At 40.5% G+C, this 70,146-nt stretch overlaps 1 non-coding gene and 1 pseudogene across 1 annotated transcript; both read left to right on the forward strand.

The window, feature by feature from the left end:
• The first annotated feature begins 35,489 nt into the window (after positions 1 to 35,489).
• On the forward strand, positions 35,490 to 35,596 carry LOC112927126 (U6 spliceosomal RNA). Its single transcript, XR_003236468.2, has one exon. It is a non-coding gene; the product is annotated as a U6 spliceosomal RNA (small nuclear RNA).
• Positions 35,597 to 47,869: 12,273 nt separating this feature from the next.
• On the forward strand, positions 47,870 to 49,197 carry LOC112926972 (nucleolar and spindle-associated protein 1 pseudogene; annotated as a pseudogene).
• The last annotated feature ends 20,949 nt before the right edge of the window (positions 49,198 to 70,146 follow it).

The raw sequence follows: 70,146 nt of genomic DNA on the forward strand, positions 1-70,146 counted from the left end.
AACCAACTGAGCCACCCAGGTGCCCCTCCTCTCAACCTTCTTGAATAAAATAATTTAAAGAGAAAAAAGAATCCAAACCATTTCCCCCTGAGCTCCTACCTGATTATCAAGTGCAATGAAGGAACAAGTTTAGATCTTTGTGTGTGCAGATCGCTCTGAGACAGGCAAACCTTGAACATTATCTGAGCTTTTCATGGGGTTGCATCCACAAACAGCATGATGAGATGATCTGCTCTCATCATACTTACCCTCACTCTCAATTTTAAGTATGTGCCCTAAAACAGTTATACAGCAACGCAAAGGAGGGATTTAGGACCAGACTCCCGATCCCTTCACTCCCGACGTCACACCTACAGGGTCTGTGGTCCTGACTTGCTGCCCTCAACGTGTAGAGTACCTAGAAAGAAGCTTCTCCCTGTTGCCAGGATCTCGGGAGTCAGAACACGCAGTGTACAACCCTCAGCCTATACACAGTATCCCAGCGCCTCTACAAGCATGGCCATTGCTCATGCATTGAGAGCCCCCGGCTGCAAATCCCCCCGCCCACAGGGCGGGCTGAGAACCCGGTTGGTTGGGCTGCATCACGGGGCTGTAGGTGGCAGGCAGAGACCCCAGCCAGCCAGAAACTAGCCCCGATTGTGCTCTGAGTGACAAGAGCAGCGGTCCCCAAAAGCTTCAGCACTTTAGGACACACCTGCCTTGTGCCACATCTCTTCCCCTTCCAGGTCGGTGGCCTCTGCTTGGGGACACCCTGCCTCTGAGATGTCCTTATTCAGCATTCCTCCTTTTTAACTCTTGGTGCGGCACTGCCGTGAGGGAATGAAAGCCCCGGGCTGGAGAACTCCTGGCAGGATATACTGGCAAGGCTGTGGGGGAACCAGGAATGGGAAACCTGGTTGATGGGATGAAAATGCACTAAGGCACAGAGCGAAGAAAGCGGAGCTGAGCAAGGGACAGGGCTCCGGATGGTAGATCCCAGGCTCAGTGCCTCCTAGAGGCTACATACAGATAGCCCCTGCTGAGACCCAGTCGGGAACTTTGGGGCTCAGTGGTGTAGGCCCTGAGTTTTGGCCACAGGCTTTTCACCTGGAGGTGCAGAGCCAAAATGGTGAGGGCAGCATCATAGAGACTGTGTGGCAGGAGGTTGGACTCTGCCACTTGAGGCTGTTGTAGGTGACTGCTCTGCTCTAAGGGACCACGGACTTTGACAGAAATGTGATTGCCCCCATGACTCGAGGTTTCTAACAAATAACCCTGTGGAATCATTTATAAATATACGTGTCCTTGGACTGCATTTTTCTGATGAGAGAACCAGCCATACCATTCACCAGTACAGTGGTGACTGCAGAATGGCTGAGAAATGACCTACTCTAGTAGCCAGTTTCATAGCCACCTCACTTTGCCGGCTCAGCACTTGTCCCCTGGCTGCCATGTTGCCTTAAGCCTGCAAAGCCTACATTCATTCCTTACTCTGAGTTCTTTGGTGGCTGCAAAACACAGGCTGCTGGTGTGTGAAGGAATCAGGTGCTAGCACCCGAGGGTGCTAGGGTGGCTCCCAGCAATTTCAAGCTTTACTTTAAAGGTCAATCACTCTACACTTAGATCAATGGAACAGAGTAGAGAGCCCAGAAAGAAACCCATGATTTTATGGTTGATTTTTGTCTACAACAAAAGGAGGCACAAATATGTAATGACAAAAGGACAATCTCTTCAACAAATGGTGTTGGGGAAGCTGGACAGCTGTATGCAAAAGAGTGAAACTGGACCAATTTTTTTAGAACATACACAAAAATAAACTCAAAATGCATTAAAGACCTAAATGTGAGATATGAAGCCATGAAAATCCTAGAAGAGAGCACAGGCAGTAATTTCTCTGACTTTGGTCAAAGAAACATTTTTCTAGATAAGAGTTTCAGTCAAGGGAAATAAAAGCAAAAATAGACTATTAGGACTTTATCAAAAGAAAAACCTCTGCACAATGAAGGAAACAATCCACAAAACTAAAAGAAAACCTACTGAATGGGAAGAGATACTTGCAAATGATATATCTAATAGTGAATATCCAAAATATATAAAGAACTTGTACAATTCAGCACCAAAAAGCACAGGATCCCATTCAGAAATGGGCAGGACACATGAAAAGACATTTCTCCAAAGAAGACATATACGTGGCCAACAGAAACGCCAATATATGCCCAACATGGTTACTCCACAGAGAAATACAATCAAAACTGCATTGAGATATCACTTCACACCTGTCAGAATGGCTAAAGTCAAAAACATAAAACACAACAAATGTTAGCAAGATTGTGGTGAAGAAGGAAACCTCATGCACCGTTGGTGGGAATGCAAATTGCTATAGCCCCTGTGGAAGATGGTATGGAGGTTTCTCAAAGCATTGAAAATATAATTGCCAAAAGTAAAAAAAGAAAAAAGAAAATATAATTGCCATATGATCCAGTAATTCCAGTATTTGGTATTTACCCAAAGGATACGAAGATACTCATTTGAAAAGATAAATGCACTTCTATATTTCAGCATTACTTAAAATACCCAAATATGGAGGCAACCCAAGTGTCCATTGGAAGATTAATGGATATAGAAGATGTGGTATATATACAATGGACTATGAGCCAGCTATAAAAAAGAATGAGGGCAGCCTGGGTGGCTCAGTGGTTTGGAGCCTGCCTTCAGCCCAGGGTGTGATCCTGGAAACCCAGGATCGAGTCCCACATCGGGCTCCCTGCGTGGAGCCTGCTTCTCCCTCTGCCCTGTGTCTGTGCCTCTCTCTGTGTGTGTGTCCCTCTCATGAATAAATAAAGAAAATCTTTAAATAAATAATAAATAAATAAATAAATCTTGCCATTTACAACAACATAGATGGATCTAGAGGGCATAATGCTAAATGAAAGCAGTCAGTCAGAGAAGGATAAATACTATACAATTTCACGGATTTGTGTAATTTAATAATAAAAACAAAGAAAAAAATGAGACAAAAAAAATGTACTCTAAAATATAAAGGACAAAGTGGTGGTTGCCAGAGGGGAGGTGGGCGGGGGGATGGGTAAATAGGTTCTTATCGTGATCAGTAATGAATAGTTGAATCACCATATATATCCCAGAAACTAACATATGATATGTAAACTGTATGTTAATTATTCTGGTATTTAAAAAGCAATAATATTTTTAAATAAAATAAGAATGCCCTGGTGACTCAGTCGGTTAAGAATGGCACTCTTAGACACCAACTCTGGGAAACGAACAAGGGGTAGTGGAAGGGGAGGTGGGTGAGGGGATGGGGTGACTGGGTGACGGGCACTGAGGGGGGTACTTGATGGGATAAGCACTGGGTGTTATGCTATATGTTGGCAAATTGAACTCCAATAAAAAATAAATACAGGGATGCCTGGGTGGCTCAGCAGTTGAGCATCTGCCTTCAGCTCAGGGCATGATCACAGAGTCTCAGGATCGAGTCCCACATCCAGCTCCCTGCATGGCGCCTGCTTCTCCCTCTGTCTGTGTCTCTGCCTCTCTGTGTGTGTGTCTCTAATTAATAAATAAATAAAATCTTAAAAAAAATACAAAAGTTATTTATATACAAATTATTTTATAAATTGTACTGATCTAAAAATACATAGAATACAACTTTTAAATAATACTGCATTTTAAGACTGAACTATGCAAAACAATAAATTGAACATAGCCAATTAAAAAAAAAAAAAGGATGGCACTTTTGAATTTGGCCCTGATTAAGTCTCAGGTTCCTGACCAATCCCTACTGGGTTCTGCATCAAGCATGGAGCCTGCTTAAGACTCTCCTTCTCCCTCTATTCTCTTTTTTTTTTTTCCTTCTATTCTCCCCTGCTCACACACACTATCTCTCTCAAAAAGATAAATAAATTAAAATAAAATAAAATAAAATAGTCATTTGACTATTTGGCTCTTTATTTTATGATCTTACTTTATGACATTATACCAGGAAATCAGGGTAAAAATCTTGTTTGAAAACACAATTGTATGGCAAGCTGATAAACTCTCCCTGCAGCATGTATTTCTGTTCTTTTACATTACATCCCTGCACTTTTTCTTTTAAATAGTTGGAGAATATTTATTTTATTTTATTTTATTTTATTAATTTTTATTTTTACTTAAATTCAATTAACGTATAATGTATTATTGGATTGTACTGTTTTATTTTTTCCTCTCTTCCCCTATGATCCTCTGTTTCGTTGCTTAAATTCCACATAGGAGTAGAACCCATATGATAATTGTCTTTCTCTGATTGAGTTACTTCGCTTAGCATAATGTCCTCTACATAATTTCCTCCACATCATTGCAAATGGATAGATTTCCTTTTTGATGTCTGAATAGTTTTCCATTATATATAGACCCTACATCTTCTTTATCCATTCATCCGTCCAAGGATATTTGGGCTCTTTCCATAGTTTGGCTATTGTGGACATTGCTGCTATGAACATTGGGGTGCAGGTGTCTCATCATTTCACTGTATCTGTATCTTTGGGATAAATACCCAGTAGTGCAATCCTAGGTTGTAGAGGAGCTCTATTTTTAACTTTTCAAGGAATGTCCACACTGTTTTCCAGAGTGGCTGCACCAGCTTTATTCCCAAAAAACAGTGTGAAAGGGTCCCCATCTCTCCATAGCCTCACCAACATTTGTTGTTTCCTGGCTTGTTAATTTTAGCCTCTCTGAATGGTGTGACATGGTAACTCATTGTGGATTTGATTCGTATTTCCCTCATGCTAAGTGATGTGGATATTTTTTTCATGTGTCTGGTTGATCACTTGTATATCTTCTTTGGAGAAACGTCTGCTCATATCTTCTGTCCATTTCTTGATTGGATTATTTGCTCTTTGGCTGTTGAGTCTGATGAGTTCTTTAAAGATTTTGGATACTAGCCTTTTGTCTGATAAGACATTTGCAAATATCTTCTCCCATTCTGTCGGTTGTCTTTTGCTTCTGTCAGCTGTTTCCTTTGCTGTGCAAAAGCCTTTATCTTGATGAACTCATGAACTCCCAATAGTTCATTTTTGCCTGTTTCCCTTGCCTTTAGAGACATGTCTAGTAAGAAGTTGAAGTGGCTGAGGTCACAGAGGTTGCTGCCTATGTTCTCTTCTAGGATTTTGATGGATTCCCACCTCACATTTGGTCCTTCATCCATTTTGAGTCTATTTGTAAGTATGGTGTGAGGATATGCTCCAGTATCATTCTTCTTCATGTGGCTGTCCAATTTTCCCAAAACCATTTGTTGAAGAGGTTGTCTTTTTTCCATTGGATATATCTTCCTGCTTTGTTGAAGATCAGTTGACCATAGAGTTGAGAGTCCATTTCTGCGTTCACTATTCCATTCCATTGATTTATGTGACTGTTTCTGTGCCAGTACCATACTGTCCTGATGACTACAGGCCAGAAAGGACTGGCATTATATATTCAGCGTGCTAAATGAGAAAACATGCAGCCAAGAATATTTTATCCAGCTAGGATGTCATTCATGATAGAAGGAGAGATAAAAAGCTTCCAGGACAGACAGGAACTCAAAGAATTTGTGACCTCTAAAACAGCCCTGCAAGAAATATTGAAGGGGATCCTTTAAGCGAAGAGACAGCCCAAAAGTAACATAGACCAGAAAGGAACAGACATGGTTCCTCTTTTGAAACCAAGACTTTATAGGTAATACAATGGCACTAAATTCATATCTCTCTATAGTTACTCTGAAGGTAAATGGGCTAAATGCCCCAATCAAAAGAAGAGGGTATCAGTTTGGACAAAAAAGAAAGACTCATTGAGAGACTGTCTGCAGGAGACTTGTTTTAGACACAAAACCACCTCCACATTGAAGGTGAGGAGGTGGGAAACCATAGAGCATGTTATGGACATCAAAAGAAAGCTTGAGTAGCAATCCTCATATTCAACAAATTAGATTTTTAAACCAAAGACTGCTATAAGCACTGAGAAAAGACTCTATATCATAATTAAAGGGTCTATCCCACAAGAAGATCTAACAGTTGTACGTATTTAGGCTCGTAACATGGGAGCAGCCAATTATATAAAGCAATGAATAACAAAATTAAAGAAACACATTGAGAATAATACAACAATTCAAGAGGACTTTAACACCCCACTGACTGCAATGGATGGAATATCTAAGCAGAAAATCAATTAGGAAACAAGGGCTTTAAATAACACACTGAACCTGTTGACGTGAGATATATATTTTTAAAACATTTTATTTATTTATTCATGAAAGACACACACAGAGAGACAGAGACACAGGCAGAACGAGAAGCAGGCTCCTCACAGGGAGCCCAATGCGAAACTCCATCCTGAATCCCAGGATTACACCCCGAGCCAAAGGCAGATGCTCAACTGCTGAGCCACCCAGGCGTCCCTTGACAGATATATTCAGAGCATTCCATCCTAAAGCAACGGAATTCACATTCTTCTCAACTGCACACAGAACACTCTCCAGAATAGATCACATACTGGGTCACGAATAGGACCCAAAAGATTGGTTTCATTCCCTGCATGTTTGCAGACCACAATGCTTTGAAATTGGAACTCAATTAAAAGAGGAAATATGGAAAGAAATTCAAATACATGGAGGCTAAGGAGCATACTAGTAAAGAATGAATGGGTCCACCAGGAAGTTAAAGAAGAATTTTTAAAATTCATGGAAATAAATGAAAATGGAAACACAACTGTTCAAAACCTTTGGAATGCAGCAAAGGCAGTCCTAGAAGGCAAGTATATGGCAATACAAGCCTTTCTCAAGCAGCAAGGATGGTCTCAAACACAAAACCTAACCTCACACCTAAGGGAGCTGGAGAAAGAGCACCAAAAAAAAGCCTGAACCCAAAGAGAAGAGAATTAATAGGATTTGGCAGAAATATATGAACTAGAAACCAAAAGAATGATAGAGCAGATCAACAAAACTAGGAGTTGGTTCTTTGAAATAATTAATAAGATCAATAACCCCCGGCCAGACTTATCAAAAAGAAAGAGAAAGGTCCCAAAATCAATAAAATCATGAATGAAAGAGGAGAGAGCACAACTAGCACGAAAGAAATACAAACAATTATAAAAACATGTTATGAGCAACTGAATGCCAACAAATTAGGAAATCTGGAAGTGATGCAATGTGCCAACACCCAAAAAAAAAAAAAAAACAGAAACAGGAAGAAAGGGGGACACCTGAGTGGCTCAGAGGTTGAGCATCTGTCTGCCTTCAGCTCAGGGCATGATCCTGGAGTCGGAGGATTGAGTCCCACATCAGGCCTCTGCATGGAGCCTGCTTTTCTCCTTCTGCCTATGTCTCTACCTCTATCTGTGTCTCTCATGAATAAATAAGTAAAATCTTAAATAAAAAAAAAGAAACAGGAAGAAAGAGAAAATCTGAACAAACCCATAACCAGCAAGGACACTGAAGCAGTCATCAAAAACCTCCCAACAAACAAGAATCCAGGGCTGGGTGGCTTCCTAGGGGAATTCTACCAAACATTTAAAGAAATAACCTATTTTATTGAAGCTATTTCAAAATAGAAATGGATGGAAAGCTCCCAAACTCTATCTATGTAGCCAGCATTACCTTGATCCCAAAACTAGACAAAGACTGCACCAAAAAAGGGAAGTACAGAACAATATCCCTGATGAACGTGGGTGTCAAAATTCTCACCAAGATACCAGCCAATACCACAGAAACAGACACATAGATCAATGGAACAGAATAGAGAACCCAGAAATGGGCACTCGATTCTATGGTCAACTAATATTCAACAAAGCAGGAAAGACTATCAACTGGAAAAAGGACAGTCTTTTCAATAAATGGTGCTGGGAAAATTGGACAGCCACGTGCAGAAGAATGAAACTGAAAAAAAAAAAAAAAAGAATGAAACTGGACCACTCTCTTGCACCAGACACCAAGATAAACTCAAAATGGATGAAAGATCTAAATGTGAGACAAGAATCCATCAAAATCCTAGAGGAGAACACAGGCAATATCCTTTTTGAACTTGGCCACAGCAACTTCTTGCAAGATACATCCATGAAGGCAAGGGAAACAAAAATGAACTAGTGGGACTTCATCAAGATAAAAAGCTCCTGCACAGCAAAAGAAACAGTCACCAAAACTAAAATACAACCTACAGAATGGGAGAAGATATTTGCAAATGACATCAGAGAAAGGGCTAGTATCCAAGATCTATAAAGAACTTATTAAACTCAACAGCGAAGAAACAATCCAATCATGAAATGGGCAAAAGACATGAACAGAAATCTCGCAGAGGAAGACATACACATGGCCAACAAGCACATGAGAAAATGCTCCGCATCACTTGCCATCAGGAAAATACAAATCAAAACCACAATGAAATACCACTTCACACCAGTGAGAATGGCGAAAATTGACAAGACATGAAACAACAAATGTTGGAGAGGATGTGGAGAAAGGGGAACCCTCTTGCACTGTTGGTGGGAATGTGAATTGGTGCAGCCACTCTGGAAAACTGTGTGGAGGTTCCTCAAAGAGTTAAAAATAGAGTTACCCTATGACCCAGCAATTGCACTAATGGGGATTTACCCCAAAGATACAGATGCAGTGAAGAGCCAAGACACCTGCACCCCAATGCTCATAGCAGCAATATCCACAATAGCCAAATTGTGGAGGGAGCCTCGGTGTCCATCGAAAGATGAATGGATAAAGAAGATGTGGTATATACATACAATGGAATGAATATTCCTCAGCCATTAGAAACGACAGATACCCACCATTTGCTTCAACATGGATGGAACTGGAGGGTATTATCCTGAGTGAAGTAAGTCAGTTGGAGAAGGACAATCATTATATGGTTTCTCTCATATGAGAATATAAAAAACAGTGAAAGGGATTATAGGGAAGAGAGAAAATGAGTGGGAAATATCAGAGAGGGTGACAAAACATGAAAGACACCTAACTCTGGGAAATGAACAAGGGGTAGTGGAAAGGGAGGTGGGCAGGGGGATGGGGTGACTGGGTGTCGGGCACCAAGGGAGGCACTTGACGGGATGAGCACTGGGTGTTATGCTATATGTTGGCAAATTGAACTCCAATAAAAAAATACACAGACACACAAAAAAGATACTAGCCAATAGTATCTAAGATTACATTAAAAGGATTATTCACCTTGACCAAGTGGAGTTGATTCCTGGGATACAAGTTGATTTGTAGTTCAACATCTGCAAATCAATCAGTGTGATACACTACATTAATAAAAGAAAGACAAGAACCATATGATCTCTCAAAAGATGCAGAAAAAGCATCTAGTGTACATTAAGTGTACACCTCAGATTGATCCTCAGCATAGTGACAGCCTACAGGAACACCAGTAACAACAACAACAACAAATTGGTTAAAGAACCCCAGCAAACCCTGAGGAAGGAAGAGAATCTCGTTTTCAGAGATATCATAATATTGGATTCAAATTCCAGTATTCAAAAAAAAAAATCCAACACAGTAGGCATACAAAGAAACAGAAAAGTGTGGCCCATTCAAAGAAAAAAAATTAAATAAACAGAAATTTTCCTTGAAAAAGACTTGATGCCAGCTATTGTAGACAAATATTTAAAACAACTGTCTTAAATATGTTAAAAAAAAAAAACTCTAAAGGAGTATGTAGGAAAAGATTTAAAAAATGATCTGTGAACAAAATGGAAATACCAATAAAGAGATAGAAAACCTAAAAAGAAACAACAAAAAAGTGATTCTGGAACTGAAAAGTACAATCATTGAAATGAAAAAAATTTACTAGCAATAGATAAAGGGCGATTTGAGCCAGCAGAAGAAAAGAACAAAGTTGAAAATAAGACAATGGAAATTAATAGTCTAAGAAAGAGAAAGAAAAAGATTGAAGGAAAGTAAAGAGAGCCTAAAGGACTTGTCGGTAACCATCAAATGGACTAACATATACATATGCATTGATGAATGAATATATATTCATATATATTTATATACATAGAAAAAGAAATGAAATCTTGCCATTTGTGACAACATGGATGATTCTTGGGATATTTATGCTAGGTGAAATAAGACAGTTCGTACATACAGGGAACCTATTGGTGGTTGCCAGAGGTGGGGATGGAGGGCAGAATGGGTGAAGAAGGTCAAAAGGTACAAGCTTCCAGTTACTAAATAAGTCACATGGATATAATGTACAGTATGGTGACTATAGTTAATAACACTGTATTGCCTATTTGAAAGTTGCTGAGAGAATAGATCTTCTGAGTTCTCATTATAAGAAAAAAATTTGTAACGGTGTATTGTGATAACTGTTAGCTAGGCTTATTGTGGTGATTATTTTGCAACATATACAAATTTTGAGATCCTTATATTGTACACCTAAAATGATGTATCAGTTATACCCCAATAAAAAATCACTGAAAAAAAAAACTTTCTAGGGACACCTGGATTGCTCAGTTGTTGAGCATCTGCCTTTGGCTCAGGGCCCCCGTCATCCTGGGATCGAGTTCCACATTGCAAGGAGCCTGCCTCTCCCTCTGCCTATGTCTCTGTGTCTCTCATGAATATTAAATAAACAAAATCTTAAAAAAAAAAAAAAAAAGCCACCTTTCTACAAAGCTATAGACCATGTAGACATATAGATCAGTGATTTAGGATAGAGACCCTTGAAATACACATTTGTGTATGTATGATTAAATGATTTTTTAAAAAGAGTTTATTTGTTCACAAGAGACAGAGACACAGGCAGAGGGAGAAGCAGGCTCCCCTGTAGGAAGCCCGATGCAGGACTTGAGCCCCAGACCCCTGGATCATGCCCTGAGCCAAAGGCAGGGCTGAACCACCCAGGCGTCCCTGATTAAATGATTTTTGACAAGGGTGTGAGGACTATTCGATGGGGGAAAGGATGGTCTTTGCAACAAATAGTGCTAGGAAAACTGGATCCCTGCATGAAAAAGAATTAAGTTGGACCTTTACCTAACACCATATACAAAAATTAACTTTTAAGTTAATTAAAGACATAGATCAAAGACATAAATGTAAGACCTAAGCAATATAACTTTTAGAAGTAAACATAGGACAGAAACTTCAAGACATTGGATTTGGCAATGATTTTTTTTTTTTTGATACGACACAAAAAGCACAGGTAATAAAATTCAAAATGATCAAACCTGACTTGAAAAATTTTTAAATTTGCGCATCAAGAGAAACTACCAACAGAACAAAATGGCAATTTATAGAATGGGAGAAAATACTTGTAAATCATATATCTGATAAAGAATTAAAATTCAGAACTTAGAGAAAAACTCTAAAACTGAAAAACAAAACAACAAAATATCCAGATTCAAATATGGTCAAAGAACTTGAATAGACATTCCTCCAAAGAAGATATACAAATATCCAGTAAGGATATGAAAAAATACTCAACATATAACCATTAAGGAAATACAAATCAAACGCACAATGAGATACCACCTAACACCTATTAGAATGGCTACCAAAAAAAAAAAAAAACCACCAAATCATAAATGTTAGCAATAATGTGGAGAAATTGGAACACTTGTGCATTTTAGTGCATGATATGAACTGTGAGTGAATGTACAGCCACTGTAACTGTACAGCTAGAATGTAAAAAGGTACAGCTATGTGGAAGACAATATGAGGGGCAGCCCGGGTGGCTCAGCGGTTTAGCGCCACCTTCGGCCCAGGGTGTAATCCTGGACACCCAGGATCAAGTCCCGCATCAGGCTCCCTGTGTGGAGCCTGCTTCTCCCTCTGCCTCTCTCTCTGTTTCTCATGAATAAATAAATAAAATCTTAAAAAAAAAAAAAAAAGAAAACAATATGAGAGTTCCTTAAAAAATTTTAAAAATTCTACTTTTCTGTGTATATACCCTGAAGAATTGAAAACAGGGTCCTCTTTGTACACTCATGTACATAGTAGTTATAGTTATAATATCTTAAACATGGATACAACCTGGGATGCTGGGTGACTCAGTGGTTGAGTGTCTGCCTTCCACTCAGGTCATAATCCCACAGTCCCGGGATTGAGCCCCACATCAGGCTCCCTGCATGGAGCCTTCATTTCCCTCTGCCTGTGCCTCTGCCTCTCTCTCTCTGTGTCTCTCATGAATAAATAAATCTTTAAAAAAAAAAAAAAACCATACATACAACCCAAATATCCACTGATTAATGAAAGAATAAGCAAAATGTTGTATATGCATACAGTGAAACATTATTCAGCCTTAAAAAGGAAGGAACTTCTGACACATGCTACAACATGGATGAAACATAAAGACATTATGTTATGTGAAAGGAGTTAAAAACAAATACTGTATGATTTTACTTAGATGAGGGCTAGAAGTTCTAAAAGAAATAGAGACAGAAGGTAGATCGGTGATTGCCATGACTGGGAGGAAGGATTCACGAGGAGTTATTGTTTAATAGGTACAGAGTCTCAGGTGTACAAGATGAAAGGAGTTATGGAGATAGGGTAGGTAGTGGTGACTGTAGCACATTATTATGAATATTTTCACCACTGACCTGTACACTTAAAAATGGGTAAGGTGATACATTTTATAAGTGTTTTGCTACACAAACACACAGTCGTGTTCACATGCCCACACACACACAAAGAATTGCATAAGAAACACCTGCCAGAATGTAAAAAACAATCATGACATTCTGACCATTATTTCTTCAGGTACTCAGGACCTATTTGCTCGGTATTTACGCATAATTCCAACAAGCTTTATTTCTGTTCTCTTGAGTATGGATTAACTGAGTAGCTGATCATTTTTATAGTTCTTGATTGGGAGTTCCAGGTTTTCGCTTAATGCCTATTGGCTATTTGTTTCCATACCATTATACTAAGATTGGTTTTTGTTGTTTCTGTTTTGTTGTTTGTTTCACTGCATAGCAAATGAAAATACAGATGGAGGGAATGCTGCTAAAGACAGTTACAATGACATCAGCAAGAAGTGATAGTTGACAACCTGATGGGAAGAAATAAAATAAATATAAAATTATATAGTTATTAGACATCAAAAAGAACCAACAGCATGATCTCTAGTTTGGGGTTATCAGCCCTACAGTACATACAGCACTGTATTCATGCCAACATATAGTAAGAGACATTGTTATGATAGCATCAATGAATCCTCAAGGAAGGATTTAAATTAATACTGTTTATTCTTTTAAGAAGGTAGAGGGGTATGCAATGCATTTTAGCTAGTTTTCCATGCAAGGTGATATAATGTGGCACTTGAAGGGGTAAGATTCTGGTATTATCATAATAGCCATCACTCTTAAGTGCCTTCTTCATGCCAGGCAATGTGCCAAGTGTTTAAGATAAATTGTCATTAAACCTGCTGGACGGTGAGTCTGCAACACAGCCAGGTTAGCATCTGAGAGGCTTAGGAAAAGCAGACTCCTTCTCCTGTGGCTTTGGCAGTTGGTTTTATTTTGAGAATTAAAGATACATTGCTCTTCTCTTAAAAAAGCAGAGGACTATGTACTGATTTAATTTATCATATTCAGCTGATGTAGTTAGATTAGCAACAATAATACCAATACTACCTCTAAAGTAATAGGCACCACTCTGATGTATCTGCTCCGCACCAAGCAATGTCTGGTCTTTAACATAAAATATCTTTACTCTAGCCAGGTAGTTATTACTATTCACATTTTACGTGGTGAGAAACACTTGGTCCAGGGGACTGTCATCAGCTTTAGGACAATAGGTGAGTGATAGAACCAAGACTCAACTCCACTTGCATAAGAACCTAAAGCCAGACTCTTCCCAATCCCAGACCACTCCAGTTAGAGAGGAAATCCCCTTAACTGCACCTTATGGTTCCTGAACACTGCCCTAAGGGAGTCACCTCTGCAAAGAGCTTTCTGGTATAGTGGGAAGGTTCCTATTTCTATCCCTCTTTACCATGGAACAGTGTTCTCATCCAGGAGGAGGAGAGTCCTTCTACATCCTGTAAATCTGAGGCAAGGGAGAATTTTAATCATCTAAGAGGAGCCCAGCCAGAGTAATTCCTTGATGTCACCAGCCGAGTCCATCCACCTCTCAGAGTGACCTGGCCCTCCTCCACTACACTCAGATCTTGCCCTGGGAGCTGAAGGTACTCTAAATATGGTCTCTGGACCTTGGAAGGGACCTCTCCTGGTGCTTACAGGAAAGGTGCTGTGCAGGTAGGAGAGCAGCCCCCAGGGCAATTCGACTCAACTCTGCAGGGAAATCAGCTGGGTTCTCCTATTTTCCTACTATGAGAGTCCAGGAAGATCCCATGAACACAAAATCCCATTCCTTCCTTCTGTCACAAATGTCTTTCTCATTCCTTGCCTATTCTAAAATCTACTGTTATCATCTCTTTGGTTCTAGGTTCATCTGGCTGTTGGAAGGCTAGACTATAGCGGGGCATTTCCTTTCCTCCTAGTCAGTTAGGCCATAATAATATTTCAGCATACAGGCTCTGTTTTTTTTTTATTTTTTTTAAAGATTTTTTTTTATTTATTCATGAGAGACACACACAGAGACACAGACAGAGGGAGAAGCAGGCTCCTCGCAGGGAGCCTGATGCAGGACTCCACCCCAGGCCCAGGATCATGCCCTGAGCTGACGGCAGATGCTCAACTGCTAAGCCACCCAAGCATCCCATATCAGGCTCTGGTTAACTGGTTTCTCCTGAGGGCAGGCCTTCTGGAGAAGCAGTTCTAGAATATTAAAAAACAGTTCCTTTTCCTTTCCTCTCTGGGAACACTAGGGGATTTTTCTCTGTTATTTACTGTGAGAACCGAGTATAGCTCCAGGAGGCAAATCCAATTTTTCTCTCCTATGTACTGTGAGAACCTGGTCAAGTTCCTAGAGGTAAGATGCACATGTCACGTCTGTGGCAAGTCCCCTATGAATGAGTGTCCCTGGAGCTTTTTTTTTTTTTTAAGTTTTTATTTATTTATTCTGAGATGAGGGGGAGCACGAACAAGGAGAGAGATAGATCTGAAGCTGACTCCATATTGAGGATGAAGTCCAAGGAGGAGGTGAGGCAGGGGTCTCAATCCTATGAGCATGAGATCATGACCAGAGCCAAAACCAAGAGTCAGACACATAACTGACTGAACCACCTAGGCACCCCTCCCCTGGAGGATTTAACTCTCAGAACTGTCCACGCTGCGCCTCCAGCAGCTCACGGGTTACAGCTCAAATTAACCTAACCCAGCACTGGCTCCAGTCACTGAGGTTTGCCCTTGTTGAGAGTTTGTTCTGGTAAGATATTACCCCCTGTATTCATCTGTCCCCAAATTTGGGGGCAAACAAGCACCCCAATGTTTGGAGCAGCAATGTCCATAATAGCCAAACTATGGGAAGAGCCCAGATGTCCTTGAACAGATGAATGGATAAAGAAGATGTAGGGAATATATATATATAATGGAATACTATTCAGCCATCAAAAAACAAAATCTAGCCATTTGCAATTATGTGGAAGGAATTATGTAGAGGTCATTGTGCTAAGCAAAGTAAGTCAATCAGAGAAGGACAGTTATCATATGGACTCACTCCTATGTGGAATTTAAGAAACAAAACAGAGGATCATAGGGGAAGAGAAGAAAAAAATAAAACAATAAAAATCAGAGAGAGAGACAAACCATAAGAAACTTTTAACCATAGGAACCTGAGGATTGCTGGAGGGTAGAGGGTTTGGTTGAAGGAGTAACTGGGTGATGGACTTTAAGGAGGGCAAGGATGTAATGAGCACCGGGTATTATATGAAAGTGATGAATCACTGACGATACCTCTGAAACCAATTAACATTATATGTTAATTAACTGAATTAAGTAAAAATAAATATAAAAAACATTTAAAAGAAAAAGTGTGGGACACCTGGATGGCTCAGGGGTTGGGCGTCTGCCTTTGGCTCAGGTTGTGATCCTGGAGTTCTGGCATGGAGTCCCACATTGGGTTCCCTGCACGGAGCCTGCTTCTCCCTCTGCCTGTGTCTCTGCCTGTCTCTCTCTCTCTCTCTCTCTCTCTCTCTCTCTCTCTCTGTGATTCTCATGAATAAATAAATAAAATCTTAAAAAAAAAAAAAAGAAGAGAAGCCAAAAGACTCCACCCCAAGATTGCTAGAACTCATACAGCAATTCAGCAATGTGGTACGATACAAAATCAATGCCCAGAAATCAGTGGCATTTCTATACACTATCAATGGAAATGAAGAAACAGAAATTGAGGAATCAATACCATTTACAGTTGCACCCAAAAGCATAGGATACCTAGGAATAAACCTAACCAAAGAGATAAAGTATCTATACCCTAAAACCTACAGAACGCTTCTGAAAGAAATTCAGGAAGACACAAAGACATGGAAAAACATTCGTGCTCATGGATTGGAAGAATAAATATTGTGAAAATGTCTATGCTACCCAGGGCAATTTACACATTCAATGCAATCCCTATCAAAATACCATGGACTTTCTTCACAGAGTTGGAACAAGTAATCTTAAGATTTGTATGGAATCAGAAAAGACCTTGAATAGCCAGAAGAATATTGAAAAAGAAAATCAGAGCCGGGGGCATCACAATGCCGGATTTCAAGCTGTAATACAAAGCTGTAATCATCAAGATAGTGTGGTATTGGCACAAAAACAGACACATAGATCAATGGAACAGAATAGAGAACCCAGAAATGGGCACTCAATTCTATGGTCAACTAATATTCGACAAAGCAGGACAGACTATCCACTGGAAAAAAGACAGTCTCTTCAATAAGTGGTGCTGGGAAAATTGGACAGCCACGTGCAGAAGAATGAAACTAGACCATTCTCTTATACCATACACCAAGATAAACTCAAAATGGATGAAAGATCTAAATGTGAGACAAGAATCCATCAAAATCCTAGAGGAGAACACAGGCAACACCCTTTTTGAACTTGGCCACAGCAACTTCTTGCAAGATACATCCATGAAGGCAAGGGAAACAAAAGTAAAAATGAACTATTGGGACTTCATCAAGATTAAAAAGCTCCTGCACAGCAAAAGAAACAGTCACCAAAACTAAAATACAACCTACAGAATGGGAGAAGATATTTGCAAATGACATCAGAGAAAGGGCTAGTATCCAAGATCTATAAAGAACTTGTTAAACTCAACAGCAAAGAAACAAAATAATCCAATCATGAAATGGGCAAAAGACATGAACAGAAATCTCACAGAGGAAGACATACACATGGCCAACGAGCACATGAGAAAATGCTCCACATCACTTGCCATCAGGAAAATACAAATCAAAACTACAGTGAGATACCACCTCACACCAGTTAGAATGGTGAAAATTAACAAGACACGAAACAACAAATGTTGGAGAGGATGTGGAGAAAGGGGAACCCTCTTGCACCGTTTGTGGGAATGTGAACTGCTTCAGCCACTCTGGAAAACTGTGTGGAGGTTCCTCAAAGAGTTAAAAATAGAGCTACCCTATGACCCAGTAATTGCACTAATGGGGATTTCCCCAAAGATACAGATGCAGTGAAGAGCCGAGACACCTGCACCCCAATGCTCATAGCAGCAATGTCCACAATAACCAAACTGTGGAGGGAGCCACAATGCCCTTTGACAGATGAATGGATAAAGAAGATGTGGTCTATGTATACAATGGAATATTCCTCAGCCAAAGGACAAATACCCACCATTTGCTTCGACGTGGATAAAACTGGAGGGTATTATGCTGAGTGAGATAAGTCAATCAGAGAAAGAAAATCATCGTATGGTTTCACTCATACGTGGAATATAAGAAATAGTAAAAGGGGTTATAAGGGAAATGAGGGGAACTGAGTAGGAAAAATTAGAGAGGGAGACAAATCATGAGAGATACTCTTAACTCTGGGAAACAAAGGGTTGTGGAAGGGGAGGTGGGCAGGGGGATTGGGGTAACTGGGTGACGGGCACTGAGGAGGGTACTTGATGGGATGAGCACTGGGTGTTATACTATATGCTGGCAAATTGAACTTAAATAAAAACAAATGTAGAAAAAGAAAGTGTATGAATAATTTTAAAAAAGGAAGTGGCAAGCCTTCAACAGATTTCCAGAGTCCAAAGTAACTACATTAGACAGGTTTACCAGTGCAGTTGGGTAGGTGGGGAGCCAGATACCGACACTTGCTACAGAGCCATATTCCCAAAACCTTCCTTCATAGGTCTTTTAAAACAACAGCTTGTAAAACAAACAGAGAGCAGCCCGGCATGTGAGAGCTGTGTGTGAGTGCAGAGCCTACAGACATCGAGTGAGAACTCCATTGTGGTCACAATGGCAGTAATGAATTGTTGTGACACCTATGTCAGTTATTCAGAGGTGAGTTTCTTGGTCTCTTCTCCTCAGCTTTGTCTGGTTTAAGGGAGGTCTGCAGGCAAGGGGACATCTGATGAGTGGATGTTCTTGCATTTCTTTGATGAGGCACAGCTGTGGTAAAGACTCAAGTCCTCCATGTGGGACAAACCCAGTGATCCAGCCTCCAATCTTCTGAGAGGTGTGTCCCTGGTTAATTGGGCTCCGAGGACACAAGTAGAAATTGTGTTTCTGCTTCCAAGCAAATATCTTTGTAGCTGTTGTGAAATCAGTCAACTTGCAGATGTTAGACTTGTATTGATTTCTATAATACAGAGTCAGTCTTCTGCATCAAAGACCCAGAAGACCATAAAGGCCCTTTGGTAGCCCCTCAGCCATGGGCCAGTTGTCCTCTGCACCTCATGAAGCAGTAGTCAAACACAAGTAAGCAATCACTGCCTAACCTTTCTTCAGTATCAACAAGCGCCATCCACAGAAACTTCCAGTTACAATGAGAATATGAAGAATAAGCTCCCCAAGGAGCCCAAGGGCCCAGCAGAGACCCAGAGACCACAGGCTGGAGTGGTTTCTCCTTTTCACTGCTTTGCCTGTGGCAAACCTACGAATAACTTGTTCCTTTTGCCTCAGAACTTCAGAAGTTTTCACTGGCCAAAATACTGCCACAAAATGCTTTCTGTTTTCTTCGTAGGAATAGGGATACCAGGTTCCTAAAGAAGATGAGGCACAATAGGAGGAGGTTGTTGAGAAAATGTATTCTTCCTTCTGTCATGTATGTTGAACATAAATGTTTAGACTGGCCCTCTTCCATTTTATTTTTATTCTCTGCAGTCATACTAGATGTGGGATAAAGTTAGATCGTATCTAGTAATTAGATCAACTATAGGCCTTTCACGAAGATGGCGCCGAAGGCGAAGAAGGAAGCCCCTGCCCCTCCCAAAGCCGAAGCCAAAGCAAAGGCTTTGAAAGCCAAGAAAGCGGTGCTGAAAGGCGTGCACAGTCACAAAAAAAAGAAGATCCGCACCTCACCTACATTCCGAAGACCCAAGACCCTGCGTCTCCAAAGGCAGCCCAAATATCCTCGAAAGAGCGCCCCCAGGAGAAACAAGCTTGATCACTATGCCATCATCAAGTTCCCCTTAACTACTGAGTCAGCCATGAAGAAAATAGAAGACAACAACACACTTGTGTTCATTGTGGATGTCAAGGCCAATAAGCACCAGATCAAACAGGCTGTGAAGAAGCTCTATGACATTGATGTGGCCAAGGTCAACACCTTGATCAGGCCTGATGGAGAGAAGAAAGCATATGTTCGACTGGCTCCTGACTATGATGCTTTGGATGTTGCCAACAAAATTGGGATCATCTAAACTGAGTCCAGCCGGCTATAAATCTAAATATAAATTTTTTCACCATAAAAAAAAAAAATAGATCAACTATAGGTCATATTAGGAAAGTCGTTCTACTGACTTAGCCTCTTTCTGTGTTTTAGAAAATAGCAACATTTAACCAAAATAGCTGTAAGGCTATTTTTAACTTCTTAAAATGGGTACAGAGGTGGGTATAAAAGAACCAATAGCAGATGAGAGACATCATGTGATGACAATGAGATTTATTTGGAGTTGAGTTGGGAGACACCGAGGATTATTATTTTATTTTACATTTTTGAAGAAGACCAGTCTAATTTCCTGGGAGTTCTTCCAGAAGAACCAGTTTTTAAAGAAGCCATCTTTCTGTCACATATGAAATGGACTGGTTTTCTCATGAGCTGTGTTCTCTCCCCATGTTCTAGAGCTTATGCTTTCATGAGAAATTTTATTCCCTCTCATGGTTTCATTCATTCTCCCCAGTAGAAATGCTTATTCACATCTGTGACAGTCCTGGTCAGTTTTAGAAATAAAAGCTACTTGTAGATAATTTGAGTGGAATTTCACACAGGGAACTAAAGTGTTAGAAAATAATGTTTTGTAGTTCTGCCTTCCAATTCCACATAAGACATGTAATTGGACAAAATTTACCTTTAGACAGCAGCAGGAAGTGTGGAAGAGGGATACCTGGGTGGCTTAGCAGTTGAACATCTGCCACTGGCTCAGGGCCTGATCCCGGATTCCCAGGATCGAGTCCTGCATCGGGTTCCTTGCATGGAGCCTGCTTCTCCTCCCTCTTCCTGTGTCTCTGCCTCTTTCTGTGTCTCTCATGAATAAATAATTAAATTTTTTGAAAAAATGATTTCAACTAACTTTACCATTTGTCCTGCTGGTATCTTATGATTATGATTATCCAAAAACAGGCAAAGCCCTGGTTTAACCTTTTGTTTTTTACTATCTAGGAATGTAGTATCCTTTCGTGTATAATTTTATCTTCGAGATTATGAATTAGTTTGTCCCATCGTAGACCCTTACTCTCCTGATCAAGTATGAGTGCACATAACGGAACGTACAAAAGGCACAAATTTGTGCTGGCTGCATTACTCTGCGGTGGAAGAACATTGTCAGGTGAGCACCCAGGGAGAGGCTTAGGGCCACAGTTGCCCAAGAACAACAGGAGCCTATAAAACATTCAACTGATGCTACCCCTCAGAATGAATCCCGGAGCATGATTTTTTTTTCATAGCTAGCTAAAAAAGACTCTTAAAATTTTTGTTATTGAATATGTATTTTTAATTCATTTTTCTTTTTCTTTAGTTCTAATTTTTTTACTAGAATATCAACTCTGGGTTAATTTTCCAGGCCATACACTATATTCTTTTTTTTATTAAGATTTTATTTATTCATTCATGAGAGACACAGAGAAAGAGAGGCAGAGACACAGGCAGAGGGAGAAGCAGGCTCCATACGGGACTCCAGGATCACGCCCTGGGCCAAAGGCAGGCAGGCGCTCAACCGCTGTGCCACCCAGGTGTCCCAATACACTATACTTTTTCAAGATATGACTTCAAGTTGCCTTTTATTTCACAATGGTTTTCTTCAATCATTAATTTTTAGTTATTTGTTCTGTTCTCTTCAGTAGCTTTGGCTTTCTTCCTCAGGAATTTACACACAAATGCACATAGACACACACACACACTCAGACACTTTGCTGAGGTCTGTGTCACTTTCTCTTAAATACTTTTTCATTTCTTTCATATTTTTAATTTGAAATTTTCCTCCTTTCCATTTTCTGTTTCTCCTTACATATTGCCCATAGTTTTTTTCTTTTTTTTAAGATTTTATGTATTTATTTGAGAGATAGAGAAAGAGAGAGAGCATGCACAAGCAGGGGAAGAGGCAGAGGCGGGGGAGAGGGAGAAGCAGATTCCCCCTATGCAGGGAACGGGAGGTAGGGCTTGATCCCAGGACCTGAAGATCATGACCTGAGCTGAAGGCAGCGGCTTAACCAACTAAGCCACTCAGGTGCCCCTGGCTGTGATATTTATTAATATATTGCTTCTGGTTTAGTTTCTATTTCTACAATATTGTTTCTTTTATTTCTTTTTTTTTTTTTAAGATTTACTCATTTATTTATGATAGACAGAGAGAGAGAGAGAGAGGCAGAGACACAGGAGGAGGGAGAAGCAGGCTCCATGCCGGGAGCCCGACGTGGGACTCGATCCCGGAACTCCAGGATCGCGCCCTGGGCCAAAGGCAGGCGCTAAACCGCTGAGCCACCCAGGGATCCCCCTCTTTTATTTCTAATACTTTCTTTTTCTAAGCTTCATTTAAATCTCCATGTTTTCTCTGATAATATTCTTTCTATTTTGATTCCAATTTAATTTCTATTATTTTCTTAACTTCTTTTAGATTGTTTATTTAAAATATTAGAATATAGGGGCCCTGAGTGGCTCAGTGATTGAGCATCCGCCTCAGGCTCAGGTTGTGATCCTGGGGTCCTGGGTTCCAGTGCCACATTGGGCTCCCTGCATGCTTCTCCCTCCACCTGCATCTCTGCCTCTCTCTCTCTCTCTCATGAATAATTAAGTAAAATCTTTAAATATATATATATATTAGAATATAGTTTTCATTTATGATGTCTTTCTAGTGTGTTTACATTGCTTGAAAGAGTGCTATTCTGCTTCTAATTTTCCTTTTTTTCTGATAATAATCTTTTTAAGATTTTATTTTTAAGTAATCTCTACCCCCAACATGGAGCTTGAACTCACAATCCTGAGATTAAGAGTCATGTGCTTGGGGGATCTCTGGGTGGCTCAGCGGTTTAGCGCCTGCCTTTGGCCCAAGGCGTGATCCTGGAGTCCCGAGTTCGGCTCCTTGCATGGAGCCTGCTTCTCCCTCTGTGTCTCTGCCCACCCCCCTCTCTCTGTGTCTCTCATGAATAAATAAAATCTTTTTTTAAAAAAAGTCACGTGCTCTACCAACTGAACCAGTCAGGCACCCTTTTTTATTTGTTCTTAGTAATAATTTTTAACGGGTTTAACTGCTTTTGTTTCTTATTGCTTACACTTCAGCAAGATGAGTTTTTAGTACTAGAAGGAAGCCAGTGTAGTTTTCCTAGCTTCAAGAGTCTAGAACTCCCTCTTTTGTCACTCATTTGAATTGTTTACAAACACTGTACTGAGTGAGATGTGCTGTCTCCTTTACACTCTTATTTCCTTTGCCCCTGTTGTTCCTGCTCAATATGGGGACTCTGTCCTAGACTTGAGACTTGGGTTCAGAATCGAGATCACTCCAGGACTCTCTGGCTTAATGAGTTTCCTTTATACTTACCTGCAAACTGTAGTCTACAAAGCTCATCCTAGCTTGCTCTGGGAGACACTATCTGCAAGGCATATAGAAACAAAAGATTTCTAGTAATATCCAAATCACACGTAATGAATAACAAAAAGAAATGTACCCAATAGAAAATATGCAGAGGTTACAAACATGCAATCTAGAGAGGATACCGAGGATACCTGAATGTCAACTAAACCTATGAAGAGGTGCTTAATCTCACCAGTAATTGGGAATGCTAATTAAAGCATGAAAATGGAGTTTCATCTGGTTGAGTATTATGGACATTACAAGTTAATATAATAATTACAAAAGAAAAAAAATCAAATTGTGGCTCCCATTTAAGAACAACCATCACCTCATAGATATTATGAAAAAAGAAAGAAAAAAAAATCTAATAAGAGAAAATTCTCTCTGGTCTCTGGGTATTTGCTTACACTTCCTACATCCCAGAAAATTCTCTACCTCTTTATCTAATTCTTACTCATCTTTCAGGTTTTACCTTAATTGTCATCTCTTTCAGGAAAACATTTAATTCTCCTTTAAGATAGATGCTCCTGTTATGTCTGTCCTTGGTATTTTATACTTTCTCTACCATTGCATTTTCCAAACATTGCTGTGATACTGTTTTATATGCACCTTGCTAAGTTATAGTGCTGAGTTATTCAATCAAACTTTAATTCAGGTGTTACTATGAAGGTAGTTTATATATGTGGTTAGCAACTATAGTCAGTTGACTTTATGCACAGTCAGGGTGGGTCACTCCAAGTAGTTGAAAGGCCGTAAAAGAAGAAGCAAAGTTTCCCTGTGGAATAAGGAATTCCACTATGAAATTTAGTGTCGCCTCCTGCTTGAGAGATTCCAACCTTTCTTTCCTAATTACCTGCCCTCGGAACTTTGAACTTAACTAGCCAGCCGCTGCAAATGCATATGCCAATTCCTTGCAATAAATCCCTCAATCTCTCTCTGTGTGTGTCTTTCTCAATCATCAGGTCATGATCTTAGGAAGTGAGACCAAGGCCTACCTCGGGCTCCATGCTTAGCATGGAGTCTGCTTGTCCCTTTCCCTCTGCTCCTCCTCCTGCTCTCTCTCTCTCTCTCTTTCTTAGATAGATAGATAGATAGATAGATAGATAGATAGATAGATAGATAAAAATTGTTTTTTAAAAAAACCTCTGTGGTGCCAGAGTGGCTCATTCGGTTAAGTGTCAGCCTTTTGATCTTGGCTCAGGTCTTTTTTTTTTTTTTTGGCTCAGGTCTTGATCTTACAGTTGTGAGTTCAAGTTCTGCACTGGGCTCTGTGCTGAGCAGGGAGCTTACTTTAAAAAAAAAAGTGAATTAAAATATAAATAAATAAATATCCTCAAAACAGCTTAGGAAAACTTCCTTAGTGCACTATAGGATTGGAGAAGACAAAACTAAGAGATTTCTAGATGCTTTTAGGAAATACTGACAAATCCCAAATAGTAACAGTTCACTACTTGCTGAAATCCTTTTAAGTCACCAGAGTGTTTATCCAATTTTCAAAGCTTAGCAAACACTGAAAGAAAGAAAGCTGATTTTTAAAAGCAATCATCTCTGAACTAAAAAAGATTCAGCCAAATACTACTGGTGTTTGTGGCAATAAACTTTGATATTTAAAGGAATGTAATCATTGACATATTAAATAGCCCATAATCACATACTCTGAATCTTGTTCCATTTTTAATTCCAAGGAAACAAGAATATAGATTTTCATCTGATTTAGCACAAAAGATATTAGAATAACTTAATATGATAACAGCAAAAATGGATCAGAATCTGGGCTTTCATTAAATATCAGACATTACCTTGTACATATTCAAAAAAAGAAAGCCAGGATGAGGGGCAGCCCGGGTGGCTCAGCAGTTTAGCGCTACCTGCAGCCCGGGGTGTGATCCTGGAGACCTGGAATCAAGTCCCACATCAGGCTCCCTGTATGGAGCCTGCTTCTTCCTCTACCTGTGTCTCTGCCTCTCTCTCTCTCTGTGTCTCTCTCATGAATAAATAAATAAAATCTTAAAAAAGAAAGAAAGAAAGAAAGAAAGCCAGGATGATAAGAGAGGGTGACAGCAAAACTTTTTTAAAATGCTGAAGACTGAAATTTTAAAAACAACAACACAACTCTGGACTGTGTCCTTAACCTATGTTTTAAAAAAAAAAAAAAACAGTCTGAAGGCTTATTACACCAGCATCAGCCAAATATTGATAAAGACATGCAGCATTTCCAGACACCACACCACCCTACGCCAACTGAATCGCTCGGGGTCATGTCTGAACTGAATAGTTACCATTTTCCTCAAGTGGTTCTGATGCACAACAAGTTTGGAAAACCAACTCTAGCCTTTCACCTTCACAATAAGATCCTTCCTTGTTTTAGTCTCACTGATCAAGATTAGCTTCCTTCTTGAAGCATTCTGTGATTTGTTTTATATTAACAAAATTTCTGTGCTTTTTATCTCCTAATTCCTTATCTTATTATGACATTTAATCAATGTGTTACAGAATCAAGAAATTGAATTGATGGAAGAATGAAGGAGAAGCAACATAATATTTTAGTTCACTCCACATTGTATCTTTAGATCTTGCTTTGTTATATTAGTTTAAGTATTATCTCACAAAGGACAATAGACAGAGTAATATTCAAATGCAAATCTGTATGTAATCCACATCTCTGGCATAACCCACATCTTGGCATGAAAGATCCAAGAATATAGTTTTTTGGAGAGTGTCACAGCACACTTGGGTTGAGCCCTAAGTATTTTCCTCCTGATAAACTTAACATCTAATTCTTAACCCAAAGCTTTAGGCAGATTTTAATTAACCATAAGAATCTAAGCTTATGACAGCAATCTAGGTTCAAATCCCATCTGCAACACTAATGTGATTGTAGGAAAGTTACTTCACCTTTTCAGTCTAGATTTACTCATTAGTAATGTGAAGATATAATATCCCCTATGGAAAAAGAATAAAAAGAATAACTAGTGATAACTGGGTGCTGTGCTAAATAGGGTAAAAGGTAAAACAAAATAAATTGCTTCTCATTCATTAAAGAAATATTGGTGATCGTGCAACCACAACAGCTTTTTGACACAATGAAAATTCCAGGGAGCATTCACCTCCATGCTTCTAGTTCTAGTAAAAAAAAATTTTAAATTTTAAAAAATCTTCAGATTCAGATCAAAGGAAAAACAATAAAATATGGATACTCATATGATTCAAAAATCAACGTTTGACCTAAGAATTGGGAAAGAGGAAATTATATTGCCTTTTCTACCTTCCCTTTATTTCCTATTTTGAGTTTAGGTTTTATCACAAAATACACTTTCAAATGCATCTACAGAGTACAGATTAGTTATGAAATACCAGACTTAGTTTCTAAGTTTTCTTTAAAAACAGTATTTCTTACCTGAAGGGCATTTGTAGGTATTTGTATGTTTGAGTGATCATATATGTATACAACAGCTGTCACTGATTCCAATGAGCTTAAGGGCAGGCAACCAGGGCTTTCATCTGGAGTAATAAAACTCTTCAAGAAAAGGCAAGCAATTTGACCAAGTCTGGCTCCACCATAAGAATCTGAAGAATCTGGGACTCCTGGGTGGCTCAGTGGTTGAGGGTGTGCCTTTGGCTCAGGGTGTGATCCTGGAGTGCCAGGGTCGAGTCCCACATTGGACTCTGTGTGGAGTCTGCTTCTCCCTCTGCTTATGTCTCTGCTTCTCTGTTTCTCTCATGAATAAATAAATAAAATCTTAAAAAAAAAACTACATAAATAGTTGTAGCATAAATACATGTAGCATAAACACATGTAGCATGTGTGTAGCATAAATACACACATTAATAGATGGGACAGTGTTAGTTATGACTTCACAGTCATTTACTTTACCTGCCATTACAGGATTCTCGCACCAGTCTACTGGTTTATATTGCTTGAGCTAAGGATAAAATTACTCTGATTTTCTAAATGCTCATCAGTTAGGACTTAGGGTAGGTAGACAGGGTGCAGGTAGGTGGTGGGAAAAGGGAACAATAAAGAATAAAATTTGTCTCATATTATCTGTGACCCAGATGGAAATAGATAATTAGGAATTTACTGTTATCAAAATAAGTATCTCAGTATAGATTTGCTGTTTTCATGTTATAGTGTGCTTCATGATAGGAAAGTGTTTTATTTAAAAATGTGATTAACGATGACTTTAAAACTTTTTGCATGAAAGATAAGTGAAACATACTAACAATAATCCCAAACATGTATCAACAAAATATGGAGACAGTGGAGCACCTGGGTGACTCAGTCGGTTGAGCACCTGCCTTCAGTTCAGGTCGTGATCTAGGAGTCCTGGGATCATGCCCTGCATTGGGCTCCCTGCTCAGTGAGGAACCTGCTTTTCCCTCTCCCTCTGCCCTGCCTCACCTCTCTCTCTCTCTCTCTCTCTCTCTAGCAAATAAATAAATAAAATCTTTGGAAAAAATATAAATATAAAATATATATTAAATATAAAATAAGCCATTGTCCTCAATAAGCTTATATTAAATCTTAAGAAATTCAGTTTACAGTGCATCCAAGGTTCCTGCTTTGTCTTCTGAGCTCCCAGCACATGCACTTATTTGGTAGAGAAGTCTGTGTTGAAGTTCTCTATGCCTCATATTTTGCCTACCATTAAGGACAGAGGTGAAAGATGCTGTCCTTGCCCTCTGAGAGTTTTGGTTCATGTTACTAGCATGGTTCATAACACATACATTATGGCTCATCATAAATATGTCTTTTTTTTAATTACTGTTTGTTTTTTTAATATTTTATTTATTTAGTTGAGAGAGAGTTAATGGGAGCAACAGAGGAAGAGAATCTGTATCAGACTCCACACTGAGCACAGAGCCTGACATGGGGCTTGATCCCACGACCACAAGATCATGACCCAATCCAAAACCAAGAATTGGAGGCTTAACCAACTGAGCCACTCAGGCACTCCACATTTGTAAATATGTCTTAAGGATGCTGGCCTTATTCACATTTGTTCACTGTGTCTAGCACAGTATTCAGTTTAATTGCAACAAAAAGTTAAAAAGCTAATTTTTTAACCAAAATACAGTCAGGGGAATAAAGAGAAAAATGAGATTAGATGAAAAGGAATCAGAATTGTTCAACTGAACAACCATTTCCTGATTGCCTGTCATGTGCCAAACATCCTTCCAGGGAATTTGTATATGTTCTTTTTTTTTTTTTTTTTTTTTTAAGATTTTATTTATTTATTCATGAGAGACACACAATGAGAGAGAGAGGCAGAGACATAGGCAGAGGAGAAACAGGCTCCATGCAGGGTCGATCCCAGGTCTCCAGGATCATGCCCTGGGCTGAAGGAGGTGCTGAACAACTGGGCCACTGGGGCTGCCCTATATGCCTTCTTTTTGTCTAATCCTCACCCCAACCGTGTGAGGCAGGAAGGAATCTAACCTTACTAAGTCTAACCAAGGTTAATGCCTCACTCTCTTCAAAGCCCTCCTCCTCACTGCAGCCAAGTGACCCAGTCAGCTCATTCATTGGCTCAGCAGCCTTCCGTGGCTCTCCTGCTCTGGCAGCCTGAAACCCTCAACTGACTTTCAGGAGCTAAGGGACCTGGTGCATTCCCATGTCTTCAGCCTCATTTCATGCCACTCTTTTTCCTGTTCTCTCTCTCTCTCTCTCTCTCTCTCTCAGTATAATGCATTCCCTCCAGTTCCTTGAGCACACACCACACTCTTTTTCATATCCTGGCCTTCCCACCAGGCCATACTCTATCTAGAATGCTTTTTTTCCTCTGTTCTCAAAAAATGTTGAATGAATGAATGAATGAATGAATGAAGGGATATTGGAGAAAAGTCAGTGTAGGATCCTTTTTTTTTTTTTAATTTTATTTATTTATGATAGTCACACAGAGAGAGAGAGAGGCAGAGACTTAGGCAGAGGGAGAAGCAGGCTCCATGCACCGGGAGCCCGACGTGGGATTCGATCCCGGGTCTCCAGGATCGCGCCCTGGGCCAAAGGCAGACGCCAAACTGCTGCGCCACCCAGGGATCCCTCAGTGTAGGATCCTATTCAGGGAAAAGATTAGGAGTAGTAAAGTGATTAGGGAAATAATCACAAAACAATGATAATAGATAGATCGCTTAAGGTTTAAGCCAATCACAAGACGTAGCACATTAGCACCCAGATCTTGGTTTCTTCTCTTCATCAGTCCATGCTCTTCCTTCAAGCCTCATCATTAGTGCCACTTTCTCTAGGAAGCTTTTTAACTCCAGAGGTGGTTAAATCTTCTTCCTATCTGCCCTATGGCTCCATTTACGTCCCTTGTATAATGCTCATCACACCTGACTGAAGCACCTAGAGAGCAGGGCCATCCCTTTCTTGGTTGCTTCTCCATCCCTAGCACATGGCACTATAACCACCACACTCTATAAATGTCTATATAACATTCCCAATAAAATGGAGCAGGAATCCTTGGAAAATTAGTGACTCTAGGGCAGGTTCAGGGAAAACACAAGATGAGTCTGGAGCATATTGTAGTGCCAGAAAGTAAAGAAGTACACAAGTATCCAAACGGGGGTGATGGGCAGAGTGACTGTCACCTAACAGACAAAATAGGGAAAGGGAAAAATAGTAACTTTAGTAACAGGAGAAACCTGATAGAAACTACCTTAACCAATCAAGGTTAACATCACCAGTAATGCATACTGACATCATGAACTGCCTGATAGAATGGATGAGATTGGCACCTCTCTCCTGGGATATTCTTTCCCAAGATCCATAACCTCTATCTAACCATAGGAAAACATCAGATAACCTAAATTGGGGGCAGTTTAAGAAATATCTGATCAGTGCATTAAAAAATGTCAAAGTCATGAAAAAGCTAAGAAAGACTGAGAAGCTACTAAAGAATCAGAGAAGACCATGGGGCTGCAGTAACTTAAAGTGTGAGAGTAACGTCAGCAGCAGGGCCATGTAAGCCATTTTTCCTTTTTTTTTTTTTTTTAAGATTTTATTTATTTATTCATGAGAGACACAGAGAGAGAGGCAGAGACACAGGCAGAGGGAGAAGCAAGCTCCCTGTGGGAAGCCCGATGCAGGACTTAATCCCAGAACTCCCGAGATCATGCCGAGCCGAAGGCAGATGCTCAACTGCTGAGCCACCCAGGTGCCCATCTGTTTTTCCTCTTTATCCCCCGTTTTAGCTAATGAATGAGTCACCCACACTTGAGCAAAATTGTCTTGATTGGTCTTTTGGGTCCTAGAACCTTACTCCAAGGGATCTGGGAGGAATCTCACCCACCAGTGCTCCTTGTAAGAGACAGACAAACCTCCAAAACAGGACACAAGAACAAGTAGAGCCAGCGAGGCATAGACCCCATTAGCTGCCCTCTGGCAAAAATCGGGTGAGTGCTGACAAGGCAGGCACACACACTTGAGTGACAACCTATAGAAGTCCAGACTCAACACACCATTGGAGAAAAAGAAGTGAAAAAATACGAATTTGGTTGTGGTGGAGGCAGTAAGAGACCATTTCCCTTCGCTTTTCCTCCTCCCCAAGGAAACACCGAACAAGGCTGACGGTGGTGGGGGTGACCTCTCGCATAGGGCAGAAGGAAAGCTGTAAGTACCAGGCTGCCCCAGCTGGCAGAATGTGACTGGAGAAACTTGTTTGTCCCCATCAGCACTGGGAGGACTGAAATGGGACCTCTAAGACGTGGGGGAGGGATGATATTAGAAAAGAGGCAGATAAAAAGTTCAAACCACCTTTAAAGGGAATGTGCTTGGGGACGCCCGGATGGCTCAGCAGCTGAGCATCTGCCTTCTGCTCAGGGTGTGATCCTGAAGACCCGGATCAAGTCCCGCATCGGGCTCCCGGCATGAAGCCTGCTTCTCCCTCTGCCTCTCTCTCTCTCTCTCTCTCTCTCTCTCTCTCTTTTTCTCTCTCTCTCTCAAGCTCCCAGTGCACTACTGCCAAACCCACACCTCAGGGCACTCTGCTGCAGGCTCCCTGTGCATGCTTTCAGGTGTGTTTGCTAGAGCTCTCTGCAGACAGCACCCTCAGAAAATAGGGGTTGGCAGGCGAGGAGAAACCACAAACTTGAGCTATAGCACCACCTTCTGGAAAATAGGAGAGGTTTCCAGTAACCAGCCTGGTGTATTTCAAGAACCAGAGAAAAACATGAAAACTTAAAAATCCTGCCATAGGACAGAGCAGGTTCAGCTTCACAAGCACAAAGGAAAAACTCAGATAATAATAATGCTGTAGAATATGACACCCCATCTGCTGAAGACAATGAGCACAGAGTTAAGGAGTTCCTTGCTACTTCAAATAAGGAACATGATGGGATCCCTGGGTGGCACAGCGGTTTGGCGCCTGCCTTTGGCCCAGGGCGCGATCCTGGAGACCCGGGATCGAATCCCACATCAGGCTCCCGGTGCATGGAGCCTGCTTCTCCCTCTGCCTGTGTCTCTGCCTCTCTCTCTCTCTTTGTGACTATCATAAATAAATTTTAAAAAAACAAAAAACAAAAAAAAAAAAACAAATAAGGAACATGAAAAAAATCAAAGAAATATGGCGTCATAAAAAGAAAATGACAAGTCTCTAGCAGCTGGGCTCAAAGGCACAGAATATTGTGATCTAACTTACAAAGAACTTAAAATAGCAGTTACGAAGGTTCAGTGAGTTATAGGAAAACTCAGAAAGTCAATTCAGTGAGATCCAGAATAAAATATATGAACAAATATGAGTTAGTTTCCAAAAAGATTGAAATGATAGAAAAACATCAAAAAAACTTTGGAGCTGAGGAAGTCAATGAAGGAGATGAAGAATGCAATAGAGAGGCTCTGCACTGGGGCAGACTAGATGGAAGAACAAACACGTGCCTTGGAAGATAGGAATTTTGAAACAACTCAGTCAGAAAAAAATGAAAGAACATAGAATTTTAAAAAGCAAAGAAAACCTGCATGAACTATGGAAATTCATTGAAAGACAAAGATCAGAATAATTGGGGTTCCAGAGGGACATAGGGGAAGAGAATCTATTTAAAGAAATAATAGCAGAGGAAACATAGGGAAAGAGACCTGGACATACTAGTCCAGGAGGCTAATAAATCACCCTATTAGCTTAATGAAAAAAAGATCTTCTCCAAGACACATTGTAACGAAATTATCAAAAATAAAAAATAATCCTAAATGCAGCCAAGGGGGAGGATAATGTAACCTACAAAGGAACCCTCCCTATTAAGCAATCTGTGGATTTTTCAGCAGAAATTCCATAGGTAGAGAGTGGAATGACATATTCAAAATGTTTAAAGATTAAAAATTGCCAGCCAAGAACATGTTATCTGGCAAAGTTATTCTTCAGATATGAAGGAGAAATAAAGACTTTCTCGACAGACAAAAGCTAAAGGAGTTCATCATCACTAAACCTGCTCACATGAAATGCTGAAAGGAGTTCTCAAAGCTGAAATGAAAAGACAATGACCAACATGAAAATGTATGAAAGGGTGCAGCACACTGGTATAGGTAAAAAAATGTAGTCAGATTTAGATAACTATTTTAACCACTCAATTACAAGTATAAAATTTAAAGGAAAATAGTAGGAAATATAACTATAGTACTATAAATTGTTGATGAATAAACAGCATAAAAAGAGGTAAATTGTGACATCAGTAATATAAGAGGGAAGAGTAAATGTTGGAGCCTTTATCAGTGACCAAAGATAAGTTGCCGCCAGCCTAAAATGAACTGTCTTATCTGTAAGATGTGTTAATGCAAGCCCTGTGATAAACACAAAGCAAAACCTAGAGTAGATTCACAAAAAACACAGAAAGGGAAACAGACCCTACTAACATGAAAAATAACCAATTTACAAAAGTAGGCAGAAACAGAAAAGGAAACAATGGAGATACAAAAAAAAAAAAAAAAAACCCACAAAACACAAACACAGAAACCAATTAATAAGTTGGCATTAGGGGATCCCTGGGTGACTCAGTGGTTTGGGGCCTTCCTTCAGCCCAGGGCATGATCCTGGGGTCCTGGGATCGACTCCCAGGTCGTGCTCCTTGCATAGAGCCTGCTTCTCCCTCTGCCTGTGTTTCTCTCTCTCTCTCTCTCTCTCTCTCTCTCTCTCTCTCATAAATGAATAAAATCTTTTAAAAAAATAAATAAGTTGGCATTAATGGTCCTTAATATCAATAATTACTCTAAATGTATTTGGATTGAATACACCAACTAAAGGCACAGAGTAGATGATGGATTAAAAAACAATAGCAACAACTATATGCCACCTACAAGAGACTCATGTAGATCTTAAGGACACACAGAATCAAAGACAAGAGAGGTGCCTGAGTGGCACAGCCGGTTAAAACTCTTGATTTCTGCTCAGGTCATGATCTGAGGGTTCTGGGATCAAGCCCCATGTCAGGCTCCCCCATCAGTGGAGAGTCCTTTCCCTCTCCCTCAATTACCCCCTCCTCCCCCACCTCCTGTAGGCATCTTCTCCCAGAGGCTGTTTCAATCTCTTTCTCTCTCTCTCTCTCTCAAATAAAATCTTAAAAAATAATAATAATAATAATAATCAAAGTCAAGATATGGGGATGCCTAGGTTGCTCAGGTGGTTGGGCGTCTGCTTTTGGCTCAGGTCATGATCCTGGGGTCCTAGGATCAAGTCCTAATTTGGGCTCCTTGCTCAGAGAAGAGTCTGCTTCTCCCTCTCCCACTCCGTCTGCTTCAAATGTGCTCTCTCTCGCTCTCTCTCGCTCTCTCTGTCAAATAGATAAATAGATCTTTAAAGAAAATTAACAAAGTCAAGGGATGGAAAAAAGATTTTCCATGTAAGTGGAAACTGAAAGAAATGTTAGCTATACTGATATCAGACAAAATAAACTTTAAGTCAAAATGGTTTCAAGCAGCAAAAATGGCTATTATATAATGATAAAGGGATCAATTCATTAACAAAATATAACAATCATAAAAATAGGGATCCCTGGGTGGCGCAGCAGTTTGGCGCCTGCCTTTGGCCCAGGGCACGATCCTGGAGACCCAGGATCGAATCCCACGTCGGGCTCCCGGTGCATGGGGCCTGCTTCTCCCTCTGCCTATGTCTCTGCCTCTCTCTCTCTCTGTGTGTGACTATCATAAATAAAAATTTAAAAATTAAATTAAATTTTAAAAAAACAATCATAAAAATATGTACACCTAATGTCAGAGCACCTAACTATACTAAGTGAATACTAACAGATATGAAAGGAGTAATAGAGATGATACAATAATAGTTGAGGACTTCAATATCCCACCTTCAACAATGGATAGATAATCCACACAGATCATCAACAAGGAAGAAATAGACTTGAACCAAACTGTAGACCAAATGGACCTAACACACAACTATAGAATATTCCATCTAACAGCAGCAGAGTACAGAGCCCAGAATTAAACCCCAGCATATATAGTCAACTAATACTTGATAAGGGAGCCAAGAACATCCAATGAGGAAAAGAAAGATAAGATAGTCTCTTGAACAAAAGGTGTTGAGAAAACTGATTAACCACCATATGCAGAAAAAGGATACTGGAACTATATTTTACATCACTCACTAAAATTAACTCCAAGTGGAAAAAAAAAGACTTAAGCAATAAGACCTCACCATAAGAACCCAGGAAAGAAGCTCTTCAACATTGCTCTTGCCAATGACTTTTTGAGTACATAACCAAAAGCACAAACAAAAGCAAAAATCAATGAATGAGATTACATCAAATTTTAAAGCTTCTACACTGCAAAGAAACAATTAACAACCAAAAAAAGGCAACCTACAGAATGGGAAAGAATATTTGCAAACCACATATCAGATAAGCAGTCAATAAACTAAATTTATAAAGAACTCCTACGGTGCACTAGCAACAAAAAAAAATCCAATCAAAAAAATGGAAAGAGAATTAAATATAGACATTTTTTCAAAAAAATATTCACATGGCTAAGAGGTACATGAAAAGGTGCTCGACATCACTAATCATAAGGGAAATAAATGCAAATCAAAACCACAATGAGTTATCACCACACACCTGTAAGAATGGTTATCATCAAGAAGAAAGGAGATAACAAATTGTAAGAATGTGGAGAAAAGAACCATTGTGGCCAGCCCAGGTGGCTCAGCGGTTTAGCACTGCCTTCAGCCCAGGACCTAATGCTGGAGACCCAGGATCAAGTCCCACGTCGGGCTCCCTGCATGGAGCCTGCTTCTCCCTCTGCCTGTGTCTCTGCCTCTGTGTGTGTGTGTGTGTGTGTGTGTGTGTGTGTTTCATGAATAAATAAAATCTTTTAAAAAAAATTGTGCACTATTGTTGGGAATGTAAATTGGTCTAGCCACTATGGAAAACAGTCTGAAGGTCCTTCAAGAAATTAAAAATAGTGCTCACTTTGGCAGCACATATACTAAAATTGGAACGATACAGAGAAGATTAGCATGGCCCCTGCACAAGGATGACACGCAAATTCGTGAAGTGTTCCATATTTTTTGATGGCAAAGAGGGAAACTGAGGAAAAAAGAGACAAACAATTTAAAGACCATGAAGATAGATTAAGGGAAATAAACGACAGCCTGAGGAAGAAAAACCTACGTTTAATTGGGGTTCCCGAGGGCGCCAAAAGGGACAGAGGGCCAGAATATGTATTTGAACAAATCATAGCTGAAAACTTTCCGAATCTGGGAAGGGAAACAGGCATTCAGATCCAGGAAATAGAGAGATCCCCCCCTAAAATCAACAAAAACCGTTCAACACCTCGACATTCAATAGTTAAGCTTGCAAATTCCAAAGATAAACAGAAGATCCTTAAAGCAGCAAGAGACAAGAAATCCCTGACTTTTATGGGGAGGAGTATTAGGGTAACAGCAGACCTCTCCACAGAGACCTGGCAGGCCAGAAAGGGCTGGCAGGATATATTCAGGGTCCTAAATGAGAAGAACATGCAACCAAGAATACTTTATCCAGCAAGGCTCTCATTCAAAATGGAAGGAGAGATAAAGAGCTTCCAAGACAGGCAGGAACTGAAAGAATATGTGACCTCCAAACCACCTCTGCAAGAAATTTTAAGGGGAATTCTTAAAATTCCCCTTTAAGAAGAAGTTCAGTGGAACAATCCACAAAAACAAGGACTGAATAGATATCATGATGACACTAAACTCATATCTGTCAATAGTAACTCTGAATGTGAACGGGCTTAATGACCCCATCAAAAGGCGCAGGGTTTCAGACTGGATAAAAAAGCAGGACCCATCTATTTGCTGTCTACAAGAGACTCATTTTAGACAGAAGAACACCTACAACCTGAAAATAAAAGGTTGGAGAACCATTTACCATTCGAATGGTCCTCAAAAGAAAGCGGGGTAGCCATCCTTATATCAGATAAACTAAAATTTACCCCGAAGACTGTAATGAGAGATGAAGAGGGACACTATATCATACTTAAAGGATCTATCCAACAAGAGGACTTAACAATCCTCAATATATATGCCCCGAATGTGGGAGCTGCCAAATATTTAAATCAATTAATAACCAAAGTGAAGAAATACTTAGATAATAATACACTTATACAGGATCCCTGGGTGGCGCAGTGGTTTGGCGCCTGCCTTTGGCCCAGGGCGCGATCCTGGAGCCCCAGGATTGAGTCCCACGTCAGGCTCCCGGTGCATGGAGCCTGCTTCTCCCTCTGCCTGTGTCTCTGCCTCTCTCTCTCTCTGTGACTATCATAAATAAATAAAAATTTAAAAAAATAATAATACACTTATACTTGGTGACTTCAATCTAGCTCTTTCTATACTCAATAGGTCTTCTAAGCACAACATCTCCAAAGAAACGAGAGCTTTAAATGATACACTGGACCAGATGGATATCACAGATATCTACAGAACTTTACACCCAAACTCAACTGAATACACATTCTTCTCAAGTGCACATGGAACTTTCTCCAGAATAGACCACATGCTGGGTCACAAATCGGGTCTGAACCGATACCAAAAGATTGGGATCGTCCTCTGCATATTCTCAGACCATAATGCCTTGAAATTAGAACTAAATCACAACAAGAAGTTTGGAAGGACCTCAAACACGTGGAGGTTAAGGACCATCCTGCTAAAAGATGAAAGGGTCAACCAGGAAATTAAGGAAGAATTAAAAAGATTCATGGAAACTAATGAGAATGAAGATACAACCATTCAAAATCTTTGGGATGCAACAAAAGCATTCCTAAAGGGGAAATACATCGCAATACAAGCATCCATTCAACAACTGGAAAGAACTCAAATACAAAAGCTAACCTTACACATAAAGGAGCTAGAGAAAAAACAGCAAATAGATCCTACACCCAGCAGAAGAAGAGAGTTAATTAAGATTCAAGCAGAACTCAACGAAATCGAGACCAGAAGAACTGTGGAACAGATCAACAAAACCAGGAGTTGGCTCTTTTAAAGAATTAATAAGATAGATAAACCATTAGCCAGCCTTATTAAAAAGAAGAGAGAGAAGACTCAAATTAATAAAATCATGAATGAGAAAGGAGAGATCACTACCAACAACAAGGAAATACAATTTTAAAAACATATTATGAACAGCTCTACGTCAATAAATTAGGCAATCTAGAAGAAATGGACGCATTCCTGGAAAGCCACAAACTACCAAAACTGGAACAGGAAGAAATAGAAAACCTGAACAGGCCAATAACCAGGGAGGAAATTGAAGCAGTCATCAAAAGCCTCCCGAGACACAAAAGTCCAGGGCCAGATGGCTTCCCAGGGGAATTCTATCAAACATTTAAAGAAGAAGCCATACCTATTCTACTAAAGCTGTTTGGAAAGATAGAAAGAGATGGAGTACTTCCAAATTCGTTCTATGAGGCCAGCATCACCTTAATTCCAAAACCAGACAAAGACCCCACCAAAAAGTAGAATTACAGACCAATATCCCTGATGAACATGGATGCAAAAATTCTCAACAAGATACTAGCCAATAGGATCCAACAGTACATTAAGAAAATTATTCACCACGACCAAGTAGGATTTATCCCCAGGACACAAGGCTGGTTCAACACTCGTAAAACAATCAATGTGATTCATCATATCAGCAAGAGAAAAACCAAGAACCATATGATCCTCTCATTAGATGCAGAGAAAGCATTTGACAAAATACAGCATCCATTCCTGATCAAAACTCTTCAGAGTGTAGGGATAGAGGGAACATTCCTCAACATCTTAAAAGCCATCTATGAAAAGCCCACAGCAAATATCATTCTCAATGGGGAAGCACTGGGGGCCTTTCCCCTAAGATCAGGAACAAGACAGGGATGTCCACTCTCACCACTGCTGTTCAACATAGTACTGGAAGTCCTCGCCTCAGCAATCAGACAACAAAAAGACATTAAAGGCATTCAAATTGGCAAAGAAGAAGTCAAACTCTCCCTCTTCGCCGATGACATGATACTCTACATAGAAAACCCAAAAGCCTCCACCCCAAGATTGCTAGAACTCACACAGCAATTTGGTAGCGTGGCAGGATACAAAGTCAATGCCTAGAAATCAATAGCATTTCTATACACTAACAATGAGACTGAAGAAAGAGAGATTAAGGAGTCAATCCCATTTACGATTGCACCCAAAAGCATCAGATACCTAGGAATAAACCTAACCAAAGAGGTAAAGGATCTATACCCTAAAAACTATAGAACACTTCTGAAAGAAATTGAGGAAGACACAAAAAGATGGAAAAATATTCCATGCTCATGGACTGGCAGAATTAATATTGTGAAAATGTCAATGTTACCCAGGGCAATTTACACGTTTAATGCAATCCCTATCAAAATACCATGGAATTTCTTCAGAGAGTTAGAACACATTATTTTAAGATTTGTGTGGAATCGGGATCCCTGGGTGGCGCAGAGGTTTGGCGCCTGCCTTTGGCCCAGGGCGCAATCCTGGAGACCCAGGATCAAATCCCACGTCGGGCTCCTGGTGCATAGAGCTTGCTTCTCCCTCTGCCCCCCTCTCTCTCTCAATCTCTCTCTCTCTCTCTCTCTCTGTGTGTGTGTGTGTGTGTGTGTGTGTGTGTGTGTGACTATCATAAATAAATTTAAAAATTTAAAAAAAAAAAAAGATTTGTGTGGAATCAGAAAAGACCCTGAATAGCCAGGGGAATTTTAAAAAAGAAAACCATATCTGGGGGCATCACAATGCCAGATTTCAGGTTGTACTACAAAGCTGTGGTCATCAAGACAGTGTGGTACTGGCACAAAACAGACACATAGATCAATGGAACAGAATAGAGAACCCAGAAGTAGACCCTGAACTTTATGGTCAACTAATATTCGATAAAGGAGGAAAGACTATCCACTGGAAGAAAGACAGTCTCTTCAATAAATGGTGCTGGGAAAATTGGACATCCACATGCAGAAGAATGAAACTAGACCACTCTCTTTCACCATACACAAAGATAAACTCAAAATGGATGAAAGATCTTTTTTTTTTTAAGATTTTATTTATTTATTTATTTATTTATTTATTTATTTATTTATTTATTTATAGAGACACAGAGAATGAGAGGCAGAGACAGGCAGAGGGAGAAGCAGGCTCCATGCAGAGAGCCTGATGTGGGACTCGATCCAGGGTCTCCAGGATCATGCCCTGGGCTGCAGGCGGCACTAAACTGCTGCGCCACCAGGTGTGCCCTGGATGAAAGATCTTAATGTGAGACAAGATTCCATCAAAATCCTAGAGGAGAACACAGGCAATACCCTTTTTGAACTCGGCCACAGTAACTTCTTGCAAGATACATCCACGAAGGCAAAAGAAACAAAAGCAAAAATGAACTATTGGGACTTCATCAAGATAAGAAGCTTTTGCACAGCAAAGGATACAGTCACCAAAACTAAAATACAACCTACAGAATGGGAGAAGATATTTGCAAATGACGTATCAGATAAAGGGCTAGTTTCCAAGATCTATAAAGAACTTATTAAACTCAACACCAAAGAAACAAACAATCCAATCATCAAATGGGCAAAAGACATGAACAGAAATCTCACAGAGGAAGGCATAGACATGGCCAACATGCACATGAGAAAATGCTCTGCATCACTTGCCATCAGGGAAATACAAATCCAAACCACAATGAGATACCACCTCACACCAGTGAGAATGGGGAAAATTAATAAGGCAGGAAGCCACAAATGTTGGAGAGGATGCAGAGAAAAGGGAACGCTCTTGCACCGTTGGTGGGAATGTGAACTGGTGCAGCCACTCTGGAAAACTGTGTGGAGGTTCCTCAAAGAGTTAAAAATAGACCTGCCCTACGACGCAACAATTGCACTGTTGGGGATTTACCCCAAAGATTCAGATGCAATGAAACGCCGAGACACCTGCACCCCGATGTTTATAGTAGCAATGTCCACAATAGCCAAACTGTGGAAGGAGCCTCGGTGTCCATCGAAAGATGAATGGATAAAGAAGATGTGGTTTATGTATACAGTGGAATATTACTCAGCCATTAGAAACGACAAATACCCACCATTTGCTTCAACGTGGATGGAACTGGAGGGTATTATGCTGAGTGAAGTAAGTCAATCGGCAAAGGACAAACATTGTATGTTCTCATTCATTTGGGGAATATAAATAATAGTGAAAGGGAATATAAGGGAAGGGAGAAGAAATGTGTGGGAAATATCAGAAAGGGAGACAGAACATAAAGACTCCTCACTCTGGGAAATGAACTAGGGGTGGTGGAAGGGGAGGAGGGTGGGTGGTGGGGGTGAATGGGTGACAGGCACTGAGGGGGGCACTTGACGGGATGAGCACTGGGTGTTATTCTGTATGTTGGTAAATTGAACACCAATAAAAAATAAATTTATTATAAAAAAAGAAATTAAAAATAGCACTACCATGTGATCTAGCATTCTAGGTATACATCCAAATGAAATGAAAACCCGTTATCGAAGAGATACATGCACTTCTATATTTATTTCAGTGCTATTTACAATAGTCAAGATATGAAAACAACCCAAGTATCTATCAATCAATGAATAGATAAAAGAAATTGTGTGTGTGTATCCGTGTGTATACACACACACACAGTGGAATACTATTCAGCTCTAAGAATAAAGGAAATTCTGCGTTTGAGGGCACCATGGTAAGAGAAAGAAGTTAACACAAAAAACAAAAATTGCATGATATCCTTTATGTATGGAATCCAAATAAATTATAAGAAAATAAAAAGAAAGCAGATAAATAAGTCATGGAGGCCTAATACACAGTACAGAGATTACAAACATATAAACATTAAACTTGACAAGAAACTAAATTTTTAATTGTTCTCACCACTAGAAGAAATGATAATGATAATAGTCACCTGGGTGGCTCAGTCAGTTAAGCATCTGATTATGGCTCAGGTCATGATCCCAGGTCCTGGGATGGAGCCCTGTCTGGCTCCCTGCTTAGTGGAGTCAGCTTCTCCCTCTCCCCGCACCCTCCCCCACACACCCCTGCTCGTGCTCTCTCTTGGTATCTCTCTTTCTCTCTCTCAAATGAATAAATAAAATCTCTAAAAAAAAAAAAGAGAAAGAAATTATAATAACGTAATAAATAGGGATATTAGCTAGCACTGCAATGGCAGTTGTATTGCAATATAAATGTATCAAACCAATGTCCTTACACCTTAAACTTATGCTATATTATGTGTCATTTATATCTCAGTTTTTTTAGTAAGTAAATAAATAAATAAATACAACCTGGTATCCTGGAAAATAAAAAGGATATTAGTAGGAAAACTAGGGTAAAATTTGGATAAATTCTATAGTTAATTTTACTATACCAATATTATTTTAATAAATTAAATATATGTATATTAATAATATATATATATAATTTTAATATATGGACAGTGGTTGTGAAACATATTAATACCAGGACAAGCTGGGATAGGGTAGACAGAAATTCTCTGTACTATCTTTGCAACCGTTTTGTAAAACTAAATTTATTTCAGGATAAAAAGTTAAAAAAAAAAAAAATCCAGACCTAAAAAAAAAAAAAAACAAACAAACCCAGACCTGATAGCAGTGTCCATTTAGGGGGAGTCCAGCAGGGGTAGCAAGGAGGCTTTTCTGCTTTGGGGTTCATGAAGTCTTGGCCTGGCAGTGCATCTATAATGCTAATCTCTTCTGCATAGTGTTTTGGATTTTATTAAATGATTTCACATCCTTAAACTAACCTAATGTTTTCCATCAAGAGAAAGGATAGACAAGGAAGGTGCTTACTGTGTAGGGAATGAAAATGAACTTCTCCCAGGACTTTCAGATAAAATGAGTAAATCCCACATTGAATGCTTGGGACATCTATAGAGACCAAGGTGTGGACTCGAAAGGAAACTGATCTTGAAGAAGACTGTGACATCATTAATTAACACACGCTAAGGAAAGAATCTGACAGGGGTGGCAGCCAAGTCCAGAAAACAGATACCGAAACACCATGAATCTGTCAGCATGTGTGCAGGAGGATGCAGAAGGAAGGAGGCCCCTAGTTGCTTCCGAGTCCAAATGGTAGGTACAGAGAAATTCTCTCAGCCCTGCTGTGCTCTTTAGCCATCCTACATGATGAGGACTCCTGGCGCACACTGTGCACTGCTCTCTGGGATTGTATTATAGAGCACTTATTGTTTAAAGGCAGTAAATCTACTTGCCTCTTGAAGACAATGAGGTCTAGAATGAATATGCAAGAGGGTGACTTCTATTTCCCCTTTTGGTAATTGCCCTGGGTAGGAAAACCTATTTTTTCTATTTAATATAATAATCTCAAGCAAAATATTAGGCTACATAGTTTTGTTTTATTGAAGTACAATTAACATACAATGTTGTATTAGTTTCAGGTGTACAACAAGTTGTTTTGAACTGGGTACATAACTTTATCTCATTCAACATTTGCTGAATATCTGCTATATGCTAGACACAAAGCTAAGTGCAAGTGACAATACCCCCATCAGTGTCACACATACTCCAGTGTGGAAATACCACATAATACAGATTTAAGCTGATAAATGGGTTGACAGTGTTTCATTTGAGATATGAACAAGTGCTTTAAAACACAGAAGAGGGATTATTTCCTTTGCAGGGAGGAGTGGAAAAAGTAGATGGTGCCATCCAACCTGAGCCTTAAAATCTAAGAGAGAAGATGAACATTTTGGAAAATGGGTCCATATATAAAATGGCTCAGAAATAAAAACAGAGGGATCCCTGAATGGCTCAGCAGTTTAGCACCTGCCTTTGGCCCAGGGCATGATCCTGGAGTCCCTGGATTGAGTCCCACATTGGGCTCCCCACAGGGAGCGTGCTTCTCCCTCTGCCTATGTAGCTGCCTCTCTCTCTCTCTCTCTCTCTCTCTCTGTGTGTGTGTGTGTGTCTCATAAATACATAAATAAAATATTTAAAAAAAAAAAAAAGAAGAGAAGAGAAAAAAGAAAGAAAAACAGAGTGGGCCTGCCTTGGTTGTAACTCACAGTTCCAGGCCCTGGGGAACCAGTGATGTCTTGTTCCCAGTTTCAGGGGAGCTTTTGTGCTCTGAGATTCAGTCTTAAGGTGCTCCTTTAACACATCTGAGTTACATTCACACCCTTCTTCATTTTCCTCAGTGTGCACATATGCTGCTAATTTGGGATTTTCCTGTTTCCAGCAGCACACTGTGTCCAGAAACAACATTTCTTCCAGCTGACCTAGTCCATGGGACCCAGTCCACCCCTAGGTGCTCTCACACTGTTCTCATTGCCCTGGCTTTTCCTGCCCTTTGCCCTTGACCAAGATAGCCCAGTGCATCCTGGTTTGGAAGGCTTCCATCAGGGGAGTGGCTATGGTCCAATTCTCTTTCCTCACAGAGATATCCTCCTTGTATATTATAGCTGATATGGTCTCATGAACTTGAACACACAGGGCAAAGGAAGAGTGATATTGCTGTGACATCTGAGCTGCAGACCGTGTATGGCCATGTGCACATACTTATCTCTGCTCCTGGGATGGACACACCTTGTGGAAGAAACATGGGATTCACCTTGTTTATGGTGAAAATAAATCTCCATTGGAGAAGTGAATTAAGGATGGATAAATAAACAGGATAACCCTATGCACATCCCTCTGGCTGGAAAAGTTTAGTAACATGAAAACCTCCCCTGGTGGGGGGGCGGGGGGGGCTTCTTCTCTTTGCTCAAGAGTTCTGGATCCCAGGAAGGCACCAGTGAGAATTGATATCAGACATCTTATCTTGGACTCTCCCATACTACCTGATCTCAGAGCAAGAGTTTGAAAAACCAAGTACTTCTCTCTTAAGCTGAATAGAAGTGAGGCTGTAAGGAATTGGGAGACTAGGACAGAGCAGGGCCGAGTGTCTGGAGAGAGGGTGAGGAGAGAGGAGGAGGAAGAAGGTTGTAGGAAAGCAGGAAAGAGGGAGCTCCCCCATCACCTGCCCTGGGGCCATTCCTCATAGAAAATCCCACCCTGGAGCCTGGAATATTTTCTGCAGGGCTATGAGAACAAGCAACGTGGCTTGTGCCATTGTCTGACAGACCAATGCCAGGGCAGCCCAAGATCACTGGGATCATTTAGTCTGCAGGATCCATTAGGGCCATCAGCAGGAGGGGACAGAAAATTTTGTGGCAAGTGGCTAAGGGGTGTGGCTTGACTACAGCTTCAGCAACAGCCCTAGGACAGGGAGGAGACACCTGGGAGACTGGAAGATACGGAGGGAGGGGCAGGGCAACACAGATCTGGGTGGCCCTCATGCCTGCCCCTCAGGAGTTTCTAATACACTGATTCTCAACCTTGAATGCTCATTGGAATCTCCTGGAACTTTACAAAATCCTGATACTCAGGTTCCACCATCTCCTCCAAATTTGGATTTAAATTGGTCTGGCTTATGGCATCAGGGTTAAGATGCTCCAGGGGAGGAGACTGGAAGGGAATGGAGAGATTTTTGTCACTTCAGAGGAGACAGCTGGAAGGACCCTGTAGAGCACAGCTTCTCTAGTGAAGCAACAGACCAAGAGGGAGAGGATTAGTTACAAATACAGGGCCACAGCTTTTATCTCAAATACTTTCCAGGTCAAGTACTTTTCTCACTTACCGTCCTTCCTCCACTTACAGTCACATGGCCTTGGTCAGATCTCATTTCCTTCACCTGTAAAATGGGTGTTGTCATCTATTCTACTTATTTCCTATTATTGCCATGAAGATCAGGGTTGATGAAGATGTAAGTCTAAGGGAGGAAGGACAAGAAATAGAAGAGATGTGTTTTAAGGTTAGGACTTGAGAGGAAATTGTCTAAATGACAGTGGTGGGATAGAAATTGATATTTTAAAAAAAAGAAATTGATATTTTAAAAATGGATTTTCAGAGCCTTCTAAGCTATGTTTTCTTGCCCAAGGGGCTGCTGTCGTGAGGTCCCTAGTCAGGATGCATCTCCCTAGATGGAGTCAAATCCTGTCTTATTTGTCCTCTAGGGAGCCAATGTCATGAATCTTTATGCTCTCCCTCTACCCCCAGAGGCCACCTAGTCCAGATCTAATGTATCTCTAGTTCATAGTCAATTGTTGCTGGAGCAGCCCGTGTGGCTTAGCGGTTTAGCGACACCTTCAGCCCAGGGCATGATCCTGGAGACCCAGGATTGAGTCCCACGTCAGGCTCCCTGCATGGAGCCTGCTTCTCCCTCTGCCTGAATCTCTGCCTCTCTCTCCTTCTGTGTCTCTCATGAATAAATAAATTTTTAAAATCTTTTTTTAAAAATTGTCTTTAAAAAGAAAAAAAAATAATTGTTGCTAGATGAATGAGTACATGAAATTAGAAACAACCAGTATGTAATTGTGACTAAAAGGAAGGAGAATTATAGGAAAAATAATGAGAGGGAGTGTGGAAGTAAAAATTTGATTTTTGCCTTGGAGGAGAGACAAGCATTTTTATGTCTCTGGAGGAGAAGGCAGAAAGAGGGAACTGTCTGATGTAAAGTGGAATAATTAAAAATGCAAATCCCTTGAGCCCATTTTAAATGAAAAATCTGGGCAGCCTGGGTGGCTCAGCGGTTTGGCACCACCTACAGCCCAGGACCTGATCCTGGAGTCCCGGAATCGAGTCCCACGTTAGGCTCTCTGCATGGAGCCTGCTTCTCCCTCTGCCTGTGTCTCTGTCCCTCTCTCTCTCTCTCTCTCTCTTTCTCTCTCTCTCTCTCTCTCAGTGTCTCTCATGAATAAATAAATAAAATGTTAAAAAAAATCCCATTGAAGAGTTAAAATATTTGACACCTAAAAATTCTGGTTCCCAGTTAGCTTATTTTTCTATCAGTTTATGAACTTTTATACTATATTGCAAATCCTTTTTATCCATGTTCGTGTAAACTGAGCTCATTGAGTAGAGGGGAGTAGATCTTGATCCGTATTATATCCCAGTGCCGAATACAAAATAAAGGCCACATAATTAATGAATAAATGTATGTATTGATTTTCTTTCTAGGTGATATGGATGCCCTGGAGAAGCATCCTCATCCAATAAAGGGGTAAGAACAAAACAATGAAAAAAAGAGGACACATGCAGGTAGAGGAGTGTGTCAATGCCAAGTGAAAATTTACCAGCTTCATGGGACATCTGGGTGGCTCAGCGGTTGACCATCTGCCTTCAGCTCAGGGCGTGATCCCAGAGTCTTGGAATCGAGTCCCACATCAGGCTCCCTACATGGAGCCTGCTTCTCTCTTTGCCTCTCTGTATGTGTCTCTCATGAATAAGTAAATAAAATATTTTTTAAAAAATTTGTCAGCTTCATGACTTCATGATTAGAAGAGAAGGAGGAGGAGCAAATATAATCTTTTTTTTTTTTTTCTGCTTCCTCATTGTCCTTGTCTACATACTGGTATATTTTCCAGAGCTATAAGCATAATTGGATATTTTGTTTTTCAGAATGCTATTTTGAATGACTCCTTCCCCTACCTGATATTCTTCATATTTTTTCTGTTAGCTGTAGAATATTCCATCCAATTAATGTACTACAACTTACCTCACTGTTTTGACTTTCCCTATTATTGGGCATTTAGGTGGTTGAATTTCTGTTACTATAGAGAATGCTCTGGTGAAAAGCCTCATACCTAGGGATTGCCTTCCTTGTGAATTAGCTCCTTCACCTAAATTACAATGAATGAAATTATTAGGTCAAGGTGTGCACAGTTTTAGAGTTCTTAGCACATAGTATCAAGTTCCTGTTTTATATCCACTGTCAGAAAGGTATGAGCACATCAGTTTAATTGCAAACTCTGGCACCAGTATCACTATTACCTTCTTTGCCAAGTTAATAGATATAAAAATATATCTCATTGTTTATTTGAGTTTTGTTATGTCCTGAATATTTTCCCATTTGCTCATTACCAGCATTTCATTCTATTTGTGTCACTTGCTCATAGGGCAAATTTATGATATTTTTATATATCAGAGTAAACTCTTATATATTATGCATAATAATCCATTTCTGGGGACACCTGGGTGGCTCAGCGGTTGAGCATCTTGCCTTCGGCTCAAGGCGTGATCCTGGGGTCCAGGATCCAGTCCCATATCGGGCTCCCTGCGGGAAGCCTGCTTCTCCCTCTGCCTGTGTCTCTGCCTCTCTCTCTCTGTCTCTCATGAATAAATAAATAAAATCTTTAAAAAATAATAATCCGGGTGCCTGAGTTTTGAACTGCTTTGCTGAGTGTAGGGTACGCGTCCTCTGCGAGGTCGCCTGGATGCAGCTCGCCATGGCCATACCCTCCCTTGAGGAGCTTGACTCCTTCAAGTATAGCAACCTGCAGAACTTGGCCAAGAATCTGGGCCTCCGGGCTGACCTGAGGGCAGACAAGTTGTTAAAAGCCTTGAAAGCCTACCTTAAAGACGAGCAAAAAAACTGAGAGTCAGAATGGAAGTCCAACTTCTGCATCCTCTTGGGATGCGACTGAGATGCAGATCAGCAGCCAGGAACAAGCTAAGAGGGAGCCAGTTGGCCACATCACCAAAACAAGGAGAAGGTTGCAAGAACCCTGACTCCCAGCAGGATCGTTCAGAGATGAAAATAAGTGATCACACTGAATTCCAGAATCAAGAGAAGCAGGAAAACCAGGATCTCAGAACTGTTGGAGAAGTTCCTTCACCACTAGATGAGAACCAAGGAGAGGAGAATGCAGTTTCCACAGGAAAAAGAAGAATAAATGATAATAAAGATTCAAAGGTACCTGCAGAAAGAAAGAAGCCTCTCTACGCAGATAGGTTTTCCAAACCTGGAAAAAGTAAAAGAACTATAAGCACTACTCCAAACTTTAAGAAGCTTCATGAGGCTCGTTTTAAGGAAATGAAGACCATTGATCAATATATTGAGAGGAAAAAGAAACATTTTGAAGAACACAACTAATTTAATGAACTGAAGAAGCAGCTGGTCACCAAAGAAGTGGTGGTGACTCCAGTTCCTCTCCCTGGAAGGCTCCCTGAGGCTCGAACTCCCTCCAGCCAGCGCTGCTCACAGGGCCAGCCCCTGGGCCCTACAGGCCAGAGCACCTTGTGTGGGAAAAGGTCCGCCAAGCGTTCCATTCTATTGGCAACTAAAATGAATGTCAGGTTTTCAGCTGCTACCAAAGATAATGAACATAAGCGTTCACTGACCAAGACTCCAGCCAGAAAGTCTCCACATGTGACCGCATGTGGGAGTACTCCAAAAGGCCAGGCTGTGCTGGGAACATGCAAGTTAAAGACAGCAAAGGGGAATTCTGCTTCTGTTGTTACCCCATTCAGGCCAACAACGGAGGCAGCACAGACTCCAGTCTCCAACAAGAAACTGGTGTTTGATTTCAAAGCAAGTCTGTCTTGTCCCCTCAACCATGAGCCACACAAAGGCAAACTGAAACCATGGGGTTAACCTAAAGAAAATAATTCTCTCAAGCAACATGTCAACAGAGTTAGCTTCCACAAGAAAACTTACAAACAAACTCCTCTCCAGACCGGGAGGAACAACGGAAGTAACATGAACAAAGACGAAAGGAGAAGAAAGCAAAGGTTTTGGGAGCTCGAAGAGGCCTCATTATGGCTGAAGATTAATTTTTTAGCATCCCGTAAATATTACTTCATTCTGAACCCTTTCTTTAATGTAAATATTTTTCTGTCTTCCTCACTTGAGTCAAGACTTCCTTCTGCTGTTTGTTGTTCACTATGTAGTGTTGGTGGGTTCTTCACATGCTGCATCTCTGAAAAGACTTTATTAACCTTAACGCTCACAAATCCTTTGAAATGGTTTTTACGTAAGTGTCTGTACAATTCAGTTTTCTGAGACTCATCCTATATATAACCTTGACCTAGATTTTTAATGTCCAGTTTCCTCTGCTGAATCCTCTTCTAGACAGACAGAAGCATTTACCTGACGGTAGGTAATTCTACAAGCTTCAGTAGAACTTGGACCAATAAAAAGCTGAGACAGCCCCCCCTTCCTCCTCTAGAGAACCACGTAGTCTTACTGAAATGGGGAGCCATACACGTTGGTACTGGCATATTCTACCTATGTGATGTGTTTTATTACCTATGCAGGTCTGCTCAGATCACTTGATGTAATCACCATCTATCACTGAATACATTCTTAAAAACTCAAATAATAATAATAATAATAATCCACTTCTCTAACATTTAAAACAAATATTTTTCCTGCTTTTTAAAATTTGACTGTGACTAGTTTGTTCTTATATAGAAGTTAGGTATGAGCTTTCCATTCATGAATTTTCAAAGATTCATTCAGATACTATATCTAAACCTGTAAAAACTCTCAATTTACTTCGTAAAGTATATGACCACTGAGTTATATAATAAAGTTGTAATTTTTAAGTATACATCTTGAGTATAACTTGATGTTTCCCCAAACTGGTAACCCTGTGGCAGTTTAGGAATCTATATGTGAGAGATTTGCAGAGCAGTGTTGTTCAAAGGGAAGACAGGCTCCTTGTCTTGAAACTGTTGTGCCCAAGATTGCGAATCCGAGAAACCTCCAAGGAGCCGACACCAGTGCAAACACACAAGGGTTTATTTACAAGCTCGAGCTTGGGTCCAAGTATACCCGGCATAGCAGAGCAGGGACTTGGACCCCGAGGTGGGTTTCAGCTTAGTTTTAAGGACTGGTCTAGGGGACCTCCAGAAGGGGTGGAGCAATTCCTCAAGTTCTGTTTACATTTTGATATGGGGCCTTCAAGGGCATTGAGCTCTGTTCTCATTCTAATAGGGGCTTCCTGCCCTTGGCTTGGGCTGTTTTTATTCTAATATGGGGCTTTCTAGGACGTTAAGCTGTAAACTGTTTTCTTCCTGTAACTGAAGTAAGGTAAAGTTCAGCTCTTATTCACAGGGGCCTGGGATGGCTGTACTTGTGATAACGCTGAACTTAAAGTGGAATGGCCTTAATTTTCTCAGCCTCCACAAAACTACATTGCAGCATTATAGCAAGCACATTGTTTGGCTTTTTAACTGTTATTCAAGTATAATTAACACACAGTGTTTGTTATATTAGTTTCAGGTGTACAAGATGACTAACAATTCCATACATTCTCAGTGCTCATCAAGGGAAGTGTACACTTAATCCCTTTTTTCCGGCAGCCTGGGTTGCCCAGCGGTTTAGCGTAGCCTTCAGCCCAGGGCGTGATCCTGGAGACCGGGAATCGAGTCCCACACTGGGTTCCCAGCATGAAGCCTACTTCTCTCTCTGCCTATGTCTCTGCCTCTCTGTGTGTGTGTGTCTCTCACGAATAAATAAATAAAATCTTAAGAAAAAAAAAATCCGTTTTTTCTTTTTCACCCATCCCCCTATCCATCTCCCCTCTAGCAACCACAATTTGTTCTTTAGAGTCTGGCTTTTTTTGTCTGTTTTTTTCTGTCTATTCATTTGGTTTGTTTATTAAGCTCCACACCTGAGTTAAATCATGTGATATTTGTCTTTCTCAGACTGATTTATTTCACTTAGCAAAATACCCTCTAGATCCATCCAATTGTTGCAAATGGCAAGATTTCATTCTCTGTTATGGCCGGGTCATATTCCATTGTGTATATATACCACATCTTCTTTATCCATTCATGTCTCGGTGGGCACTTAGGTTGCTTCCATATCTTGGCTATTGTACATAATGCTGCAATAAACATAGAGGTGCATAAAGCTCTTCAAATTAGTGTTTTCATATCCTTTATGTAAATACCCAGTAGTGGAATTACTGGATCATATGATAGTTCTATTTTTAATTTTTTGAGGAACCTCCATACACTTTTCCACAGTGACTGCACCATATTGCATTCCCACCAACAGTGCACGAAGGTTTCTTTTTCTCCTCACCAACACTTGTTTCTCATTTTTGTCATTCTGTCAGGTGTAAAGTGATATCTCCTTGTGGTTTTAATTTGCATTTCCCTGATAGTGATGTTGAGCATCTTTTCATGTGTCTAGCCATTTGCATGTCTTCTTTGTAAAAATGCCTATTTAGGCCTTCTGTCTATTTTTAATTGGATTATTTGTGTCTTTGGTGTTGAATTATATAAGTTCTTTTTATATTTTGGATATTACCACCATATCAAATATGTCTTCTCCCCTTTAGGTTGCGTTTTTGTTTTGTTAATGATTTCTTTCACTGTGCAAAAGTTTTCTATTTTGATGTAGTCTCCACAGCTTAATTTTGCTTTTGTTTCCCTTGACAGAGGGGAACATATCTAGAAAAATGTTTTCATGGCCAATGTCAAAGAAATTACCACCTATGTGTTCTAAGAATTTTATGGTTTCAGGCCTCACATTTAGGTCTTTAATTCATTTTGAGTTTATTTTTGTACATGGTGAAAGTGGTCCCATTTCATTCTTTGCAGTAGCTGTCCAGCTTTCCCAACACCATTTGTTGAAGAGATTGTCTTTTTCCCACTGCATATTCTTGCTTCCTTTCATGTAGATGAATTGACCCTAAAAGTAGGGGTTTATTTCTGGGTTCTCTATTCTGTTCCATTGATTCATCTGTCTATTTTTGTGCCAGGACCATGCTGTTTTGATTAATACAGCTTTGTGGTATATCTTGAAATCTGGAATTGTGATACCTCTAGCTTTGTTTTTCTTTTTCAAGATTTCTTTGGCTGTTCAGGGTCTTAAGTGTACCATTTGATGAGTTTTGACAAACACGTACACCTATGAAACATAAATTTCTATCAAGACACAGGACATCACCATTATGCCAAAATGTTGCTTCATGCCTCTTTCCATCAAACCCTGTCCCTAATACCTGCCCTCATCCCAAAGGCAACTGCTGTTTTCAGTCTTTTATTTTTTTTTTTAATTTTTATTTATTTATGAGAGAGAGAGAGAGAGAGAGAGGCAGAGACACAGGCAGAGGGAGAAGCAGGCTCCATGCACCGGGAGCCCGATGTGGGATTCGATCCCGGGTCTCCAGGATCGCGCCCTGGGCCAAAGGCAGGCGCCAAACCGCTGCGCCAGCCAGGGATCCCTGTCTTCAGTCTTTTGAATCATAGTTTACTTACCAATTCCAGAACTTAATATCAGTGGAATCATACAACATGTACTCTTTGGGATAAGAATTCTTTCACTCAGCATAATGTTTTTGAGATTCCTCCCTGTTGTTTCAAGAATGAGCAAGTTTTCTTCTCCCTTTTATTGCTGAGCTGTATCCCATGGCATGAATATACCACAGGTGTTTATTGATTCTCCTGTTGTTAGACACCTGAGCTGTGTTCAGCTGTCTTTTCTGAGCAAAGCTGCTATGAATTCAGAGTTGTTTTATTTTGCTTTTATTATAAAGAATAAGGCTATGCACTTTCATTCTTTAACAGTTGTTAATTCATTTTTAATGACATATATTTACACATGCCCTTTGTTTAATAATTTCTTATAATTTCTAACTTTTTAAAAACATTTAAAAAAATTTTAAAGAGTAAAAGTTTTCTTTATAACATTCTTACTTGTAGTTTGGCATTAAACTATTTTCATAATTTTTATTTTGGCGGTGCTGGCCAATCCTTAAAAAACTAGTTTAAAATAGAGGTTCTAGGGATCCCTGGGTGGCGCAGTGGTTTAGCGCTTGCCTTTGGCTCAGGGCGCGATCCTGGAGACCAGGGATCGAATCCCACGTCCGGCTCCCAGTGCATGGAGCCTGCTTCTCCCTCTGCCTGTGTCTCTGCCTCTCTCTCTCTCTCTCTGTGTGACTATCATAAATAAAAAAATAAATAAATAAATAAAAATAAAATAAAATAAAATAAAATAAAATAAAATAAAATAAAATAGAGGTTCTAAGGACACCTGGGTGACTCAGTGGCTTAGCACCTGCCTTCAGCCCAGGGCCTGATCCTGGAGTCCCACCCACATTGGGCTCCCTGCATGGAGCCTGCGTCTCTCTCTCTGTCTGTGTCTCTCATGAATAAATAAAATCTTTTAAAAAAATAAAATAAAAAGTAAAGGTTCTATTTTATAATATATTCTAAAATAATCTGAAAGGGCTAATGATATCTATTTTAAGCAAATTTTGTTCTATTTGGAAATTTAACACCATTACCACAGGAACACACACACAACTTGATAGAGACAAAATAAGTGGTTTAACTTTGATTTGATTTAATTTTTCTTAAAGAGTTTATTTATTGATTCACAAGAGACATACAGAGAGAGGCAGAGACATAGGCAGGGGGAGAAGTAGGCTCCCTATAGGGAGCCTGATGTGAGACTCGATCCCAGGACCCCGGGATCACAACCTGAGCCAAAGGCAGACACTAAACCACTGAGCCACCCAGGTGTCCCTTAATTTTTATTTTTATTTTTTTTATTTTTTTTTTAAAGATTTTATTTATTTATTCATGATAGACATAGAGAGAGAGAGAGAGAGGCAGAGACAGAAGCAGACTCCATGCCGGAAGCACAATGCAGGACTCGATCCCGGGACTCCAGGATCACACCCTGGGCCAAAGGCAGGTGCCAAACCGCTGAGCCACTCAGGATCCCCTAATTTTTTTTTAAGGTTTTATTTATTCATGATAGACATAGAGAGAGAGAGAGAGAGGCAGAGACACAGGCAGAGGGAGAAGCAGGCTCCATGCAAGGAGCCCGATGTGGGACTCAATCCCAGAACTCCAGGATCGCGCCCTGAGCCAAAGGCAGGCACCAAACCGCTGAGCCACCGAGGGATCCCCGGGACCCCCTAATTTTTATTTTAAATTTATGTATAAGTTCTAGGCAATCACTACGTTCATAGCTAAGAGCCTTTTATGAAATTCTAAATTTGAGTAAAATATCAAGTAGGCAAAAATACATGTTTTTTAAAGATTTTTATTTTATTTATTCATGAGAGAGACATAGACATAGAAAAGCATCAGGGAGCCTGATGTAAGATTCATCCCTGGACCACGATCATGCCCTGAGCCAAAAGGCAGACACTCTACCGCTGAGCCACCCAGGCGTTCCAAAAATACATTTTTTTCAAAGTTTCATTTCCCCTAAGATAATAGTCAGTGAAATATTATATTTCAGAGCTCAGGTTAAAATACTGCTTTGGGATCATCTCACATGTGAGCAAGACAATATTTTTCTAAACCTGGCCCTTTCTCTATCTTGGCAGGATTTGAAGAGCTCTAATTAACTGAAGCATTCTAAACTATACAGAGATTATAGTTTTGGGAGGATAGAGCCAAAAGCCTTCTATCAAAGGCCCTATTCAGAAGGAAAGTAGAAAGAAAATGAAATGGTTGCTAGTCTGTTGTATATTAGGGTATGATCAGAGAGAAATGTGGCAGTTGTCCTCCAGAAGACAACAAATCCAGACTCCAGGTAGCAGGGTATCCATGTGGGAACTCTTAGTAATCCGGCAGCGTGTTAGGAAAAAATCCAGTTTTCCTCATGCATCTCCTTTTTTTTTTTTTTTTTTTTTTTTGGTATATTTTTTAATTGGAGCTTGATTTGCCAACATATTCATGCATCTCCTTTCCTCTCACACTACTACCACACTCAAAACACTTCTGACATCAGCTTTGTGACGGTTTTCCCCCACCAAACTATTATCTGCAACACCAGCTGGGTGACCTACAATTTAGTTCTGATGCTACCTACCTGAAGATAGTGTCTGAGCCCCCAGGTTAAAGGCTTAGTCCCATAAGAGTGCATGGGCCTCCACTCTGGAAACCCATCACAAGTTCTAGATCCTTAGCTTACCCACAATTTCTGTCTGACTTGGCTACAAATCAGTCTCATCAGGATCCTCTCCTCAGCTTCAATTAGTTTGCTAGTGTGGTTCACAGAACTCAGGGAAACCTACTTACCATTTTATGAAAAGAGATGATAAAGGATCCAGATAAAGAGCCATATGAAAAGATACCTAAACTGAGGAAAAAATAATAAAGCCCCTTCCCTTCCACCAAGGCAGTTGTGCAAGACAACACTGATTCTCCTCAGAACCCAACCCTACCTCCCCTCTTTGCTTCCAGGCCTCTAACTAGACTCAAGTTCTAGCAGATCCTGAAAAGTGAGGTACAAAGTATGACCCAGGGGCAGGTGCACTACACTCCAAAAGAATTACTTGAGTTTTCTAATTTATACAAGCAGAATATGTGTGGGAATGGATATTAAGAGTGTGAGATAAGAATGGAAGGAGCAGGGGCAGCCCTGATGGCTCAGTGGGTTTAGTGCCGCCTTCAGTCCAGGGTGTGATCCTGGAGACCCGGGATGGAGTCCCACATCAGGCTCCCTGCATGGAGCCTGCTTCTCCCTCTGCCTGTGTCTCTGCCTCTCTCTCTCTCTCTCTCTTTCTGTGACTATCATAAATAAATAAATTTAAAAAAAAATTTTTTTAAAAAGGCTCTAATAGTTTGTTTAGTTGGCTGAGACACAGGCCAAAAGATCATCCATCATGAGTGAACTGGAAATGTTTGACCTCCCTTGCTTTAATGCAGTGTAAAGGATTCGAGAGGCTTAAGGGAATTGGAATGCTAGAGTGAATTGGTCATTTAAAACAACCTCAGTCAGTCAGTTATGTCCAGATGACATAACTTTCACCAACATTGTGAGAAATTAATTCCTAGGGAGGCCTAGCATCCTTGAAGAGCTCTGTGGTTGTTCTTCTCTGTAGGCCAGACCTTACTGTGGAACTGCAGTCACTCAATTGAGAAACCTAAATGTGGGGAAGGTGATTGGATCACAGGGTGACAGGAGCCATGTGATGGCACTCACCACCCCAAACAAAGTGCATATGGTTACTATAATGGACAACAGAGTCAAAGCAGCAATCAAAATCGTCTGACTTACTCAGACTTATGGCATTACCTAGTTTATCATGGAATTCCTGGAAGCAAGAGATAGGAAGCCTACCAAACTCTTACTTGATCTGGATAAGCAGAAAAGTTTTAGATCATGTTAACATAAATCTAATTTGAGTAATGAAAATAGAATCATGGACCCTCAATCAATTTCAATCAATTCTCAGAGTTGAGACAGTTTAGGGACCAAGAACCCTTTGAATGAAAGTCCTTGAGGAAGGACTGTGGTACACTACCAAAAATTCATACTGCTAATCTTTTTCCAGCCTTCATCAAGAGATCTACATACAGCCTTTTACCAGCATAGCTGTACATTGAAGAAAAAGAAATAATCTGATCTTTTAGAGACTCCTGGATACTGGCTCCAACTGACTCCAAATCCAGGGGACCTGGAATGTCACTGTGGCCCTGCAGTCAGTATAGGCTTGTAAAGGTCAGGTGATCAATGGAGTTTTAGCTCAGGTCCATTTAAAATGGGTCCAGTGAGTCTCTGAACCCATTCTGTGGTTATTTCCCCATTTCCAGAGCTTATAATTGGAGTAGACATACTTAGACCTAGCAGAATCCCCACCTTGGTTTCTTGAATTGTGGAGTAAGGACTACTATAATGGGAAAGGCCAAGTGAAAATCATCAGAACAGCCTCTACCTAGAAAAATAATAAATCAAATGCAATACTGCATCCTTGGAGGGATTATGGAGACTAGTGCCAAGGACATGAAAGATACAAGACTGGTGATGTCACACATCCCTATTCAATTTTCCTATTTGGATGGTATAGAAAACACATGGTCTTAGAGAATGACAGTGGATTACAATAATCTTAACCAGCCAGTGACTCCAACTGTTGTTGCTGCACCATCTACTCATGCTCTCTGACACAGATAATCCTGTTCTTGGACTTTGGACTCAGACTTATACCACCAGATTGCCAGTTCCTCAGGGCTTCAGACCCAAATTAAATTATATCACCAGCTTTCCTGGTTCCCCAGTGTGCAGAGAATACATCATGGGTCTTCTTAGCCTCCATAATCACATAACTCAATTCCTATAATACATCTCCTCTTATAATTACACATCTCTATATTTTTGTCTCTATCTCTAAATCTAAATCCTACTGGTCCTATTTCCCTGGAGAACCCTGACTAATAAGCTTAATAATTCTACATTCGGAAATCTACACAAAGAAAATTATCCCAAACATAGAGAACCAGTATGAAGGAAGATATTCATTATAGTATTTATATAGCTTTACCACAGGGACATTTTGGAAACTTGACTATAAACCTAATTCTCGGATTGTGTTCTAAAAATAGCAACACATAAATACAATGCCCACAAGCTAAAACTTGAGACCAAAAATGAGATACTTACATTCTTTGAATTGTTAAATTTTAAAGAATGGATTGTTATACCCATTTTTCTTTTTCTTCCCACCTGGCACTCAATGTCCCACAGAAGATCAGTAAGTTGAGTAGAATTTCAGTAAAACTTGCAATGAACATAATCCTGGGGAATAAGTCCCTGGGAATAAACTAGTTCTATACCCCAGATTTCAGTTTTTGACCTTCAACACTGATCATACTTCTTGTGGTATATACCTGCTTACAGAACTTTTCTTTACTTCAGAAAACTGTCATGGGCTATCTATTTGTGATTATTTGACTGATGTTTGCATTTTTCTAATAGACTGTAAATCCCAGGAAGGTGGGGGCCATGACTGATTCTGTTCACTGTTACATCCCTAGCAACTAATCTAGTAGGTGCTAAATAATTTTGTGATGAATAACAGAAGGAACATATGGCAAGTCCAGAGACCAGATTTCTGGTTGTGTTGGTGTTGTCTTGTATGACCTTGAATAGAACATTACACTTCCTCTGAGTCTCAGATACCATATTTGGAAGAGGGTCCTCAATAAAATGGTCATAAAGGATTCTTCCACTTTAGACTTCTAGTCTATTTAAATATAAGAAAAGAAGAGAAGATGTCAAGATTAGAGGATGGTTCAGAAGGGAGCTGGAGGAGACACAGTGTCAGGGGTGGTCAGCTAAGCATCCCCAGGACCTGGCAGGAATGATTCCTGGGAGAACTGTGATCTCTCCACAGCTGTCTAGACTTTGGGAATATTGTGAAAGGAAGAAGTTTCCCATTCCTGTTTCTACATACCACTTCGTCATTGAAACCATCATTTGTGGACTCTACTTCCCAGGGTCAGGACTAGGGTGAGGCAGGTGAGGCATTTTCTTTGGGAGCAAAATTTAAGGGAGCACCAAAAAAGCTCCATAATCAAGAAAATACTTTAAAGTAACACTTCAAAATCTAAATTAATGCAAAAAGTCCATGACAAACAAGATATCAAAATTTTGGCTCATTCATTAGAGGATGCAACTCTTGATCTTGGGGTCATGAAATTTGAGCCCAAGGTTGGGTATAGAGTTTGCATTTAAAAAAAAGAGAGAGAGGAGCACCTAGGTGGCTTAGTGATTGAGTGTCTGCCTTTGGCTCAGGGGTCCTGGGATCCTGGGATCAAGTCCCACATCAGGCTACCTGCATGGAGCCTGCTTCTCCCTTTCCCTGTGTTTCTGCCTCTCTTTGTGTGTCTCTCATGAATAAATAAATAATTAAAAAAAAAAAAAAAACCAGAGAGAGAGACATCAAATTTTGAAACTCAAGGTCAGTATCTTCTTTTGCCTCAGATTCCAATATGGCTCACCCCATCAGTACTTCCTCTGACTCTCACTCCTTCCCGTTTTGATAAAACACAGGTGTTAGTGCACATACTGGAATGTGCAGAAAAAAACACATTTGTGCTGGTTGCCAACACTGTACACCAGGGGAAACACATCAGGTGAGAAGCCAGGACTCAGGCCAGAGTTGTAGCCATCCAAGAACTGGCAGGGAGCCCTCAAGATAGTCATCTGGCACTGTCCTCAGAATGAGCCCTGGAGGGACTGTTTCCAAAGGCCAAGAAAGAGGCTCTTGCTCCAGCAAAGCAACACTGTCCTCTCTTGAGGCGGTTACTGTTCCATGCACAGAAGTGTCAGAGCTGCATACTGGGTTTTCACATTTCCCCAGGCATCCATTCAATCCTGCAAACTAAAGATGGAATCCCTGCCATGAAACAATAGAATCTTTATTTTCTGTCCCACCCAACATCCTTGTCATTAAAAAAAAAAAAAAAAAAAAAAAAAAAAAAACCATAGACAAACTTTATTGATCATTTTCAATCACTCAAGGAGAAAATGCAGGGAGGAACAAAGTGAGGTATTTTTCTCTGCTGAGCAGTCAGAAAACATGATAAATGGTGACAAGGAAGGATCTATGTTCTGAGGGACGTTTAATGATTCCTGAGGACCACCCCCCTCTACCATTACTATCTCCCAAGAGGTGTGTGGGTGAAGGAGGAAGCATCTCATTAGTGCTGTTAGCCTGTCAGACTGCTGTCAGGATTCCAGTTATCGGCTGCGAATATAACAGGAGAATGCCAAAGAAGAAATGCTTCTTACTTTAGGTGAATGGAAAGTTATTTTTGAAATGAAGGTTAATACTTTAAAAAAATAAATGATGTGAAGGGACTATTCTTTAACTAACTACCTATACTGTGTAATAGTTGTAGCCAGCCCAGACACTGCACCCCTGATGTTGAGAGAAGCAGGCAGGGCTGATGTCAGTCATCCTGCAGGTGATATTCCACTGCTGCTGGTGCCCTGGCATCACAGTATACCCCTCCTGCAGTCCCAACGCCCATCTTTAGTCACCTTCATTGGCTTTTGGTAAGACATTGAGGATAAAGTTTAGCAATGATCTCCCCCCACCCTCCATTTCACTAGAAGATTCTTGATTACTAAGAATTTTAAGTAATCTCTAAATAATATATCAGGCATTTGTAATAGGCAATTGGTAAATAATCAGTGGCTGGAGATCCTATGAAACACCCATTTCAAAAACAATTTTTTAAGGTTATCTATGTGAGAGAGAGAGAATACGACCAGGGGGAGGCACAAAGAAGGAGAAACAGACTCTTCACTGAGCAGCGAGCCCAATGCAGGGCTTGATCCCAGGACCCTGAGATCATGACCTGAGGCAAAATCAAGAGTCAGATGCTCAATTGACTGAGCCACCCAGGTGCCCCAAAATACCTCATTTCAATATGTAGATATTCCATACCTGGAGATCCTTCAAAATAGATCTTCAGACCCTAGGGATACCCACATATCAATCAGTGAGCTCAAATCAAAACAATTAGGATACCAAGTAGTTGGCTTTATCTCCATGTATTTGTATAAGAAATACAGAAGTGAGAAATTGGAAATACTCTGAGGATAGGGCTTGCTTCATATATGAGGACATGTACTATTTTTTTTTTTTTAAGGTTTTATTCCTTTATTCATAAGAGATGGAGAGAGACACAGAGAGAGAGAGAGAGAGGCAGAGGGAGAAGCAGGCTCCCTGCAAGGAGCTGGATGCGGGACTGGATCCCAGATTCCGGGATCACACCCTGAGCCAAAGGCAGATGCTCATCCGCTGAGCCACCCAAGTGTCCCAAAGACACGTACTCTTGATATTCTCTTTGGAAGATTTCCCCCCAGATTTCCCTAAGGCTTGCCTCCTGTGGTAAGCAGAATGCTCCTTCCCCCTCATATGGCCACAACCTATGGATAGGTTAGGTTTCATGGCAAGGGGAAAAATAAGGTTGCAGATGGAAATAAGGTTGCTTAACAGGTGACTGTGGGATGGAAAGATTACCTGGATTTTCCAGAAAGGCTCGATACAACCACAAGAGTCTTTATAAGTTGAAGAGGAAGGCAGAAGGGAATCAGATCCAATGTGAAGACAGCCTGATGTTGCTGGCTTTGAAGATGGAAGAATGGGGAAACAAATCAAAGAAAGTGGAGCAGTTGGAAAAGGAAGGAAACTGGTTTGTAGAGCCTCTAGAAGGAATGCAGCCATATGAACACCTAGCATTTAGCCCAGGAAGACCCATTTTGGACTTCTGAGTTCAAAAACTGTAAAATTGTAAATTTTTGTGTGTACATTTTAAGCCACTGTCTGTGGTAATTTGTTATAGCCAGCAGCAGGAAACTAATACACCTCTTTATCATGTGATCTAAGCTCAAATGTCATTTTCTTGGAGACACTTCTTGACATCTCTCACCCACTAAGGTATCTTACCATATACTCATTTCATTTGATCATAATTATCTAAAACTATTTTGTTTATTCCTCTTCCTTTTTACAAGAATGTAAATTCTAGGAGGGTGGAGATTTTTTTGCCTTTCACCTATGTATCTCCATTGCTTAGGATACCACCACATGACAGACATCCAATAAGTATTTGTCTTGTCGTATCAATGAGCTTTAAGCTAAAGAGGACAACACTCTTGCCACTGCTAATCACAGCTAAAGGGTAGCTGTTAGAATGAGTCCCATGCCTGGGTAGATCCTATTTTGCAAGGAACTGCTCAATAGTAAACAGGAATAGGAACAAATACAACATGGGAATTCCCAAATAAGCAATCAGGTAATTTAACAAGCTTGAATAGTAAGTACTGATGTGATTTGGAGTAGTGTGGTTGGGGTCTGGAGCCCAGCCAAGAACCCTGGGATTGTGAGGAGCAACTGATTATATACATGGTTGGGGGAAGTTACAGGAAGGGAAGTTCCAAAAGGATATTCATATGCTAAAGAAGACTCACGGGATACCTGAGGCCTTGCTATTGTCAAACCTCTAGCAAGGCATTAACATTAAGGCAATTGGGAACTTCCTAGAGGAATGTTGTACTTCGCTGCCTCAGGTATTTGTCCTTGGGCTGCAGGTTAGAAGGACATTTAATTTTATCAACACTTCCTTCTGCCTTTGTTTCCCACATCATTCCCCTGTGAACAACTCTGACCCTTAAATCTTTAAGGTTGTAGAGGGTGAAAGGTCATATCTTCTGTAATTTCTTCCTGCTGAACAGGCACAGAGATGTCCTTACCTGTGGGTCAACATTGGTCAGTTACCAAAGGCAGAAGCAGTCAATCCAAGGTAAACAACATATATGAACCTCCTTGAGTAGAAAGGGTCATCTGTCAGCTGGAAACTATGGCAGTGAAGGAGGCTTGGAACCAAGCAGGGAGACACCAGAAAAGACAACAAAAGAAGGTCAGTATTATGATAAGAAAAACTCTTAATAAAAAGACCCTTGATAGTTAACTAAAATTTTCCTCCAGGCTTCCAGTCCTTTATTGTCATTTGAAGAGGAATTTGAAGTCTTCCATGGGTTCACAGGAATAAGAAGGCATGTTAGTTTGCTCATTGGCTTCCTGTGAAGGAGATGCAGTCTTTATTCTAGATATATGGGTCCCTGAAGAGTAGGCTTCTAATTGTATTGCAGGGGGAATACAAAATAAGACCGGGTAGGGGCCTTTCCATTTTGCAGTTAAATCCCCTCCTGGATTGGACTTCCAATCCTTTAAATAAACCATTCTCTATGATTTATATGGGGTGGGTTGCCAGTGACTATGAGATCAGGTTTAAGAAGGATATGGTTTACATATTGATTTAGATTTATGAATTAACCTGGCCTCCAGTGAATAATTTAACAAAGCATTATAGTCTCCATCTATTGATAGGTCTACAGTGAGAAAAGGTTTTCTATATAGTAACTTAAAGGCCTTCGGACCTCACCTATATTCCAAAACTTCATCAATTTGAGTATTAGAACTTTCAGTCCTATCCCCTGGAGCTCCAGGAAGTGGAGTTGGGTTAAAACTGAATCAGTGATGGCCAATGATTTACTCAATCATGCTTATATAATGAGGCTTCTGTGAAAACTCAAAAAGACAGAGTTCAGGAATCTCCCAGGCTGGTGAGCTTGTATGCAGGGAGAGTACCACCTGGACAGGGCATGGAGCCTCCCAACTCCCTATGCATGCATTCCTTCCATCTGGCTGTTCCTGAGTTACATCCTGTTATAATAACCAGTAATCTATTAAGTACAATGTTTCTCTGACTTTGTAAGCCACTCTCAAATTAATCAAACCAAAGGAAGCAATTATTGGAACTTCTCATTTATGACTGGTGGGTCAGAAGTTCAGGTGACAGTGATGAGGGAGCAGAAGGCTAGCTGAGAATAAAGAACAAGCTGATACCCTGCAACCTCCCAGCCTCCCACTCCTGGATAGGATATGTGACATTCCTCCAGGAAGCTACCAACTGTCTTAATGCTAAGGCCTTGCTAGAGAGGAAAACAACTTTAATTTCAAAATGGCAAGGCCTCCATTGTATCTTGTAGGTCCTCTTTAGCATGTGAAAGTTCTTTTGAAAATCTCGTTTTCCTGACCTCCCTCAATTCCCAAGTATATAAATCAGTCACTCCTCACAATCCCAGTGCAGCCACTCTTCCTGCCCATGGGTCCTGTCCCCGTGCTTTAAGAATAAAACTACCATTTTGCACCAAAGACATCTTAAGAATTCTTTCTTGGTTGTCGGCTCTGGACCTCACCTATATTCCAAAACCTCATCAGAGATAGCCAAATTAGGACTAATTCTTTGTAAAACAAGTCTAATTTTAACAAAGTTGGCCTAATGATTTACATAAGCTCAGCAAGAGTAGTGATTGATCATATAGATATTTTAGAATCTGCTTTGCTGGAACTTTTTATAAGGAATCTCTAGACTGAACTTGTTAGTACCTCTCCAGGCCAGAAGTCAAGCCAAGTGTTTGCCATCAGAAATACCTGGAATTGAGGGAACCTGGGTGTCTCAATGGTTGAGTGTCTGCCTTCCTCCCAGGACATGATCCTGGGATCTAGTCCCACATCAGTCTCCCCAAGGGAGCCTGCTTCTCCCTTTGCCTATGTCTCTGCGTCTCTCATGAATACATAAAATCTTAAAAAAAAAAAAAAAAATTCCTGGAATTACCTGTAGATTTGGGCAAATTTGTCTTCTGGAGGACCCCAGAGTATCCTGAGATTCCTGCATCTGCCAGGAACTGACAGTCTTTACTCACTTGGTAAGACTGCTGGGAACTCTGTATCAGGCTAAACATTTCCAAAGGGCTTTAGTGGATTCATGCTTCATAAAGTCAACCTTAGTTCCTCAAGGCTGTGTGGTCATATCCGAGTCTATGTATGTCTCTAATATGGCATTCTAGTCAAAGCCTTGGTAAAATAACCAATGTTTCCAATGGTGTCCTGTTACAAGGAGAACACACTCTTTTTGAATTTATGCAAATGACTGCAATTGCCATGAAATAAATGATATTTATGGAGAACTTTTTTTTTTTTTTTTTAAAATTTTTATTTATTTATGATAGTCACAGAGAGAGAGAGAGAGAGAGAGAGAGAGGCGCAGAGACACAGGCAGAGGGAGAAGCAGGCTCCATGCACTGGGAGCCTGATGTGGGATTCGATCCCAGGTCTCCAGGATCGCGCCCTGGGCCAAAGGCAGGCGCCAAACCGCTGCGCCACCCAGGGATCCCTATGGAGAACTTTTGAATTTCAAGAGGGTCCAGGTAGAAAAATGAGTCTTCAATTTGTTCTCATCGGAATATTTTATCTTATTTTCTATATCATAGCTATCTTAAGAGAAAGTTTCCTTAGTCTGGAAGAGCAAATATTAGAGAACCAGCAGTGTTTTTGTGGAGGCCGAGAAAAATTAAGGCCATCCCACCTAAAGTTTAGCATTAGCACAAGTACAGCCATCTTAGGCCCCTGTGAATAAGAGCTGAACTTTATGGGAAAAACTTCAGAATGTCCTCAATGTCCTTGGCAGGGAATCCCATATCAGAAAGACAACAGAGCCCACGCCCATGGTAGAAAGTCCCATATTAGAATGAGAACAGAGCTCAATGCCCTTAAGCCCCATATCAGAATGTAAACAGAACTTGAGAAATTCCTTCACCCCTTCTGAAAATCCCCTAGACCAGCCTATAAAAAACCCAGCTGTAACCCACTTCAGGGTGCAAGTCCCTGCTCCGCTGTGTCGGGTATACTTGGACCCAAGCTCGAGCTTGCTAATAAACCCTCGTGCGCTTGCATCGGTGTCAGCTCCTTGGTGGTTTCTCAGATTCGCAATCTTGGGCACAACATCTTAAACAAGAGTCACAAAAACTATCAGTTCTTCAGTTTAGTTCTGGAAATTCTTACCAGTTTTAGTTTTAGGATTTTAAAGATATAAAAACTGTATTTGTCAAAAGTCTTTTTAAAATCTGGAAGATAGGGGATCCCTGGGTGGCTCAGCGGTTTAGCTCCTGCCTTTGGCCCAGGGCGTGATCCTGGAGTCCCGGGATGGAGTCCCATGTTGGGCTCCCTGCATGGAGCCTGCTTCTCCCTCCTCCTGTGTCTCTGCCTCTCTCTCTCTATGCCTCATAAATAAATAAATAAATCTTAAAAAAAAAAAAATAAAATCTGGAAGATGAAAAAAATAAAAATAAAAAAAATCTGGAAGATGAAACAGGTTTTGCAAGAGAATATGAACAATAATTACATAAATAAGTAACAAAAAGACTCAAAAATGGACATAAAGGTCTGATGAGAGGTTATAATAGAGCTGACAAGGAAATCTGGTTATTTATGTGACATGTCACACTTCAAAAAACAGAATTTTAAGTGATGGCCTTATATCAGAACATGTTAAAACTTTAGGAACTGCGTATCATCTCTAGAATAGTTACAGCATTTACCCAAGCAATATAACCTAAGGCTTATCTTATTATTTAACGGTGCTTCCAGAGTAACTTAACATACCAAATAAAAAGGCCTTAAGATTCAGAGACTTCATTTACAATTTAAATCTTTGGAAGTTTTTTTTTTTTTTTTAAGATTTTATTTATTCATGAGAGGCACACAAAGAGAAAGGTAGAGACACAGGCAGAGGGGAAAAGCAGGCTCCCTGTAGGGGGCCTGACACGGGACTTGACCCCGGGTCTCCAGGATTACATCCCGGACCAAGGCGGCGCTAAACCGCTGAGCTACCCGGGCTGCCCATCTTTGGAAGTTTAAAAAAAAAAAAAAAGAAAACCCTCAAAGTTATAACATGTGCCTGAATAGGATTACAGATAATTACTGTCAGGTTTAATCTGATCGGCAGTGAAATGGAATAGAGAGGCCGGGCAAAAGTTGGTGGAAACAGGCTTTTATTGGGACGCCCTCCCGGGGGAGGTTCCGCAGCCGCAGGGGAGGGAGGGGAGAAGTCGCGCCAGGCAAACCTTAGGGGTAAAGTTTTCCGCGGGAAGATGGGGGCAGGGCGGCATTCCGATTAGGGCAAGGGTTACAGGTTTTTGTGTGCTAAATTAGGGTAGGGCGGCAAGGCGGCCTTATTGGGAGGTTGCTAGCCTGGGGTCTGCCGTTTTGAGGTCCCCAGTCTCGCCAGCCCAACCATTACAAAACTTCTTTATTTAACCAAGGTGACAATAAGAGATTCCAAAGGCAAATATGTAGGGTTATATAGTTGTTAGTAAAACTTAGCTCCTTTAATATTGAGAAGCTTTAACCAAGTGATCAAAGACTTGATAAAGATAAAACCTAAAACCTGCCTGGTTTTCCAGGCAGACAAAAGAAAAATATTTGTTTACATTTTCTTATCAAGTACAGACCAACAATTCCAAAAAACTTTAGTCTTTTTAACAGAGAGAAAAGCAGAATTTTTTACCCATTCATTTCAACTTGAGTCCTGACCCACATATAAAATTCCTTTCCAAAGATTTTCCTTTGTAAACTTAGAATTTTTTCATTCAGAGTTGCTTCCATTATTCCCATCAGTCTTATATTTAGCAGAATTTCAACTCTTCAGGGTGCTCAGCAGTTGAGTGTCTGCCTTCGGATCAGGGCATGATCCAGAATCCGGGATCGGGTCCCGCATTGGGCTCGCTGCAAGGAGCCTGCTTCTCCCTCTGCCTGTGTCTCTGCCTCTCTCTCTCTGTGTCTCTCATGAATAAATAAATAAATCTTAAAAAAAAATTTTTTTCTACTCTTTGAAACCTCAGTATCCAGTGAAAACTAAGTTGTAACCAATTATGAACTGTCAAGAATTCTTTAGATGGCAAAATTATGAATCAGTTAAGTACAAAGAATGTTTTCAAACAGATACAGAAATCCTTAGTTTCTTTGCAATAAGAAGTCTAAAGCACAAACCTACACCAGCAATCAATGTGTTAGTATTTTATCACATTTGGGAAAACTCTAGATGTCCAAGAATTCAGTCCCATTTATTATCTAAGGAAGACTTTAACGTTTCAGGTTACCAAACACTTTGAACATTATCTTTAACAATTACCCATGAAACCTTAAGACAGACAAAATTAACTATCATTTTAAGTCATCTTTTTGCTAACAAATTGCAACAGAGATAACATGAGCTTATTTGACTTTTAGTAAATCTTGTTAGAATAAAGTTTCAATTAGCTTAAATACCGAATTATGTTCCACCTGGACTCACTTTAAAGTCAATTAATTTGATCCCCTTTGTCAGTTTTTACCTGCAACCCTGGTGGGGAAATCTGAAGTTAGTTAGTGTTAAGTCCGAGGGGGTTCTCTCTACTTCTGGACAGTGAGGGTAGGAGGGGGAGCAATGGTGCAGAAACAGGAGGTGAGGACAAGAGAGGTCAAATGCCTCAAGTAAGGCCAAAGGCAGATAAAAGCCTAGAGTGCAGAGGTAGAGGTCCTAAAATCTGTCAGCTCAGATGAGCAGATACAGATTCTCTTTCCTTAAATGTTGCTACTGAACTGTTTCCAGTGGGTTAAAAGGCATCCAAGTAAAAGTCCTTGGGGACTGAAGAGAAATGGTTCATTCCCCCCAACTCTCAGAAGTGCCCCTAACAGGATGGATCAGGGGTTCCCAGTGTCAAAGCGACCCAAGACATCCCTCAAATGAAATCACTAGGATCACAGCCTGTGTAAAGGCCCAGCAGGAGGGAGGCCTCTGCCCTACTCTTAGCTTTTCTGTCACATTTTAGACTACAGTGGGTGCTGGCATATGGACCGAGTTTGCCTTGCTGTGAAGGCCACAAAGAACTAGCCATTTTTGACCCATGGAAAACACTAGAAAAGTTTTACAAGAGGAAACTGCCCAATTTTGTAACTTAAGTAGTTAGTAGAGGACATTGGGAGAAAATAGTAGAAGTCCATCGTGATATAAGTGACATTCCAACACATATAGTCTTTATAGCCAACTTTGTTAGGAAACAATCCCCAGGCAAGTTGTTTTTTTAAAGATTTATTTATTCATGAAAGACACAAAAAGGCAGAGACATAGGCAGAGGGAGAAGCAGGCTCCCTGAGAGGAGGCCCAATGCAGGACTCGATCCCAGTCCCCTGAGATCACCACCGAGCCACTCAGATAGCCCCCCCCCCCTTTTTTTCCCCAGTTGGGTTTTAACTCAATCGGGTTCTGGTTTCTGCGGGCTCCCAGGGAAGGTCTCACAGCCAGAAGCGGCTAGACCAGAGAAGCAGAGGGGGGAATCACATTAGACCAATGCGGAGGAAACCTCACATGGGAGTCTTAGGATTAGTAGTCATCTGGGTGACTTAAGTGGCTGTCCCATGCCCAAGGCAGACAAGTTTGTATAAGGACAGGAAAAGAGAGGACATCAGGTTTCTGGATCCTTTTTTTTTTTTTTTTAAAGATTTTATTTATTTATTCATGAGAGACACAGAGAGAGAGAGGCAGAGACACAGGCAGAAGGAGAAGCAGGTTCCACACAGGGAGCCGGACGTGGGACTCCATCCAGGGTCTCCAGGATCACGCCCTGGGCCAAGGGCGGCACCAAACCACAGAGCCACTCAGGCTGCCCAGGTTTCTGGATCTTACTACTATTCAGGCCATGGTACTACCTGCCAGAAGGCAGACATTTTCTGTCCCCATAGAGTAGCCACAAGCTAGAGGATGGCAGCCTGAACAACTGACATGAAAGTGTTCTGATAAAATTGTCCTTTGGAAAGCCCTGGAATGAAAGTAAAGGGAGAGGAAGTACTCACCAAGTTGCAATGTGGCTCAGAGTCCAGATGAAAAGACTCAAGCCCCACAGGCCAGCGCCAAGTGATATTTTTGGAGTAGCATTGTTGGGAGTCTGGAGCAAATAGCCAAGAAAGAATCCTTGAGACATTTTTGGTGCAAAAAAGTGGTTTTACTAAAGCAGGAGGATAAGGCGCATGGGTAGAAAAGAGCTGTTGCCCCAGAATTGTGAGGAGCAACTGACTATATACTTTGGGGCTGGGGGTAGCAACGGGAAAGGAAGTTCCAAAAGGATTTTCACATGCTGTAGAAGACTCACAGGATACCCGAGGCTTGCTATTGTCAAGCCAGGGTTATTTTTCCCCTCTGATACGGGAGAACTTGGTTCTTGTCTCACAGAGTCGAAGAATGAATGGTCACAGGAGAGTGAGTTGAAGGCTTGCTATTGTCAAGCCAGGGTTATTTTTCCCCTCTGATACGGGAGAGCTTGGTTCTTGTCTCACAGAGTCGAAGAATGAATGGCCACAGGAGAGTGAGTAAAGGGACAGAAGTTTATTAAGTAAAGATACAGAGAAAGCTCTCAAGTGAGAGCGTCCCGACAGGGATGCTACCGAGGGCTTGAAGGGTTGATCTTTTATTGGAAGCCTAATCAGGGAACCTAAATCCTTTTAACATTATCTATTGGCATCACCATTGAGTAAGGACTATTGATAACATCTTTAATGGCTTACTCTTCTTTGGGGCCTGGTTATTCTTTATTGGTCACAAGTAGCTGTTATAACAAGACACCCTCCCCACC

The sequence above is a fragment of the Vulpes vulpes genome, chromosome 11 (genome assembly GCF_048418805.1).
Source record: "Vulpes vulpes isolate BD-2025 chromosome 11, VulVul3, whole genome shotgun sequence".
NCBI lineage: Eukaryota > Metazoa > Chordata > Mammalia > Carnivora > Canidae > Vulpes > Vulpes vulpes.